Genomic DNA, 72,089 nt, shown 5'->3' with positions numbered 1-72,089 from the left:
AAAAAAGTTTGTGAAACTGGGGGTGCAAGTACCGGCCGTTGAAAAACAAGTTCGTGAAACAGTGGGTACAAGTACCGGCCGTTGAAAAAAAAGTTTGTGAAACTGGGGGTGCAAGTACCGGCCGTTGAAAAACAAGTTCGTGAAACTGGGGGTGCAAGTACCGGCTGTTGAAAAAAAAGTTTGTGAAACAGGGGGTGCAAGTACCGGCCGTAGAAAAACAAGTTCGTGAAACAGGGGGTACAAGTACCGGCCGTTGAAAAAAAAGTTTGTGAAACCTGGGGGTGCAAGTACCGGCCGTCGAAAAAAAGAAAAATGGTCGGTACTTGTCTCGTTTCCTACTACTGTCGTAGAGGATGGTGTGGGTGGCGGTGGTAGGGGATGGTGTGGGTGGGGGTAATAGGGGTTGGTATGGGTGACGGTGCTAGGGATGGCAGTGGTAGGGGGTGGTGGTGGTAGGGGATGTTGTGGGGTGGCAATGGTAAGGGGTGGTGTGGGTGGTGGTGGTAAGGGTTGGTGTGGGTGGAAATAATAGGGGTGGTGTGGGTGGCATGGATAGGGTATGGTGTAGGTGGCAGTGCTAGGGGGTGGTGTGGGTGGCGGTGGCAGAGGGTGGTGTGGGTGGCAATGGTAGGGAGGTGGTGCGGGTGGCAATGGTGGATGCATGTTCGAACGCTCATCCGCTCCTGACAACCCTGCTGCCCCTCCAACTTTATCAGCTGCTCCTTGAGCCCACAACATCCGAACGAGCATCCGAACTTAAACGAGCTGCCTCCCCATGTTCTGACTTTAAGCATCTTGCTGATAATCCATGGCTCAAATTATTGACTCAGATACATGATGTAACAACCCCAGAAGGCAGCTAAGTACCAAGTGACCGAAATATACGACAAAACCTAACTTACTAGCTCATCTCGACCTCATTAGTGTTGCTCCCTGGAGGAACCTAACCTGACGTTCGCTGCTGCCACATCAACGAGTCTACCCCATCTGCCTGCGTACATCTCTGCTGTTACCATGCAAAACAATTCTAAGCTCGGCAAGGCCGCAAAGAAAGATAGCACACCTATCAGGATGAACTCAACAAGCCAAGCTAGCAACAGGAATAACGCGGCTGAATCCCCCTTTGTAGCTGCCGGGGGGGGGGGGGGGTACCGACCCTCCCTGCGTCAACAATAACAAACCTTCCCAGCTAAGTGAAGCGTCGTCACTGACTCGAGCCATGCAACAGTTATGTAACCATATGGACCAACTTAAACGAGCTGCCTCCCCATGTTCTGACTTTAAGCATCTTGCTGATAATCCATGGCTCAAATTATTGACTCAGATACATGATGACCAAAAGTCTATAATCCGAGAGCAGTCGGACCTGATAATGAAGCTACAGAGTGATGCTTTGGCCATGCACAAGATTAACCAAGATCTGTCTACCAGAGTCGGCCAACTCGAACAGGAATTAAGCTCCCTTCAGATCTCGGGTACTAACTCTAAATCAGCAGAAACCTCTAAGAAGCAAGAAGAGATGTTACAAAAATTAGAGAACCATATTAACTCCCTACAACAGCAACACACTGCAACCCAAATCAGACCAACTTAAGCTCCTTGATTCTGTCATCATCTCATCACATGATTTTCCCCATGAAACTGACAGAGAAGACTGTACTGCCATCGTGATCCAGGAATTGCGTACTAAGTTGAATTATTCAATCGAAGCAAGAGACATTAAGTCAGCTTATAGAGTGGGTACGAAATCATCTGGTACAAATAACATAAAGATTCGTGTGAAATTAGATAGCAGCACCCGCAAGTCAGACCTTATCACTGCTGCAGTCGCTAGGTAATCCAACGTTTATGTGAACGAATGTCTAACCAGATTCAGACAAACTCTCTTATTTAAACTACGTGGAATCTGCAAAAGATCCCCTGCTATTAAAAATTGTTTTGTGCGCGATGGTAAAATAATAGGTAGGAAGACTGACTCTGGAAAAATTTATGTCATAACCACTGAAGCACACCTCACTTCTTTCCTGGATGACTGTGGGATATCAGCTGAATAACCAGAACATAATTTGTAGTCTCACATACAACCAAAGTGTACTTAAGCTCTGCCTTTCCTTTCCAAAGTTTTTTTTTTATTTTTATTTTTTTATTTTTTGCTTGTCATCTTTTCCTGTTTTTTACTCTTAATTAATCCCCTTGTCACTAAACCTAGGGCTTTTTATTACCCTGTTATATTTAAAGTAACTTGGTATTTGTTTCTTGTAACCATTTATTGGAATTAATTAATAGTATAATTGTTTATATAAGCATCTACCTCAGTATCATAGTAAAATCTTCCACATGAATATACTCTCACCCTGTTAATTTTTACACTTAGATTTATATTAGAGTAAAACTCAAGATTTAATTAGATTTACATGTCATCTTTTTTTTTTCTCGGAATTATCTATTTGAGCTCACTTTGTTTTCTTAGGTCCATACCAATTATAGGATTTTAATTAACCATTACTAAGCTAATTATCTTCAAGATCATTTTACTTTATGATTATTATTTTTCTTATTATTTTTTTATTTTACATTTATATTGTCAGTCACTACTGATTTTTTTGTTTTTTATTTTATGTAACTTCTGTGTCCTTCCTGGCTATCTATTGGATCTTTATTTTACTTCTAAATTGTTACTATTTTATTGTATTTGCTTTTATTCTTGTGTTTTGCTTTATCGTGTATCTTGTATCGTGATCCCTCTGCATCTCTATGCACACTGATATTGATCCTGATCAAAATCTTCTGTCTCATATCTACACCAACCAGCACATTGATCATCATTATTGCAAGTATTTCACAGCACACCAGGCTAAAGACAAATTCAAAAATAGCACCTGTTTATCAGTTTACAACCAAAATGTTAGATCACTTGGTAAACATTTTGACGATTTAAATACATTACTCACAGCACTAGGTACTAACTTATTGTTCATTATTTTAACAGAAACTTGGCTAAATAAAGACCATACCCAACTCTACAACTTAGCTGGTTATAAAGCCATTCATAACCGTAGGACTAATAAAAAAGGTGATGGCACAGCTATATATTACCGTGATAAATTTATCTGCAACAGTATTAGTGACAGAGATGACTACTGTGAATATACTTTTGCTCAGTTTACAATTAAATCCCTTAAATCCTCTTTGACTATTGGAGCCATCTATAGGTTTCCCAATAACATAGCTTCTTTCTCAGACAACCTAAGGAATCTTATTATAAACAACAATCTCAATAAAAACCACATCATTCTGGGAGAAGACTTTAATATTGACCTGGGTCAAAAAAATTACTCTCAAGTTGACTATTTCCTTAACAGCATGAACTCCTGTATGCTAATCCCCACAATCACCAAACCTACCCGAGTCACTCAAATATCAGCCACTACCTTGGACCACATATGGACAAACATAACAGCTCCCCTTGTATCTGGTATAATCTACGACAGAACAACTGACCACTATCCTACCTTTCTCATAGAGAACATGGACATAACACCACCAAAAAGCAAGAAACTTTCATTTAGGCTGCACAGTGAATCAGCTTTAGGCAATCTTACAGATGCACTTCATAATATTAACTGGGATTCTGAATTCAATAATACCCAGGATATAAATTCATTTGCTAACCTCTTCCTTTCCAAAACTCTAAGCCTCTACAACCTTCATTGTCCCCTTCTTACCAAGCAAGTAACTGACAAAAGATTAAACAATCCATGGCTCACAAGTGGCATTCTCAACTCAATCAACAAGAAACATGAATATGAAAAAAAACTTAGGATTGGCCTAGTTTCAAAGGAAGTAGCTAAAAGGTACTCATCAATGCTTACCAGTATCATAAGAAAGACAAAACTTGCATATTATGTGAATAGATTCAATGAAGCAAAAGGCAACATGAAAAGCACTTGGAAAACAATCTCTAGTATCCTAGGAACTAAACAACACTCACATAACCAAATAAAACTCTACAAGGATGGGGATATACCGTCAACTGATTTAGAAATGGCAAATGAATTTAATAGTTTCTTTTCATCGGTTGGTGCTAATCTTGCCAGTAAAATCCCACAGACTCAGACACATATTAACACATATCTCTCAGGCAGCTATCCAAACTCTCTTCTCCTTTCACCAATCAGCCCGGCAGATGTTGTGTCCATCATACACTCTCTAAAAACCAAGGCAGGGAACACCAGTGAAATTTCGTCCATTGTATACAAGAGAGCCTCCCATGCCCTTGCCCCACCCATAGCCCTACTGTTCAACAAATCTATAGAGAGTCACACCTTCCCTGATATCCCCCAAAAAGCAAGAGTAACGCCAGTCCATAAAGGAGGCAATCCGGCGGACATAAACAATTATAGACCAATATCAAATCTACCCATTCTATCAAAAATATATGAAAAAATTATTTACAAACAGCTCTATTCCTACCTCGTAAAATTCGACATACTCAGCCCCTGCCAGTTTGGCTTCCGGTCCCAAAAGAGCACCAACGATGCAATCATTAGTCTCCTTGACGTAATCTACTCAGCCCTTGACAAAAATGGGTTACCGATTGGACTCTTCATTGACCTAAGAAAAGCCTTTGATACTGTTAATCACAACTACCTCTTACTTAAACTCCAGCATTATGGAATCCGAGGCCTTGCCCTTGACTACATCCGATCCTATCTTAGTGACAGACACCAATATGTACCCATCAATGATACAACTTCTTCCACTCTACCAATTATCGTTGGAGTGCCACAGGGCAGTATCTTAGGACATCTTCTATTTCTTATATATATAAACGATCTGCCTAATGTCTCTAATATTCTCAAACCTATATTGTTTGCTGACGATACTACCCTTATCTATTCAGACCTCAACCCACATTCACTAAATAATGTTGTGAATAATGAATTAAAAAAAGTCCACATATGGATGTCAACGAACAAACTAACATTAAACATCGAAAAGACTTACTACATCTTATTTGGAAGCAAATCATCAAATGCAATTCAGCTACATATAGACAACATTAATATCAGTAATAAGAATGATGGCAAGTTTCTTGGCCTATTCCTAGACAAGAGACTCAATTTCATCACCCACATTCAACACATAACCAAGAAAGTCTCTAGGACGGTATACTCTCCAAAATCAGATATTATGTTCCTAACTCTGCTCTCCTCTCACTATATTATGCACTAATCTATCCCTATCTTAATTATGGTATTTGTGCATGGGGTATTTGTGGGGTAATTATGGTATTTGTGCACTGCAAACCACCTTAAGCCCATCACACCAGAGATAAATATCTCTTTGATATCCCCAGGGTCAAACTTAATCTGTGTAAACACTCTATGCAAATTAAGGGACCAAGTCAATGGAACTCACTCCTTAATGAATTTAAAAACTGTAAAACTTTTGCCTAATTTAAAAGCAAAACAAAAAAGTACCTAATTTCATCTTCTTAGTTTCCTACACTGAGCTTTAAATTTGCTCTGTACCTAGTTTTACCCAATCTCCTAATTTTTATGTATTTAACCCAAACTACCTTATCATTGTGTTCATTGCTGTCTTCTTTTATGTGTTAGCTATATGCTGTATTGTGCCTACCAGTTTTTGTCAACTACCATTCAATCTGTCATTGCAATCAATCTTAGCTACCTATGTGCTTTAATATACTCTACCTACACTTTTATCTCATGTTTTTTTTTCTTGCCATGTAACTGTTATCATTTTTTGTTATAAATTTGGCAAGTATTTACCTACTTAAAATTTTCTTAGATTAAGGACCTGCCCGAAACGCTGCGCGTACTAGTGGCTTTACAAGACTGTAATTACCATTTTATGTATCCTCACATTCCCAATGTACCTTCTTGTATATGCATAAATAAAATAAATAAATAAATAAATGGTAGGGGGTAGTGTGGGTGGCAATAGTAAGAGGGGTGTGGGTCGCAGTGGTTGGGGGTGGTGTGGGAGGCGGTGTTAGGGATTGGTGTGGGTGGCGGTGATATAGGGGTTAGTGTGGATGACGATGGTAGGGGGAGGTGTGGGTGGCAGTGGTTCAGTGGTGATGTGGGTTGCGGTGGTATAGGGGTTAGTGTGGGAGGCGATGGTAGGGGGAGGTGTGGGTGGCGGTGGTATAGGGGGGTGGTGTTGGTGGCTGTGGTTGGGGTTGGTGTGGTAGCGGTGGTAGGGGTTAATGTGAGTGGCGGTGGAAGGGGTTGGTGGTGGTGATAGGGAGTGGTGTGGTTTGTAATAGAGGGTGGTGTGGGTGGCAGTAGTAGTGGGTGGTGGTGGTACGGGGTTAGGGTTGGTGGCGGTGGTAGGGGATGGTGTGGGTGGCGGTGGTATGGGGTGGTGTGGTTGGCAGCGGTATGGGGTGGTGTGGTTGGCAGCGGTAAGGGGTGGTGTGGGTGGCGGTGGTAGGGGTTAGGGTTGGTGGCAGTGGTAGAGGGTTGTGTAGGTGGCAATGGCAGGGGGTGGTGTGGGTGGCAGAGGTAGGGGGTGGTGTGGGTGGCGGTGGTAGGGGTGGTGTGGGTGGCAGTGGTAAGGGGTGGTGTGGGTGGCGGTGATATAGGGGTTGGTGTGGGTGGCAGTGATATAGGGGGTGGTGTGGGTTGCAGGTGTAGGGGTTTTGTGGGTGGTGGTGGTGGTAGGGGTGGTGTTTGTGGAAATGGTGGGGGGTAGTGTGGGTGGTGATGGTAGGGGGTGGTGTGGGTGGCAGTAGTTGGGGTGGTGTAGGTGGCTGTGGTAATGGTTGCTGTGGGTAGCGGTGGTAGGGGTTGGTGTGGGTGGCCGTGGTAGGGGGTGGTGTGTGTGGCAGTTGTACGGGGTGGTGTTGGTGGTAGTTGTAGGGGGTGGTAGTTGTAGGGGGTGGTGTTGGTGGCAGTGTTATAGGGGGTGGTGTGGGTGGCGGTGGTAGGGGGTGGTGTGGGTAGCAGTGGTAGGTGGGTGGTGTGGGTGGCAATGGTAGGGGGTGGTGTGGGTGGCGGTGGTAGGGGGTGGTGTGGGTGGCAATGGTAGTGGGTTGTGTGGGTGGCAGTGGTATGGGGTGGTGTGGATGGCAGTGGTAGTGGGAGGTGTGGGTGGCAATGGTAGGGGGTGGTGTAAGTGGCAGTGGTAGAGGTTGGTGTGGGTGGCAGTAGTATGGGGTGGTGTAGGTGGGGGTGATAGGGGTTATTGTGAGTGGCTGTGGTAGGGGGTGGTGTGGGTGGCAATGGTAGGGGTTGGTGTGGGTGGCGGTGGAAGGAGAGGGTGTGGGAGGCGGTGGTTGGGGGTGGTGTGGGTTGCAATGGTAAGGGGAGGTGTCGGTTGCGGTGGTAGGGGATGGTGTGGGTTGCGGTGGTAAGGGATAGTGTGGGTGGTGGTGGTAGGGGTTGTGTGGGTGGCAATGGTAGGGGGTGGTGCGGGTGGCAGTGGTGGGGGCAGGTGTGGGTGCTGATGATATAGGGCGGTGTGGGCAGCTGTGGTAGGGAGTGGTGTGGGTGGCAATGGTATGGGGTGGTGTGGGCGGCTGTGGTAGGGGGAGGTGTGGGTGGCGATGGTATGGGATGGTGTTGGTGGCTTTGGTAGTGGATAGTGTGGGTGGCAGTGGGAGGTAGTGAATGGTGTGGACGGCTGTTATACGGGGGTGGTGAGGGTGGCAGTGGTAGGATGGTGGTTTACGAGGTGGTGGTAGGGGGAGGGGTGGGTGGTGATGGTATGGGGTGGTGTGGGCGGCTATGTTAGGGTGTGGGTGTGATGGTGAAGGCAGTCACATACAAGTCCGTCGACACTGTTGAGGAAGCAGATGAAGCGGTTAATTATCCAACAGGATTTTATACTTCACCCGATCTGCCAGGGATACCATCACACGTACGGCAATTGAAAAAACTTGCCAATTATCATGTTGCGAAATAACAACCAGCCAAAACTTTGCAACGCCACGCGCCTTGCAGCAAAAAAATTAATCAGCGACATCGTAAAAGCAACAATCTGACAGGACCTTATAAAGGGGAAGATGTCCTCATTTCTTGCATTCATACGATTCCAACAGATATGGCATTTCAATATAAGAGATTGTAATTTCCAATTCGATTGGCGTTTGCAATCATCATCAACAAAGCTCGGGGCCAATCTTTAGAATTGTGCAGTTTATATCTAGACATGGCTTGCTTCTCACGTGGAGAGGACAAGACAAACAGGAAATAGAGTAAACACCAGCAGCATTAGAAGCAGGAGGAGCAGTGTGAACTAGATTGCTACGAAGTGTGTTTGTCGAAAGGCGAGCTTTATGTCAAGAGGACGAAAGGTATTGGTAAAAGTTTTGAGTTCAGATGTGAAGGGAAGGCATAGTACAGTGCTACTAGTGTTGGAAGCAGGTTTAGGATGAAAGAAATTGCGTTTTGCTTGAGAGTAGGCACAGTTGATGAAATGCAAAGAGTAACCAAGGCGAGAGAATGATTTGTAGATAAAGGCAATTTCAGAATCAAGAAACTGAGGGTAGATGAGGCGTAGAGCGCGGAGGAAGAGAGATACAAGGACACTTTTCTTAACAGAAGGAGGATGGTAGGAAAAGAAGTAAATGTACATGCCACTGTGCATGGGTTTGCCGTAGACAGAGAAAGAGAACCCGGACACAGAGCTGTGAACGTAAACGTCAAGAAAAGAAAGGTGGGAATTAGATTTCCACTCAACTTTGAAATGGATAGAAGGAGCCAGATTGTTAAGAGAAGAGAGAAAAGGCTGGAAAAGACTAAGGTCATGAGGCCATAAAGCAAAAATGTCATCAACATAGCGAATCCAGAGAGGGACGAGTATCAATAGAAGGAAGAAGAACAGTTTCTAAGTATTTCATGTAGAAATTAGCAAGAACAGGGGAGAGAGGGGAACCCATAGCGACACCAAAAGTTTGAGTGTAATATTTACCGTTGAAAGAGAAAGAGTTTGAGTCAGCACAGAGTCTAATGAGTACGAGGAAAACGTCAGTGGGAAGCGGGAGAAGAAGGAGACCCTCAGACGCCTTCTGTCTAAGGAAAGAAGGAAAGAGAGAACGTCATCGAGCGGAACATGAGTGAACAGAGAGTCGACATCAAGACTAAGCATCTTACAAGAGGGTTGCAGGCGCAGTCTTTCTATGAAGTCCTGAGAGTGACGAAGGTGGGCAGGGGAAAAAGTGCCAAGGTAAGGCGTCAGGGTTTTAGCGAGCCAGGAGGCAAGAGGATAGCTGACAGAGCCCCGTGAAGAAATGATAGGACGAAGAGGAACACCTGGTTTATGAGTCTTAGGAAGAACATAGAAATAAGGAAGAGAAGGGCAGATGAAACGGAAACGTTTAATGAGATCAAAGTCAGGAGGACAAAGACTAGAGAGCTGTCTTAGTTTGCGGTTAAAGGAAGTTTTGATGCGATCCAAAGGGTTAGAAGTCAGAGGGGCATAAGTGCGAGAGTCAGAGAGCAAGACATCTGCTTTTCGGAGGTCGTCCTCACGGTCAAGGACAACCACCGAATTGCCTTTATCGGAAGGAAGGATTAGAATAGAGTTGTTAGATTTCAGGGAGGCGAGGGCAAGCTGGAAGCGACGAGGAAGGTGGTGATTTTTAGAAAACAAGCTGTCAAGAACGGGGATAAGGGCCCCTCTAAAGGCAGACAGGTCCGAAAGACTACTAGAGTTAGAATTGACAAACCTGTCAAAGGAACTAATGAGATCAATGCCATAGCGTGGGCCAGGGGAAGTAGCATAAGAAAGACCAAGGCCAAGAAGTTCTTGCTGGTGCTTAGAAAGACGGTAAGATGAAATGTTGGTAACACAGTCAGAGAGAGAGTATTTGGCCTAAGGACTGTTGGAGATCATGCGTTGAAGTTTGTTGTGTAGTGTGGAAGAGTGGTGGGAAGAGGAGACGTGAACAGTGTCAAATGCAATAGGAAAAATGATATTTCATAGATCACTGGGAAGAGAAGAGGACAGAAAGCGTTGATGTTGCCGAACAGCAAGAAAAGCTTGCAAGAGGACCATCAACTTGCAAGGAGGTGGCATGAATAAGTTCTTGTAGAAGAAGGCGGGCATGTTCAGGAAAAGGAGATCCCGAAGTGTTGAAACGGAGAAAGTGAGATAAAGAAAGAGGGAGAACTTGCTCAGCAAGACAGTCTTTAAGAAACCTGAGCTGGTTCTTTCGACGCTTGGCGGCAAGAAGGGAAGATTCAAAGGCGCGAAAAGGCTGTTTAAAGGAAGGTAGAGCATCGAAGAAATTAAACAGAGTAAGACGCTTACGTGTGGTATCCATATGTAGGCGATGAGCCACAATAACGTGGCTAAGTTATTGTGACTCATCGCCTGACTCGCTCTTGCCTATTTATTGAATGCATGTACTTCCTCATCACAATCGACTTGAGAATGGTCCAGGACGGACCGAAACGTCGTCGTCCCTTCACCTCCTAGTGTGTGGTCTGGTCAACATAATTTACCCGCGTTATTGTGACTCATCGCCTGCATATGATTTCCCATCTTAGAAACAGAACGAGATACATCTCTAGATATAGGTTGATATTTCCTCAAGTCTTGTATAAGGTCTAGATATAGGTAGATACTTCCTCGAGTCCTGTATAAGGTCTAAATATAGGTTGATACTTCCTCAAGTCCTGTATAAGGTCTAAATATAGGTTGATACTTCCTCAATTATTACATAAGGTCAATATATATATATATATATATATATATATATATATATATATATAAAACTCACACCCCAGAAGTGACTCGAACCCATACTCCCAGATGCCACGCAACTGGTATGTACAAGACGCCTTAATCCACTTGACCATCACGACCGGACATAATGAGGTGATAGCCGAGGCTATTTGAACCACCCCACCGCCGGCACTCGGATAGTAATCTTGGGCATAGCATTTTACCAAATCACCTCATTCTTTGGGGCACACGTGAGGAACACAAATGCGAACAAGCCTGAATGGTCCCCAGGACAATATGCAACTGAAAACTCACACCCCAGAAGTGACTCGAACCCATACTCCCAGATGCCACGCAACTGGTATGTACAAGACGCCTTAATCCACTTGACCATCACGACCGGACATAATGAGGTGATAGCCGAGGCTATTTGAACCACCCCACCGCCGGCACTCGGATAGTAATCTTGGGCATAGCATTTTACCAAATCACCTCATTCTTTGGGGCACACGTGAGGAACACAAATGCGAACAAGCCTGAATGGTCCCCAGGACAATATGCAACTGAAAACTCACACCCCAGAAGTGACTCGAACCCATACTCCCAGATGCCACGCAACTGGTATGTTATTGTCCTGGGGACCATTCAGGCTTGTTCGCATTTGTGTTCCTCACGTGTGCCCCAAAGAATGAGGTGATTTGGTAAAATGCTATGCCCAAGATTACTATCCGAGTGCCGGCGGTGGGGTGGTTCAAATAGCCTCGGCTATCACCTCATTATGTCCGGTCGTGATGGTCAAGTGGATTAAGGCGTCTTGTACATACCAGTTGCGTGGCATCTGGGAGTATGGGTTCGAGTCACTTCTGGGGTGTGAGTTTTCAGTTGCATATTGTCCTGGGGACCATTCAGGCTTGTTCGCATTTGTGTTCCTCACGTGTGCCCCAAAGAATGAGGTGATTTGGTAAAATGCTATGCCCAAGATTACTATCCGAGTGCCGGCGGTGGGGTGGTTCAAATAGCCTCGGCTATCACCTCATTATGTCCGGTCGTGATGGTCAAGTGGATTAAGGCGTCTTGTACATACCAGTTGCGTGGCATCTGGGAGTATGGGTTCGAGTCACTTCTGGGGTGTGAGTTTTCAGTTGCATATTGTCCTGGGGACCATTCAGGCTTGTTTGCATATATATATATATATATTAGTACTTCCTCAAGTCCTGTATAAGGTCTAGATATAGGTTGATACTTCCTCAAATCTTGTATTAGGTCTAGATATAGGTTGATACTTCCTCAAGTCTTGTATAAGGTCGAGATATTGATTGCTACTTTCTCAATCCCTGAATAAGTTCTAGATATAGGTTGATACTTCCTCATGTCTTGTGTAAGGTCTAGAAACAGGTTGATACTTCCTGAAGTCCTGTTCAAGGTCTATATATAGGTATATACTTCCTCAAGTCTTGTATAAAGTCTTGATATAGATGGATTCTCCCTCAAGTCTTTGTATTAGGTTTAAATATTGATTGATACTTCTTCACATCTTGTATTAAGACTAGATATAGGTTGATTCTTACTCAAGTCTTATATTAGGTCTAGATCTATGTTGATATTTCCTCAAGTCCTCTATTAGGTCTAGATATTGGTTGATACTTCCTCATGTTTTGTATTAGATCTAGATATAGGTTGACACTTCCTCAAGTCTTGTATTAGGTCTGAATATAGGTAAATACTTCCTCAAGTTTTGTAAAAGGTCTAGATATAGATTGATACTTCGTCAAGTTTTGAAAAAGATCTAGATATTGATTGATACTTTCTGTATAAGTACTGTAAAAGGTCTAGATATAGGATGATACATCCTCAAGTCTTGTATAAAGTCTAGATACAGAATGATACTTCCTCAAGTCCTGTATAAGGTCTAGATATAGGTTGATACTTGCTCGAGTCTTGTATTAGGTCTAGATATAAGTTGATACTCCCTGAATTCTTGTTTTAGGTCTAGATATAAGTTGATACTTCTTGAATTCTTGTATTAGGTCTAGATATAGATTAATACTTCCTCAAGTCTTGTATTAGGTCTCGATATAGGTTGATACTTCCTCACGTCTTGTATTAGGTCTAGATATAGGTGATACTTCCACATGTCCTGTATAAGGCCAACCTGTATATTGGTTGATACTTCGTCAAGTCTTGAATATAGTACAGATGTTGGATTAGTCCCTAATGGTTTCTTCCATATAACTTTGGCTACAGGTGGTAATTTCCCACAATTTAATACAGTAACGTCAAATGTGAGTCACTTAACTCTACAGTAGTACTGTATAAATCATATACAGTAAATTATCTAAATACTTCCGTCATTAAAAAGAAAAATACCAAATTATTAATCCGAGTTTGAAGTGATGCATAATATCAGTGTGCTATTTTTCTGTTATCAAACGTATTCGCATACATGGGCTGGGGCTGTTGATCTGTATGCTTACTTACATGCAGAGGTGTATGCCGGATGTATCCATACCTACATAGAGGGGGTGTATGCCACCTGTATGCTTACCTGAGATCCACCTAAAGCTGGGGTTGGGGAACTTTCATGGGAAATTATCTCAGATCTGTTTTAGCTAAAATAATTGTAACCAGACTTAAGTCAATTAATACTAGATAATGCTGATTGCACTTAAGATAAAAAATTCTGTTCTCGCAAGTCAATAATTACTAAAAGACAATAAAGCCATGCAAGATGTCATAATAATAGCACACATTCAAAGTTAATAAAATGGGTTGAAGAACTGAATCATTTTATTCAAAACATTTCAGGTCTTGGATAAATTGTGGTGTTTCATTTTATATTAAACAACAACGATATCAAGACTCTTTTCATCTCAATGCAACTTGGATGCTATTTTCGGGGTCCATCCGATTTCTGTACTTTGTTCATGAGTGTAGAAATTCATTGGTTACAAAGGATGGATCTTGCAAAAGGCAGCAGCATTTTTCGCTGCTTCCACATGTGCAATTTTAAAACCCTTTGGAGTTTTTGACATCCTAAAAGATTAGTGATTTAACGGGATTTAATGATTTATTATTAATCAAATAATAAATAAATTATTAAATTATTTATGATTAAATTATGATGAATTTAATTATTAATTATTTTGATTTCGATAGCGAACTGTATGATTCGAACGTAGACTGCATGATATTAAATTTTCCCACAAGAAGCTATCTACACAAGTTGGGGGTTTAATTACAAAGTCTACCAATCGAAATTAATCGATTGGTAGAAGTAAACTACTTATTGTTAGTCTAGAATGGTTAGTAAATAAAATGCAGTTAAACTGTAATGTTTAATGTGGCCTTGTCAACCATACATGGACAGGAATGACCACCAAAAGTGTCTCCTCGTGGGTGAGGCTATACCATCATCACGTGTGACGTGGTGTACCAGGTAGTGCTGTGGGTGAGGCTATACCATCATCACGTGTGACGCGTTGTACCTGGTAGTGCTGTGGATCAGGCTATACCATCATCACGTGTCACGTGGTGTACCAGGTAGTGCTGTGGGTGAGGCTATAGCATCATCACGTGTTGTATCAGGTAGTGCTGTGGGTCAGGCTATACCATCATCACGTGTCACGTGGTGTACCAGGTGAGGCTATAGGTGAGGCTGTGGGTGAGGCTATAGCATCATCACGTGTCACGTGTTGTATCAGGTAGTGCTGTGGGTCAGGCTATACCATCATCACGTGTTGTACCAGGTAGTGCTGTGAGTAAGGCTATACTATCATCACGTGTTGTACCAGGTAGTGCTCTGAGTAAGGCTATACCATCATAACGTGTGACGTGTTGTACCAGGTAGTGCTGTGGGTGAGGCTATAGCATCATCACGTGTCACGTGGTGTACCAGGTAGTGCTGTGGGTCAGGCTATAGCATCATCACGTGTCACGTGGTGTACCAGGTAGGGCTGTGGGTCAGGCTATAGCATCATCACGTGTCACGTGGTGTACCAGGCAGTGCTGTGAGTCAGGCTATACCATCATTACGTGTCACGTAATGATGGTATAGTAATGGTAGTGACGAGGCTGTCTGGAGTGACAGCCGACCGCGCAGTAGAGTACCGTAAATTCTCGGGGGTAATTAGCGATCCGTGGGATCGCTAATCACTCACTCAAGTGATTAAGGAAAGTGTGTGTGTTCTCCTTAGTGTTCTCATTAACGTTTGGTAGCTTAAGGCTACAGTGGTCAGGAGTGATTTATATATATAATCGTAGTGTAACGAAGCCCAGTGTGATTAGTGTGTTATTTACTGTGGTTATTGCAATGTGTGGGCCTGTGTTCTATATGGTAATTAGAGCACTGTTGGTCATTGCAACAGGGCAGTAAAATATTGTGCTGTGCTCTAATATATTGGAAATTATAACACAGGCCGTGTGGGATTATTGCAAAGGGGATGTAATTGTTGGTGATTGTTGCTAGTGTGTTGATCAATCACCGTGCGTGTTATTGCAGTCAGTAAATCATTATAGGGGCCGTGTTCTAGTGGGTTAGAGCACTGAACGTTATTTACTGGTGTTCTGCAGTTTTGTAATTGCAACCGGATTGTAGAGCAAATCACTGTGATTTGCTATTGTGATTTATCATTGTCGAGGGTGAAACTCTGGCACTGAGTCGAGTACTTGGGTTATATTTTCCTGTTTATCTGGTAGGACATCGATGTCCAGTATTCAGTGAGGTGATTGCAAGGCAATTAATATGACGTAACCAAAGGAACACCTGTAAGAGAAATTGTTCTATAACAATTTGAGTAACGTAAGATAAGTTTGGGTTAATTAATTCCTAGGAACAGCTGTGTTAGTCTTTCAGGGAGCCTTCCAAAGCCGGACATGAATTGGAGAGTATTGTCTGTTGTAATTATCAGTCAGTGGGCAGGTAATTAACGGGTTCCAGGAAGTTAAAGTAGTTAACTTCGATCCGTGTTGATCGACTCACACGAAGGCTCCATTGATCCATTAACGTAACGTCGGTTGTTGATCTGTCAGCGGACAGGTAATTTGATTGACTCGCGGGTAGTCGTCATTGCAGCATAACGTAAACGTGGTGATTAATTATCGTTATTAGTCACCTGAATTGGCCTGAGTATGGAAGACGCAGATGGAATTCATACCTTTAATGTATATTGCTGAGCTAGTGTGAAAAGTTACGTAAGTGTATTATTTAATTATTGATCTTCGGGATAGTAATTAATTGCTCAAGGGTAATCACGAGTGATTGCCGTTCTCTTAGCACTTTGGAAATTGTAATTGGAGTTCACTATCGTTGGGTGATAGTAGCCAATAACGTCGTTAACGTAACTAGTTCAGAGATTAATCAGCTGTCTGGAAGTACAGGGATTAATGGGGATTACTCACTGAATGCTCGACTTGTAGAGTGTTTGTGTAATTTCCGAGTTACTAGTGATAGTTGTAAGTTTGATTTGTCTGTGAGAAGACATGATTAAATTAACGTAACTGTTACTTTGTTATTAACGTGATCAGTTTGTTATTGATTGTTGATTCGTCCGAGGGGACGGAGTGTTAACATACGGATTTAATTGAGAAGGTTTGTTGGAGTTGCCAGTAACCCCATCAGTCGTTGTTATGCCATTGATAAGCTACTAACTAGATTGCATTTCAACCGCAATTGCAGGTGTAGGCTGTAATAAGCGTAGGGAACAGATAGGAGGTTATCGGAGGCGTGTCTCCTAGCCTCCTGTGTCATTGTTGCAATAGTGATTATAGATTAAGATGTCCTGCTTGCTCGATTGATTCCCCTGTGTTCACACCGCATGTTCGAGTTAGTTCATTATGCAGTCTTTGGGGCTGGTGTCTAGCTGACAGTGAAAGTGTTACAGGAAGGATTTCCAGTAACGTCATTGATATTTCTTTCGGTTTTGTAGTAGTCAGTACTTTGTGAAATAAACTATATTGTTATATTGAACACTGTCTTTTCGTTTCACCCACATTTTTATTGTCTATTTATTGTTCTGCCACTCGATTATTAAATTGAGACCGATTCATGAGCTTAGTTCTGAAATCATAGCACCACACAACAAGAAATGTGCTGTTGTGAGCACTTAGTCATTCGCTCCTGCGAATGACGAAGGTCAACGGCCTAAGTGGATGGGATTTCAACTTTTTGAGATCTCGGCGTTTGCTTGCGCCGAGTCAATTGTTCTTATATGGTGCCAGTGTGTGGAATGAACTGCTCACTATACTTGGTGTGTTAGCTAAGCAAGTCCTTCCTCAGGTGACCCATCTAGATTTTCCTGTAAAGTCGACGGATGAATATTTGAATATCACGACAGGAATAAGGTTAAGGAGTTAATATTTTTTTTTTTTTAAATAATCCAAAATTGAAAACCATTTCAAATTTCATTAAAACAAAACTCTCACAGTCTCTGATCATGGGAAACTAAAAAAAAATATTGTATGCGACATACTTTAGCCATGAAGGAGCTGGGAATTTGAGCAAATTGTGGGCGCTGAGCAATGGAGTGCTCGGGGACACTGCCCCCCCTCCACCCCGTGGGGCGGCAGATGTCGCGACTATAATGTATCACAATTATTTTGATGTTTCTCTTTCGTTTCTTTTCTGTTTTTTTTCTTTTTTGCTGTAATATTATTCAAAAGTGTGAAATTTGTGGAATTTATATCGTTCAGTGTGTGGAACATCTATATGCTCAAAATTATGTGGCTCATATATGTGACATACATTATATTCTATGATCAATCAGTGTTTTTGCTGTTATTATACTATATATACACACATTTTATATACTTGACTACATATGTGTTCACCATAACGAACCACTAAGTTGGTATGGTGAGCCCAAAAAACAGGAGTGGGCTGCTACACCAGCCAACCCTCCCCTCACTCCTCCAACACCTAACTCGCCAACATTCCTCTTCCCAGAATACTGTTTGTGATTTTATTATACTATTTACAAATGTTATATATAAGTATCTACACGTTTTGTTCATCATAACTGTACAGCAAAGCCGGTATGGTGTCCAAACAACATCGTTACAACAAAAAAATGGTTGACAAGTCACACAACAGCCAGCAGACTAAGCCATCTCCTCCCTACTCACCAAAATTACTCCTCCCACCATACTAAGCACATCGCTAATGCTCACCATAATCCTGCTATTATCAGAATCCCAGTCACTATATCCTGAAAATGAATAATCTTCCACAAATTTATTTTGTAAAAGAACACGAGAGGTTGTTTGAAGATTCTTGGATGGACGAAATAATGGCAGCGTGCTGTGGCTAGCGCTGTGAACATCTTGAACAACATTGATTCACTTATATCTGAACATTGTACATGGTCTTTATCACAAACAGGCTCTTCTGTAATAATATCATGGTTACATAATACCAGTTACATATAAATTTTGCCATTTTTAGGCGATGCTGTGGTCACAAGCTGAACAGCAGTGCTGTTAGCTCATGCTGCGTGTGCCTGCTTATTCAGTACTGAGAATGAGTACACACCCGAGAATGTTTCCCACGATTTAAACAGCAAAGTAGTGATATAAAAATATAGTGCCGAAGCTCTACAAGAGAGGTTGTAAGTCTGGCAACTTGTCAATCTTTTCAATTTATCTGGACACTCACTCATTATTTGACCTCATTCATTGAAAGTCAAGCTTGACACAATCTTTTCATAAAAATTGATATCTGTATATATAATTGATAATATACTTATAGTTAACAATTGTTTACTTAGTTATCTTTAATTTGTAACAAACTAGGCTGTTGTAAGAATTATCCAGAGTGCTTTATCGACAAAAGAGAATGGGAAGCTGAGCCCGCATGGTGACCTGGGGACCTGACCCCAGGGAAATTCGCGGTGGAAATAACCGACGCTTTGTTCATAGCTGCGTATAATGAACCATCCTATAGTATTCAGTAATTTAGAGAAAATTAGCCTTTATTCATTTTGCATTAAAATTGTATTGTATAATAGTACTGGATACAATATCAAGAGTATTCTAATTATTGAGTTTAAGTCACCATCAGTGACGTCACGAATCAGATCTAACTTGTAAGGCGGAGTGACCGGCGGTCATAGGTCATCAGGGTTGACAGGTCTACTATTTCTCAAAGTTCAATTAACCATTTTTGGGGAATCGGGAACAGCTCTGCCGTTAGATGTTTGTGTAATTTGATTTCAGTAAAATAATTCAACCAGTCTGGATCAATTCAGTACGAACAGAGGTTAATTGTTATAACTTAAACCTTGCTAGTAACTTGGTGAAACTTTGACTAGGCGGAAGGTTACAATGTTCTAGTCTGGGCTAGATCAGACGAGGACAGATCAGTGTGGTCACGAGAGCAGCTGGGAGAGGTCAAACATCTTACCTCTCCCCGAGACCAGCCCAACATCTTTAGCTGGTAAAACATAGAGGTATAGTTGCTATGGTTATTTATAGAGGTAGTCTCATTGCCAGTCAGGTCAAGTAGGGAGTGTTAAAGTGACAGGGAGTGAACATATTTAGATTTTGTTTTAGTTTTTCTTTTAATAAATTAAATTTGTTAGTATTTTGCATTTTTATTATTTCCATGTGTTTTATGTGTATACTTATCCTGGTCACGTGGTCCACACGAAGTAGAGTTGGATTGCGCGTCGATTCTAACATCGAATCATTCCCGTGTAATTAATTTCACACTCTTAAGTTTCCACGGTCATCGGTTATAGTGGGGATCAAGCCCCAAGGTTGATTAATTAGCGTGATCGATCCAGACATCGATCATTGTTCGGTGTTGCTGGTCTGGTGGTGGCAGCGTAGAAGTGACTCTAGGGTTTTGCTCAAAGCCTAGGTCACGTCATATTGGGTGTAGAATCCTAAGTCGGTCAATCGTCTTAGGACCACGTGGCGTGGAGTTGGCTTTGGTAAAAGTTTTGGAGTCCCTTGGCAGAGAATAAAAAGTAAGAATACGGGTAGAGGGAGTAGAAGGTACAGATAAGTAGAGGAAACCCAAACCCGTGTTACAATGGTGGCAGCGGTGGGATGACACCACTCCTGCTAAGAGACACCGTTGGTACATCCAGTCCTGCTCTGCTGTGGTCATCTGCGACGTCAAGTTCAACATCAAGACTGCCGTGTGAACTGTGATTGATACGAAGGCGTGTGGACTGTCGAGAGCAAGATTAATGGCCGAAGTAACAGTATTCTACAGCTGTCACTTGGCACTCAGCTCTACTACATTCTGTCGTCATTCAGGAGTACCGGATGGGAGTACAAGGGGACCAGGTATTGATGTCTACACATGAGAAGAAGCAAGATCGACACCGTCATCGTCAGCGACTACATTCAGCATCCAGCAGCATCGATTTTTTTTTCTCGTTTACTCAATATGAACAATTGATACAAACAACAAAGTTGGCTCTGAACATCTGTGTAAAGAACATCTGGACACTTTTGTTTAAATGTTGAAAAACAGATTTAGAATCAATACTTTATAAATGTTGAAAAACAGATTTAAAATAATTCTGGTATAATATATGAATTTTACTCTATAAATTGGGCAGTAATCAAAATCGAAGCCCCTGTGTAATTGTCTCAGCCCAGAACAAACGGTTATGGAAAATTATGTTGTGCTATTTTTTGCAGAATGGTTGAACACAGGAGAGGCGGACCAATATAAACATTGACACTTCTAGTGAGTGAGAACACTTGGCTGTACAGTCAGCTGAAACCTGTGATATAGTATAGGAATTTTTTTTTTATTTTTAGATACATGTAATAAACATTAGGTGTGTTCCTTAACATGTCAAGGTTGACATTGATGGGGAGTGGGTAGTACACGGATGTGAACTTGATAGTTCCGTAGTACGCTCCCGGATGACTGAAAGTTCAGTCTGAAGTTATAACTTTAATGTTTGTTTGAGCACGGTGTGGCCGGCTCTAGAGGACACATGGACTTGGCTAGTGAAGAGCCAAGAGAGTTTAATAGCTAGTCTTTGATGGTAGAGTAGGGACATGTTATTTAGCTATGTCAGTAAGGATAGGATGTATGTTTCCTGATATTGGAGGATTGCTGTCAGTTGACAGCTGAGAAATTTATGAAATATGAACATGTTTATTATGATGTTGGACTAGTATTTGTCAAATTTTATTAGTTAGGTTAGCTTTTGTTTGTGGCATGAGTTGAATTGTGGGTTTGGATACTAAACCTCGTGATTTTTAACAAATTAACAAGGTTTACTAAGTGCTTGTGCGGGGGGGTTGTAACAAACTAGGCTGTTGTAAGAATTATCCAGAGTGGTTTATCGACAAAAGAGAATGGGAAGCTGAGCCCGCATGGTGACCTGGGGACCTGACCCCAGGGGAATTCGCGGTGGAAATAACCGACGCTTTGTTCATAGCTGCGTATAATGAACCATCCTATAGTATTCAGTAATTTAGAGAAAATTAGCCTTTATTCATTTTGCATTAAAATTGTATTGTATAATAGTACTGGATACAATATCAAGAGTATTCTAATTATTGAGTTTAAGTCACCATCAGTGACGTCACGAATCAGATCTAACTTGTAAGGCGGAGTGACCGGCGGTCATAGGTCATCAGGGTTGACAGGTCTACTATTTCTCAAAGTTCAATTAACCATTTTTGGGGGATCGGGAACAGCTCTGCCGTTAGATGTTTGTGTAATTTAATTTCAGTAAAATAATTCAACCAGTCTGGATCAATTCAGTACAAACAGAGGTTAATTGTTATAACTTAAACCTTGCTAGTAACTTGGTGAAACTTTGACTAGGCGGAAGGTTACAATGTTCTAGTCTGGGCTAGATCAGACGAGGACAGATCAGTGTGGTCACGAGAGCAGCTGGGAGAGGTCAAACATCTTACCTCTCCCCGAGACCAGCCCAACATCTTTAGCTGGTAAAACATAGAGGTATAGTTGCTATGGTTATTTATAGAGGTAGTCTCATTGCCAGTCAGGTCAAGTAGGGAGTGTTAAAGTGACAGGGAGTGAACATATTTAGATTTTGTTTTAGTTTTTCTTTTAATAAATTAAATTTGTTAGTATTTTGCATTTTTATTATTTCCATGTGTTTTATGTGTATACTTGTCCTGGTCACGTGGTCCACACGAAGTAGAGTTGGATTGGGCGTCGATTCTAACATCGAATCATTCCCGTGTAATTAATTTCACACTCTTAAGTTTCCACGGTCATCGGTTATAGTGGGGATCAAGCCCCAAGGTTGATTAATTAGCGTGATCGATCCAGACCTCGATCATTGCTCGGTGTTGCTGGTCTGGTGGTGGCAGCGTAGAGGCGACTCTAGGGTTTTGCTCAAAGCCTAGGTCACGTCATATTGGGTGTAGAATCCTAAGTCGGTCAATCGTCTTAGGACCACGTGGCGTGGAGTTGGCTTTGGTAAAAGTTTTAGAGTCCCTTGGCAGAGAATAAAAAGTAAGAATACGGGTAGAGGGAGTAGAAGGTACAGATAAGTAGAGGAAACCCAAACCCGTGTTACAAATTTATCATACAAGTTTATCATACTGAATACAATCCTCTGAACCAAGATGTTATATCGGTACACTTAGACCACATTATTGTCCTTTAATTGCATATTTACATATATCATTCCTCTATAATACAAATTATTGTGTTTATTAGTATGTTAATATTGGCTGTTGTAGTTATGGTGCTAGGCTGAACTGTGTACATGTTTAGATCCATGATTTAAACAGAACCAGTTTTCAGTTATAGAACCGACTAATTTAATTATATCCTTGTATTAACAATACAAGCTGATGTGTTGAATTGTCTGCAGGTGGATTGTGGATCTTCAATCAACTTCTCCATTCACCCTTAGGGACCCCACCTTCCCCTTACAGCCTGTCATTAGGACAAGAGGAGCTAGGCTTTACAACCCTAGCTAGGGACTTTTCCTGTATTAATTTTGCATACAGTAATTTTTAATTTAGTACAGTACAAGTGCTAAGTAATTCTCCTTATATATCAATCCCGGAAATTTTCGCACAGTATTCACCTAGTTGTGCTTGCAGGGTTAAGCTCTGCTCTTTCAGCCAGCCTCTCAACTTTCAATCAACACACACACACACACACACACACACACACACACACACACACACACACACACACACACACACACACACACACACACACACACACACACACACACACACACACACTCACACACACACACACACACACACACACACACACACACACACACACACACACACACACACACACAGAAAATGTGTGGAGAGGGGTTTGAATTGAGGAGACAAGAAAATGCCTAGCAGATATAGCATGGGAAACAGAGCTCAGGGAAAAGACGGCCCAAGATATGATGGAATACATCACGCAAAAATGCAAGGACGCAGCAAACAAGTTTGTCCCAGTCCAAAAGGAAAACAGTGAAATGAAGATGAGAAACCCATGGTTTAATCAGAGATGTAGGCTAGCTAAGCAGCAAAGTAAAAGGGCATGGAGAAACCATAGGAATAACAGGACACTGGAGAGCAGAGAAAGATACCAGAATGCCAGGAATGAATGTCAGGATGAGAAGAGAGGCAGAAAGACAATACGAAAATGACATCGCAAGCAAGGCAAAGACTCAGCCTAAATTGCTGCATAGCCACATCAGGAGAAAAACAACAGTAAAGGAACAGGTTATGAAATTAAGGATAGGGGCAAAAGGATTCACTACAAACGACAAAGAAGTGTGTGAGGAACTGAATAAGAAATTCCAAGAGGTCTTCACCTTAGAGCAAGGAGAAATCCCAGAGATAAGAGAGGGAAAAGCTAACCAGGAACCACTGGAAGAGTTTGAGATTACCTGCGGGGAAGTAAGGAAGTGTTTACTAGAATTGGATGTGACAAAGGCTACAGGCCCAGATGGAATTTCCCCTTGGATACTAAAGGAAGGAGCAGAAGAACTGTGCCTCCCGCTCTCCATGGTGTACAACAAATCACTGGCAACAGGTGTGGGACATTTGGGGCTTGACTCTATTTATTTAAATATTAATGTAATGAAATCAATTACGAAGGACCACCCGCTTTTATAGTAAAGAGGGAAACTAATAAAATGTGATCATTAGAAAATTCCTAGAGGAACCAGTAACTATGGATAAATACTAGAGAATATAATCACTTATATAATTAATGGGCTGTATATAATTTAACTGAATCAAAGCCTCAAACACCTACATTGGGGGGGTATTACTAGAACTTCATATATGTCTAGGAACTAGTGTGGTTCGTACACCAGTTCATTATGTAATAACCTAATCCTATGACCAATTATAGAATCAATAAAATTGTCTCCAATAAGAACATAGATTATGAATATCAGAAATTAAAGATTATAATAAACATATGTTAAATCCAGTGAACAGTGATCTATGGTAATAATTAATCACATAATTTAATTAATGGAATACGGAAAAGGGTCTTAGCTTGAAGACGTTTTCCAAGACATCAGTCATGAATCATCCTAGGAATCTCCTGAACTCATCATGGAACACTGGGAGATGATTAACACGGGAAAGTAACAGCTCGGGGAAGTCTTCACACACAACCTGTAAATCAAGATATATTACGTAGCAACATATTAGGCTGCTAAATATCTATATTCAAGAAATTGAAAATGGAGAGTGGAAACAGATACTAACATGTATTTTATTTTAGTCTCTCGGTGTGACGACAAGCTACCCTGCTATAACCTATCTCTAATGATGCATCAAAAGGGAATAAAGGTACTTAGCTAATAGGGCACTGTGTAAGTTGAGGCTTGCCGAAGCTCGCGTCATAGGTTCTAGCGTCGTAATAATGAACACGTGGCGTTGAGCCTAGCCTAGATGTCGACGCGCTTCTCTGGCCGGTCACGTTGGGCTACACGGAACAAATTAACAGGTTCCGGGCTGAATGTCAAGTTAATTCTCGTTGACGATTCACCACGATGTATCCTGTGACACTGACACCAGCTAAGTTGCTCAATTCTGCAATTAAACTTCACACCACACAGTGGCGACTTTCCTCCCTCATGGACGCCTACACACGCTCTCGGTGGCATCTCCTTGATTAATGGCGTCTCCTCTGCCCGCTCCGCGTCCCGCATTTGTTACGCAAATTATTTTCTACGAATAATATCATTTCTCGCAGTTGCGACTGAAATGCTTGGATAATGACGGGTTTATTATTCAGAGGAGTTAAATATTATTATTTGCTCGTTTTACGATGGTAAACGAGCAAAGGAGATGAATTTAATTCTCTCCCTGGCATTCACGCGTGACGTTAAATTTATTACCAGATAACAGTTGTAACTAGAAACGCTCTATTTGGCATTATTTGGGAGTCAGGTTATCGGTAAATAATTATCACATAGAACACTGTTGTTTTTAGAGAATCAAACTCAATTCTCTGACACACTGGATATAGATGTGTTTATTATGGTGGAATCTGAAGCAATACTGGCGTCTGGTGCCGTAAGAATTCTAGCATTATTGTACAGATACAATTATTAATACACGTGAACTCTGCGGTTGGTTAATTTTAGTTACTACAGTGATTAGTAGATTTAGTAATAATTAATAATAATACAACAGTGTTGTATTAGTGTTGGAAATTTCCAACATAACTCCGGGGGGAGATTTATCGGGTCGCAGTGTAATGTGGAGTACTGACGTACTCATCCCGAAGTTGGTATTAATATTAGTATGCTAGTATGTTAGTACACACATAACGAATGTCCCATATTTTTCAAGGACATACAAGAAACTTAAGTCTTGCAGATTTCATGTTAAATGGAACATGTTATTATGAATTACCTAAAGCTGATAACTAAGAAAGTTTACAATAAACTCTGTGATCGGTGTTGCTATGACCTGTAATGTGTATGTTACTAAGTCTCAAAGTCTGTAAACTCTCAGATACTCTAGATAAATAATGTTATTTATAGCCTATACAACAATTAAGAATTTAAGTCACACAATTCAAATAATTGAGAATCTACTGTGAGGAGAATGTCTTGGGTCATAGTGACTTGTAATGATTTGTTACTTGACATCACATCACAGCATCATCATGGTTACTTAAATTGGATGTAAAGGGATTTACTCTTGGTCAGAGCTGTAATAGGCTTGCAGTTTCTGCTTGCATTGTTGAGCAGCAGCTCTAGTGGGGCGGTTGCTTGGTGGATTAGAATTACTGTCCTCGGAAACTACTGGGGAAGCTGGTTCTGGCAGACACTCTCGTTCTGCTAATTTGAGAGGTACCAACTTCTCTAAAGTTTTTAGAGTAGTGTTGCCTCGGCATAAAACTTTCACTACTCTCAGGATACCTTGATGAACTGGATGAATGGCAACAATTTTGCCTATGGGCCACTCTGACCTTGGTCCATCACTGTCGACTAATACTAGGTCCCCTGGTTTAAGTTGTACTTTATTATAAGGACTCGAAGCTCCGTAGTGGTACTGTCGTAGAACTGTGAGGTACTCTCCAGTCCACACCTCATTCCACCTGTCAATGACTCTTGAGAGATGCTGGTAACTTTCTACCAAGTCACTTCTGGTTACATGTGAAGGGTCTACGGGGTCCTCTTCGGCTAAAGGTATGAGAGGGCTCAGTAGGCCTCCATGTATCAAGTGTGAGGGACTCAGAGGTTCTCTTTGGGAGAAATCATCGGACAGGTATGTTAATAGGCGGTTATTGACTCGCGCCTCGATTTCCACAACAATGGTTTGGAGTTCGGAGTAACTGAATTTTTGTCTGTGTAAGGTTTTTCTTAAACACTTCTTAACAGTGCCTTTCATTCGCTCATAGAACCCACCTTGCCAAGGGGCTCTTGGTGCTATAAATTTCCAGTGACATTGTCGTCTCTGCAGGACTGACTGTACTTCTGGATGATTCCAGACTTCTCGCAGACAGGCTTCTCCTGCCACAAAATTGGAACCATTGTCCGATATCATTAGTTTGGGACAAGATCTGCGAGCTGCAAATCTGCGGAAGGCTTGGATGAAGGCTTCAGCACTCATATCTGAAGTCACTTCTAAATGTACGCCTCTGGTTGTAGCACACGTAAAAAGGCAAATGTAAGCTTTCACTGGTATCTTATCTGGGTTGCCAGTGAGAAGCAAGGCTCCTGTGTAATCAACACCAGTGGTTTCAAAAGGACGAAGATGAACCACTCTTTCTTCAGGGAGTGGTGGAGGTCCTGGGTAAGGACATCGTATCTTTTAGCAGATTACACAGTATCTCTAGCATCGTATCTTTTACAGATTACACAGAATTTAATAATTGACTTGACTGTCTGACGACCTTGAGGAAGCCAGTATTTCTGTCTAAGGTCGGTGAGAGTATCTAACACTCCACCATGTAAAGTACCATATTGATAGTGATGTAAAACTAGAAGTTTGGTGATGATGTGGTGACGTGGTAGAAGAATTGGATTCTTTGTGTCCAGATCAATTTTTGCATGAAGCAAACGTCCTCCACACCTTAGTATATTATGAGTGTTGGCATCATACCAGATACCTAGAGACATAGTTAATTTATCTGGAAGATTTTCATATTCGCTTCCATATGTCTCTTGTTGTGCACGTTTGATCCAGTAGAGGATAGGATTGGGAAACTTATGTCGAATTCCTATCATAGCAAGAAAGTCAAACACATGTGCAGTCACTCTTAATAACTTACTTAAGTTAGAATAATTGGTCACTATGACTTGTGGCTTTTGTTTGGGCCACTGACCACCAACAAGCCATGAAGGTCCGTTGAACCACAGCGAAGACTTGATGAGTTGTTTTAGTGTTAATCCTCGAGATAAATAATCTGCAGGATTGTCCTTAGTAGGAACATGTCTGAATTTATATCCAACAGATAACTCATGAATTTCCCTAACACGATTACTGACGTAGGGAGTCTTATTGTTGTTGTTTCTTACCCATTGTAAGACTGCCTCATTGTCTGACCACACGACAATCTCACCAAAGTGGATATTATTGAGTGTCTTTGTCAGGCAATGAGCCAATCTTACTCCCACCAGCAATGCAGTCAACTCCATTTGAGGTAAAGATCTCTTCTTAATGGGAGCAACTCTTGCTTTAGATGTGAGCAAAACTGATTGTGCACTATTAACTAAGTAGGCTACAGCGCCATATGCTTTGCCAGAGGCGTCGCAGAAAATGTGCAAATGTGTGAGCAAGTTTGGTCCTGAAGCATTACGAGGAAATTTCAAAACACCTAACTGATTAAAATCCGTTGAGAGTATCTGCCATTTAGCTTGTAACTCACTTGGTAACGGATCATCCCATCCCATATGTTTCTGCCAGCACTCCTGCATTAGGAGTTTGCCCCTTATTAATATAGGACTAAGTAAGCCTAAAGGGTCAAATGGTTGACTGACAAACGAGAGCAATGTTCTCATGGTAAGGGTTGAGTTATCGGTTTGTACTGACTTGACATTCATCTCGTCAGTACTTGTGTTCCATTCCACGCCTAGAACCTTTAATTGATTGGGTACCTGATAACCTGGAAATTCTTTCTCGATTACCTGGTTTAATGATTCATTATTTGAGGCCCATGACTGTAGTGGCATATTGGCTCCTAACAGCTCACGGTTAGCCTCATGGTAGATTTCTACCAAATTGGTTTGATCATTAGTAGTTCCCTGGAAATTGTCGACATACAAGTTGTCACTAATGTCTGCCTTATAAGGGCTATTTGACTTCCTCAAATGTGTGTCTAATGTTGCTTGCAATAGAAATGGGGAAGACGTCGCTCCGAATAATACTGAGGCAAAACGATATGTGATGATATCACTGTTAGCATCCAGTGGGTCCTTAATCCAGAGAAACTTAGTGTAGTTACGATCCTCCTCCTGCAAACCTACTCGGAGGAAAGCTCTACTGATATCAGCAGTATAAGCGAAAATACCAGTGCGGAATCGTAACAGTACATCATGTAGCCTTTGTGTTAGGCTAGGTCCCGTTTGGAGACATTCATTTAAAGACACACTGCTTGGCTTTACTTTAGCACTACTGTTGAAGACAATACGGATAGGTGTTGTCAATGAATCTTTCACCACAGCGTGATGAGGTAAATAATGACCTAATTTCCGGTCATCGTTATCAACAACTTCGATAAATTTACTGTTGAGTTGTTGTTGGATGAGTTGATGATACATGTTCAGTTTGTCTGGCTGCTTCTGTAGTCGTGCTAATTGAGACTGCAATTGTGAGGCTGCCATAAAATAATTAACTGGAAGTTGTGGATGATTCAACTTCCATGGGAGTCTTACCCAGTATTGTTTATCTTTATAGACAACTGTATCCAGATATTGCTGGTAAGTCCACATATCATCAGGGCTTGGTTGCTCAGGGATAATACCTAAAGTGTCTAAATCCCACAGACGATGTACAGGTGGATCAGACTCAATATCTTCAGATATTTCTCTGAAACGTAGGGGTGACTGTTCCAAGCCTAGTCACGCCACTATTATATTGTTAGACTGTTGGTTTGTTGACGCTGGATTTTGTCGGAAAAGCACCGGTCCAGAAAGCAATTTGCCTCCAGCAGATGACAACAAATTCATTCCGTGCTGTCTGGTGCATCCAGTTATAAATTTGTAATAATGATCCGCGCCTATAAGTATTCCAACATCAGTGAGGCAGTCAGAATTTATTTTGTAATCTGCTAGCCTCATGCGGTTTCGTCTAAGATGTTTCGCAGTGCGAGCTAATCCTGTGACCTGCAGGTCTGTAGGAAGTTTATCTACTACTACCGCTTGTATTGGACTAGTGGAAGATCCAAGTCTCACTAATACCTTAACTACTTGGTATTCACGAGGTCCACTATTAGTCAAGAAACCAGAAATATTTAACCTCACACTTTTGGCAGGTTTTAATTTTAACTGCTCAACTAACTGTTGTGTAATGAAGGTTTTCTGAGATCCTTGATCAAAAAGACCTCTAGTGTTAACTCTAGATTTCCTGTTTATTAGTCTAAGTTGAGCTGTAGGCAGAGTGGTATTATTGCCTGACTCGGTAGCAAGTACATTTATTTCTTGATGCACTTTGCAATATTGCACTGTGGTAGAATTCGTGGAATTCTCCCCAGTGGTCATGGATTGAGTAGAAGTTTTTCTACATAAGGCGTAGTGATGGACACCTTGGTTGCATCTATTGCAGGAACGTAGCTGCACTACACATTTTTTGGGATCATGAGAGCCCATGCACTTGGTGCACGTGTATATTTCTTGCAACCTTTTAATCCTAGCATTATAAGTAGGATAAACAGAGCATTGGTAGGTGGCATGTCCTTGATTACAAAACAGACATCTTCTTTCCTTGGTTGACTTGGTCTCTTTAGTAGACAAGTCATTGGTTATCTCAGAAGGAGACACCGAATAAGTACCTACATTACCACTCCTTTTTCCAGTGGATGGAGCAGTCTTAGTTTTATATTTATTAGATTTATTCAAAGTCTGTTTGGGTTTGACTGAAGTGTCAGTATTAGTTGGTTTAGACTCAGGTTTAATTTTATCATGGGTCTTCAACCTGTTAACCGTTATCCTCAGTCCCTCGAATATTTGGTCAAGAGTGAGAAACTCGGTTTTATAGTGTGAGCAGAGCTCTGTTAAGACATTTCGAGGTAATTTCCTCTGCAAAAGTAACTTGATTGACCATTCTGAAGCTGGTATATCAACTTTAGTCCCTAAGGCCTTTACTAGAGACTCTACTTCTAGTCTGAAGCTTTGAAGTGACTCTGGTCTACTATTTGGTGCATTCAGATCTAGCAATTGGTAATAAAGGTTAGCTATACTCAACTCTTTGTTGCAATAGTTCAACTTCAACAGTTTTATAGCTTCCTCATAATTACTCTCATCGAGAGTTAGGTTATGTATGACCTTTTTAGCCTCTCCTTTGAGAAGACTAAACAGGTATGAGAATTTAGAAACCTTGTCAAGAGATGATTTCTTATGTATATGAACTTCAAATGAAGTCCAAAAGTTGTCCCAATTTTCTGTATCTAATCCTGTAAATGTAGGCAAGTCTAAAGTAGGTAAACGAACCTCTGGTAGTTGGTTACTGAATTGAGACATAGTATTATTTGTATTGGATTTAGATTGTTTTGCTAGTTTAGATAGCATGTAAAGTTTACCTTGAGTCTCATCTTCATACTGGGAGATATCGTCTACAATTTGACCTACTTCATCAGGATCAGTTTCTATGGTATTCAGTAGAGTAATATAAGACTGACTTGTAGACCTAACTTGATCAAATTTCAGATCAGCTACTCTTACTGATGTCTCTAAGTGATAAGAGTCAATGGGAGTTTCTTTAGATAAGCCCTCAGCCTTGTTAATTAGTCTGGTTAAATGACCTTTAAGGCCAATATAGGTTCTCCTTAATTGCTCATGAGTAGCCATGTTGGGCTTGGGTCCAAACTTCATGGGATTAGCATATGTATTACTAATGAAGCTTGGGTACTTGCTCATTAGTGGACAAGTAACATTAAATGTAGCCTAATTTAATATGGCTAATTTATACTCTACCTCACTTGAGGTTAAATGTACCTACCTACCTAACAACAAGTAGCTAGATATTTTGTGCATTGTCTGAACTTCACCATTAGCTTTCGTCCGGTTAGCTCTTCTATATCACCATTAGATGTAATGGTGATCATCCAGCAATACACAAAATAGATACACACAAAATAATGAGAACAAGATGAAATATTATAGAGACACTCCAATCAGAGTTATCTCAAAGTTTAAATCCCACCCTGGATAGGGTCAGCACAAATGGTATAATACATACACTACTGACTAGCTTAAGTCTAGTCGTGATAATTCCTACCTATGAACTATAAATTTATTTAGTCTGGGCTTGTACCAAATTCAGAACAATCTCAGCCTAAATGCTACCTAATAAGATTGGTAAAGATTATTGTGGTGCAGTAAGGTGAATATAATTGTGCTGTATTTTTGGGTTTTTTGTTTTTATTGTTTATAAGTGTGCACTTGCACACACAAGTGAAAACAATTATGTACAGTTAAGTTTGGCTTGTTAGCCACAGCCGTTTGTGATAATTGATTGTGTTGATCAATTTGTCAACCACATGCAACCTAGACTCACCTGACAGGTGTACACCATCTCTGGCCAGGTTTTGTCTATATGGTCTGGCTGTAAATTGGATATAAGTGGCATCCAATCTCCCTCGTTGTTTCAGCCTGAAATTTATGTACTTAGCAGCTCTCTGGTAGTATTCTGGTGTTACTCCCAACGATTATCTTGACTTAGTTGGCGAGGTTACACTAACGTGAATACTACCGAATTACTGATGAGCTTGAAAGAAGAAAGTATGGCTTTAAGATGCTTGATCACCTCAGCTGGATGACGAGTAGGATGGATGTCATTACCACCTAAGTATATAATGGTTAGATGGTGAGGCCACTCTAATGCAGGTGTTAGTGTGGAATTGTTATAAAAGTTATGAGCTGTTGCTCCTGGTGGCCTAAAGATTCTTACTTCAGTATGAGGTATAGGTCTAAGTGTTGTGGGTAATTGACTGTGTCCCACGAGTGCTACCTTATACATGAGGTGAAAGTAGCAATGAATTGGTGTGACTTAGACTAACTTATGTGTTACGCTGTTGGCAGACACAATTAATTAAATGGTTAGTCTAGACTACATCACACAGGGATTAGTTATTACTAATTAGTGTTTATAATTATAATTTATGTTTATCCGGTTCAAAGGTCCATAATGTGGGACATTTGGGGCTTGACTCTATTTATTTAAATATTAATGTAACGAAATCAATTACGAAGGACCACCCGCTTTTATAGTAAAGAGGGAAACTAATAAAATGTGATCATTAGAAAATTCATAGAGGAACCAGTAACTATGGATTAATACTAGAGAATATAATCACTTATATAATTAATGGGCTGTATATAATTTAACTGAATCAAAGCCTCAAACACCTACATTGGAGGGGTATTACTAGAACTTCATATATGTCTAGGAACTAGTGTGGTTCGTACACCAGTTCTTTATGTAATAACCTAATCCTATGACCAATTATAGAATCAATAAAATTGTCACCAATAAGAACATAGATTATGAATATCAGAAATTAAAGATTATAATAAACATGTGTTAAATCCAGTGAACAGTGATCTATGGTAATAATTAATCACAGATAATTTAATTAATGGAATACGGAAAAGGGTCTTAGCTTGAAGACGTTTTCCAAGACATCAGTCATGAATCATCCTAGGAATCTCCTGAACTCATCATGGAACACTGGGAGATGATTAACACGGGAATGTAACAGCTCGGGGAAGTCTTCACACACAACCTGTAAATCAAGATATATTACGTAGCAACATATTAGGCTGCTAAATATCTATATTCAAGAAATTGAAAATGGAGAGTGGAAACAGATACTAACATGTATTTTATTTTAGTCGCTCGGTGCGACGACAAGCTACCCTGCTATAACCTATCTCTAATGATGCATCAAAAGGGAATAAAGGTACTTAGCTAATAGGGTACTGTGTAAGTTGAGGCTTGCCGAAGCTCGCGTCCTAGGTTCTAGCGTCGTAATAACGAACACGTGGCGTTGAGCCTAGCCTAGATGTCGACGCGCTTCTCTGGCCGGTCACGTTGCGCTACACGGAACAAATTAACAGGTTCCGGGCTGAATGTCAAGTTAATTCTCGTTGACGATTCACCACAATGTATCCTGTGACACTGACACCAGCTAAGTTGCTCAATTCTGCAACTATTCTTCACACCGCACAGTGGCGACTTTCCTCCCTCGTGGACGCCTACACACGCTCTCGGTGGCGTCTGCTTGATTAATGGCGTCTCCTCTGCCCGCTTCGCGTCCCACATTTGTTACGCAAATTATTTACTACGAATAATATCATTTCTTGCAGTTGCGACTGAAATGCTTGGATAATGACGGGTTTATTATTCAGAGGAGTTAAATATTATTATTTACTCGTTTTACGATGGTAAACGAGCAACGGAGATGAATTTAATTCTCTCCCTGGCATTCACGCGTGACTTTAAATTTATTACCAGATAACAGTTGTAACTAGAAACGCTCTATTTGGTATTATTTGGGAGTCAGGTTATCGGTAAATAATTATCACACAGAACACTGTTGTTTTTAGAGAATCAAACTCAATTCTCTGACACACTGGATATAGATGTGTTTATTATGGTGGAATCTGACTCAATACTGGCGTCTGGTGACGTAAGATTTCTAGCATTATTGTACAGATACAATTATTAATACACATGAACTCTACGGTTGGTTAATTTTAGTTACTACAGTGATTAGTAGATTTAGTAATAATTAATAATAATACAACAGTGTTGTATTAGTGTTGGAAATTTCCAACAACAGGGGAACTGCCAGAAATTTGGAAAGCAGCTAACGTAGTCCCAATATACAAGAAAGGGGATAGACAGGAGGCACTGAATTACAGACCAGTGTCCCTACCTAACCTGCATACCATGCAAGATGATGGAGAAGATTGTGCGAAGAAAGCTAGTGGAGCACCTGGAGCGAAAGAACTTTGTAACACAGCATCAACATGGATTCAGGGATGGCAGGTCCTGCCTCACAGGGTTACTTGAATTCTACGACCATGCAACAAAAATAAGGCAAGAAAGAGAAGGGTGGGCAGACTGCATATTTTTGGACTGTCAGAAAGCCTTTGATACAGTGCCACACAAGAGGCTAGTGAAAAAACTGGAGATGCAGGCTGGAGTGAAAGGGAAGGTACTCCGTTGGATACAGGAGTACCTAAATAACAGGGGACAACGAGTCAGTGTGAGGGGTGAGGTCTCAGATTGGCGAGACGTTACGGGTGGAGTACCGCAGGGGTCAGTCCTTGGACCTATACTGTTTCTGATATATGTAAATGATCTTCCAGAGGGTATAGAATCGTTTCTCTCAAAGTTTGCCGATGATGCAAAAATTATGAGGAGGATTGAAACTGAGGACGATAGTAGGAGGCTACAAGATGACCTAGACAGACTGAGTGAATGGTCCAACAAATGGCTGTTGAAGTTCAACCCGAGTAAATACAAAGTAATGAAACTAGGTGGTGGAAATAGGAGGCCAAACACAGGATACAGAATAAGAGATGAAGTACTTAATGAAACGAACAGAGAGAAAGATCTAGGAGTTGATATCACACCAAACCTGTCTCCTGAAGCCCACATAAAAAGAATAACGTCTGCGGCATATGCGAGGCTGGCTAACATCAGAACAGCGTTCAGGAACCTGTGTAAGGAATCATTCAGAATCTTGTACACCACATATGTAAGACCAATCCTGGAGTATGCGGCCCCAGCATGGAGCCCGTACCTTGTCAAGCACAAGACGATGCTGAAAAAAGTCCAAAGGTATGCCACTAGACTAGTCCCAGAACTAAGAGGCATGAGTTACGAGGAAAGGCTGCGGGAAATGCACCATACGACACTGGAAGACAGAAGAGTAAGGGGAGACATCATCACAACCTACAAAATCCTCAGAGGAATCGACCGGGTAAACAAGGATAAACTATTCAACACTGGTGGGACGCGAACAAGGGGACACAGGTGGAATTTGAGTACCCACATGAGCCACATAGACATTAGAAGTAATTTTTTCAGTGTCAGAGTAGTTAACGGATGGAATGCATTAGGCAGTGATGAGGTGGAGGCTGACTCCATACACAGTTTTAAATGTAGATATGATAGAGCCCAGTAGGCTCAGGAATCTGTACACCAGTTGATTGACAGTTGAGAGGCGGGACCAAAGAGCCAAAGCTCAACCCCCGCAAGCACAAATAGGTGAGTGCAAATAGGTGAGTACACACACACACACACACACACACACACACACACACACACACACACACACACACACACACACACACACACACACACACACACACACACACACACACACACAAGGATGAGAAGAAATGACGAACCAGCGAGACTCGACCTGGTCTTCACCCTGAACGACTCTGACATAAGAGAAATCAGTTTTGAGGACCCAGTAGGAATGAGCGACCACAGTGTATTTGTGTTTGAGTACCTGATTGAAGAAGGGTTATTGAACTCGAGGAGGGATACTGAAACCAAAAGGTTAGCATACCGAAAGGGAAACTATGAGGAGATAAGAAAATTCCTAACAGATATAGCATGGGAAACAAAGCTCAGGGAAAAGACGGCCCAAGATATGATGGAATACATCACGCAAAAATGCAAGGACGCAGCAAACAAGTTTGTCCCAGTCCAAAAGGAAAACAGTGAAATGAAGATGAGAAACCCATGGTTTAATCAGAGATGTAGGCTAGCTAAGCAGCAAAGTAAATGGCATGGAGAAACTATAGGAATAACAGGACACTGGAGAGCAGAGAAAGATACCTGAATGCCAGGAATGAATATGTCAGGATGAGAAGAGAGGCAGAAAGACAATACGAAAATGACATCGCAAGCAAGGCAAAGACTCAGCCTAAATTGCTGCATAGCCACATCAGGAGAAAAACAACAGTAAAGGAACAGGTTATGAAATTAAGGATAGGGGCAGAAGGATTCACTACAAACGACAAGGAAGTGTGTGAGGAACTGAATAAGAAATTCCAAGAGGTCTTCACCTTAGAGCAAGGAGAAATCCCAGAGATAAGAGAGGGAATAGCTAACCAGGAACCACTGGAAGAGTTTGAGATCACCAGCGGGAAAGTAAGGAAGTATTTACTTGAATTGAATGTGACAAAGGCTATAGGCCCAGATGGAATAATCCCCTTGGATACTAAAGGAAGGAGCAGAAGAACTGTGCCTCCCGCTCTCTATGGTGTATAACAAATCACTGGCAACAGGGGAACTGCTAGAAATTTGGAAAGCAGCTAACGTAGTCCCGATATACAAGAAAGGGGATAGACAGGAGGCAGTGAATTACAGGCCAGTGTCCCTAACCTGCATACCATGCAAGATGATGGAGAAGATTGTGCGAAGAAAGCTAGTGGAGCACCTGGAGCGAAAGAACTTTGTAACATAGCATCAAAATGGATTCAGGGATGGCAGGTCCTGCCTCACAGGGTTACTTGAATTCTACGACCATGCAACAAAAAAAAAGGCAAGAAAGAAAAGGGTGGGCCGACTGCATATTTTGGATTGTCAGAAAGCCTTTGATACAGTGCCACACAAGAGGCTAGTGAAAAAACTGGAGATGCAGGCTGGAGTGAAAGGGAAGGTACTCCGTTGGATACAGGAGTACCTAAGTAACAGGAGACAACGAGTCAGTGTGAGGGGTGGGGTCTCAGATTGGCGAGACGTTACGAGTGGAGGACCGCAGGGGTCAGTCCTTGGACCTATACTGTTTCTGATATATGTAAATGATCTTCCAGATGGTATAGAATCGTTTCTCTCAATGTTTGCCGATGATGCAGAAATTATGAGGAGGATTGAAACTGAGGACGACAGTAGGAGGCTACAAGATGACCTAGACAGACTGAGTGAATGGTCCAACAAATGGCTGTTGAAGTTCAACCCGAGTAAATACAAAGTAATGAAACTAGGTGGTGGAAATAGGAGGCCAAACACAGGATACAGAATAAGAGATGAAGTACTTAATGAAACGAACAGAGAGAAAGATCTAGGAGTTGATATCACACCAAACCTGTCTCCTGAAGCCCACATAAAAAGAATAACGTCTGCGGCATATGCGAGGCTGGCTAACATCAGAACAGCGTTCAGGAACCTGTGTAAGGAATCATTCAGAATCTTGTACACCACATATGTAAGACCAATCCTGGAGTATGCGGCCCCAGCATGGAGCCCGTACCTTGTCAAGCACAAGACGATGCTGAAAAAAGTCCAAAGGTATGCCACTAGACTAGTCCCAGAACTAAGAGGCATGAGTTACGAGGAAAGGCTGCGGGAAATGCACCATACGACACTGGAAGACAGAAGAGTAAGGGGAGACATCATCACAACCTACAAAATCCTCAGAGGAATCGACCGGGTAAACAAGGATAAACTATTCAACACTGGTGGGACGCGAACAAGGGGACACAGGTGGAATTTGAGTACCCACATGAGCCACATAGACATTAGAAGTAATTTTTTCAGTGTCAGAGTAGTTAACGGATGGAATGCATTAGGCAGTGATGAGGTGGAGGCTGACTCCATACACAGTTTTAAATGTAGATATGATAGAGCCCAGTAGGCTCAGGAATCTGTACACCAGTTGATTGACAGTTGAGAGGCGGGACCAAAGAGCCAAAGCTCAACCCCCGCAAGCACAAATAGGTGAGTGCAAATAGGTGAGTACACACACACACACACACACACACACACACACACACACACACACACACACACACACACACACACACACACACACACACACACACACACACAAGGATGAGAAGAAATGACGAACCAGCGAGACTCGACCTGGTCTTCACCCTGAACGACTCTGACATAAGAGAAATCAGTTTTGAGGACCCAGTAGGAATGAGCGACCACAGTGTATTTGTGTTTGAGTACCTGATTGAAGAAGGGTTATTGAACTCGAGGAGGGATACTGAAACCAAAAGGTTAGCATACCGAAAGGGAAACTATGAGGAGATTAGAAAATTCCTAACAGATATAGCATGGGAAACAGAGCTCAGGGAAAAGACGGCCCAAGATATGATGGAATACATCACGCAAAAATGCAAGGACGCAGCAAACAAGTTTGTCCCAGTCCAAAAGGAAAACAGTGAAATGAAGATGAGAAACCCATGGTTTAATCAGAGATGTAGGCTAGCTAAGCAGCAAAGTAAATGGCATGGAGAAACTATAGGAATAACAGGACACTGGAGAGCAGAGAAAGATACCTGAATGCCAGGAATGAATATGTCAGGATGAGAAGAGAGGCAGAAAGACAATACGAAAATGACATCGCAAGCAAGGCAAAGACTCAGCCTAAATTGCTGCATAGCCACATCAGGAGAAAAACAACAGTAAAGGAACAGGTTATGAAATTAAGGATAGGGGCAGAAGGATTCACTACAAACGACAAGGAAGTGTGTGAGGAACTGAATAAGAAATTCCAAGAGGTCTTCACCTTAGAGCAAGGAGAAATCCCAGAGATAAGAGAGGGAATAGCTAACCAGGAACCACTGGAAGAGTTTGAGATCACCAGCGGGTAAGTAAGGAAGTATTTACTAGAATTGAATGTGACAAAGGCTATAGGCCCAGATGGAATAATCCCCTTGGATACTAAAGGAAGGAGCAGAAGAACTGTGCCTCCCGCTCTCTATGGTGTATAACAAATCACTGGCAACAGGGGAACTGCTAGAAATTTGGAAAGCAGCTAACGTAGTCCCGATATACAAGAAAGGGGATAGACAGGAGGCAGTGAATTACAGGCCAGTGTCCCTAACCTGCATACCATGCAAGATGATGGAGAAGATTGTGCGAAGAAAGCTAGTGGAGCACCTGGAGCGAAAGAACTTTGTAACATAGCATCAACATGGATTCAGGGATGGCAGGTCCTGCCTCACAGGGTTACTTGAATTCTACGACCAGGCAACAAAAAAAAAGGCAAGAAAGAAAAGGGTGGGCCGACTGCATATTTTGGATTGTCAGAAAGCCTTTGATACAGTGCCACACAAGAGGCTAGTGAAAAAACTGGAGATGCAGGCTGGAGTGAAAGGGAAGGTACTCCGTTGGATACAGGAGTACCTAAGTAACAGGAGACAACGAGTCAGTGTGAGGGGTGGGGTCTCAGATTGGCGAGACGTTACGAGTGGAGGACCGCAGGGGTCAGTCCTTGGACCTATACTATTTCTGATATATGTAAATGATCTTCCAGATGGTATAGAATCGTTTCTCTCAATGTTTGCCGATGATGCAGAAATTATGAGGAGGATTGAAACTGAGGACGATAGTAGGAGGCTACAAGATGACCTAGACAGACTGAGTGAATGGTCCAACAAATGGCTGTTGAAGTTCAACCCGAGTAAATGCAAAGTAATGAAATTATGTGGTGGAAATAGGAGGTCAAACACAGGATACAGAATAAGAGATGAAGTACTTAATGAAACGAACAGAGAGAAAGATCTAGGAGTTGATATCACACCAAACCTGTCTCCTGAAGCCCACATAAAAAGAATAACGTCTGCGGCATATGCGAGGCTGGCTAACATCAGAACAGCGTTCAGGAACCTGTGTAAGGAATCATTCAGAAACTTGTACACCACTTATGTAAGACCAATCCTGGAGTATGCGGCCCCAGCATGGAGCCCGTACCTTGTCAAGCACAAGACGAAGCTGAAAAAAGTCCAAAGGTATGCCACTAGACTAGTCCCAGAACTAAGAGGCATGAGTTACCAGGAAAGGCTGCGGGAAATGCACCTTACGGCACTGGAAAACAGAAGAGTAAGGGGAGACATGATCACAACCTACAAAATCCTCAGAGGAATCGACCGGGTAAACAAGGATAAACTGTTCAACACTGGTGGGATGCGAACAAGGGGACACAGGTGGAAACTGAGTACCCACATGAGCCACAGAAACGTTAGAAGGAACTTTTTCAGTGTCAGAGTAGTTAACGGATGGAATGCATTAGGCAGTGATGAGGTGGAGGCTGACTCCATACACAGTTTTAAATGTAAATATGATAGAGCCCAGTAGGCTCAGGAATCTGTACACCAGTTGATTGACAGTTGAGAGGCGGGACCAAAGAGCCAAAGCTCAACCCCCGAAAGCACAAATAGGTGAGTACAAATAGGTGAGTACAAATAGGTGAGTACACACACACACGCGCGCGCGCAGTAGGCCCGGTGGCCGAGCGGACAGCACGCTCTACACATGGTCCCTGGTTCGATCCCGGGCGCCGGCGAGAAACGATGGGCAGATTTTTTTTCACCCTATGCCCCTGTTACCTAACAGAAAATAGGTACCTGGGAGTTAGTCAGCTGTCATGGGCTGCTTCCTGGTGTGTGTGTGTGTGTGTGTGTGTGGTGTGGGGAAAAATATATTAGTAGTATAAACAGTTGATTGACAGTTCAGCGGCGGGGTGAAAGAGCAGAGCTCTAGCCGCGCAAGCACCACTAGGGTAATTCTAGGTGAATACACACACATACACATACACACACCACACACGCACAAACACACACACACACACACTGTTTGAGGCTTCAAGAAGACCTAGACAAGCTGAAGGAATGGTCGAACAAATGGTTGTTAGAGTTTAACCCAACCAAATGTAATGTGATGAAGATACGTGTAGGGAGCAGGAGGCCAGATACAAGGTATCATCTGGGAGAGGAAATTCTTCAGGAGTCAGAGAAGGAAAAAGACTTGGGGGTTGATATCACGCCAGACCTGTCTCCTGCAGCACATATCAAGCGGATAACATCAGCGGCATATGCCAGGCTGGCCAACATACGAACGGCATTCAGAAACTTGTGTAAAGAATCATTCAGAACTTTGTATACCACATATGTCAGGCCAATCCTGGAGTATGCAGCCCCAGCATGGAGTCAATATCTAGTCAAGGATAAGACTAAACTGGGAAAGGTTCAAAGGTTTGCCACCAGAATAGTACCCGAGCTGAGAGGTATGAGCTACGAGGAGAGACAACGGGAATTAAACCTCACTACTTTGGAAGACAGAAGAGTTAGAGGGGACATGATCACCACATTCAAGATTCTGAAGGGAATTGATAGAGTAGATAAAGACAGTCTATTTAACACAAGGGGAACAAGCACAAGGGGACACAGGTGGAAACTGAGTGCCCAAATGAGCCACAGAGATATTAGAAAGAACTTTTTTAGTGTCAGAGTGGTTGACAAATGGAATGCATTAGGAAGTGATGTGGTGGAGGCTGACTCCATACACAGTTTCAAGTGTAGATATGATAGAGCCCGATAGGCTCAGGAATCTGTACACCTGTTGATTGCCGGTTGAGAGGCGGGACCAAAGAGCCAGAGCTCAACCCCTGCAAACACAACTAGGTGAGTACAACTAGGTGAGTACACACACACACGTGCGCTCACGCGCCCAGGAAGCTGCCTGTAACAGCTGTCTAACTCCCAGGTACCTATTTACTGCTAGGTAACAGAGCATCAGGGTGAAAGAAACTCTGCCCATCTGTTTCCTCTGACGCCGGAAATCGAACCCGGACCCTAGGATTACGAGTCCAGAGCACTCTCCAATCAGCCACAGGCACCCCCTCCCCTGCGTGTGTGTACTCATCTATTTGTACTTGCCTATTTGTGCCTATAGGATTGAGCATTGTCTCTTGGATCCCACCTTTCTAGCCATTGGTTGCTTACAGCAATGACTCCAATCCTATTTCCCTTTCATATCTAGTTTAAAATTATGAATAGAATTTGCTTCCACAAACTGCTCCTTAACCACTGCACTGCGCAAAGAGCCTGAGGCTCTAGATCAGTGGTGCACAAGGCACCTCAGGGCACTCGTAGGTATAGCATAGCATTCAAAACTCCCACATGTTGTTGTTGTTGTTAAAGATTCGCTACCTGGAACAAAAAGTTTCAAGTAGCACAGGCAATGGTAAGCCCGTAGAAACTCCCACAGCTACACGGAGTTCACATAAGCTTTTTTAGGGCTCTCATGAACAGACGCCATTTTTTCTTTTTAATAGTCTGGTAGTTTTGCAAGTTGATTATGTCCTTAGTTGCGTCTGGCCTAGGATAATATTAGGTTTGGTGGAGTCGACGTCTGTTTTGAGCCACTCTTCACTCGTATTTAGATGAAGTACTATAAATTTTTCCTTATAGATATTGTCCAGGTATTCCCCTAGTTCTAGAGGGTAATCACTGGTGATAATGATAAATTAGTGTGGTGTACTTCACTGAAAATATTCGCAAAGCACCGTCACGTCACGTGTTCACTGTAAACTGTGGAATGTGCACTTGGTTGTAAAAACGATTCTTTGCGGTGGGGGTCGTATTCCAGGGACCTGCCCGAAACGCTACGCATACTAGTTGCTGTACAAGAATGTAACAACTCTTGTATATATCTCAAAAAAAAAAGAGAAAAAAAGAAGTTTTCTGCCTCGGGGCACCCCTTAGGCTGCTTTAACTCCCAAGTTGGCTCCGCCCATCTCTCTAGAGAGGACAGCCTTCAGGGTATATTTATTGATTGTTTTTACTGTCTAGACATATCAATGAGATAAGATGTGATTACAATATAATTAGATATAGGATTTATAGATTATTGGTAGTACTTGATAGTAACATTGATTCGTATTAAGGATTTGATTTAATCCTCACCGGAAATCGATTGATTGTTCCAATAGTTTTTTAATTAGGATATTTTTTCGAAGCTTCTAGATCCTTGAAAATCATGCACAAAGTCATGTAGGTTCTATGGGTCTTATGGTGTACGTGATCATAGTGTCATTGTCATGTAGGATACAGATGTAGGATACAGTGAATCTGTATTGATTCTGATATGACTTTTGATATGATACAGAAATAATACATTTCTTAGATAATAATGTTGAAATATTGGGTAAAATTTTCCACAAATACAACTAGGTGAATCCAGACATGCACAACTAGGTGACCACATACACGCACAACTATGTGACCACATACACGCACAACTATGTGACCACATACACGCACAACTAGGTGACCACATACACACAACTATGTGACCACATACACGCACAACTATGTGACAACATACACGCACAACTATGTGACCACATACACGCACAACTATGTGACCACATACACGCACAACTAGGTGACCACATACACCCACAACTAGGTGACCACATACATGCACAACTATGTGACCACATACACACACAACTATGTGACCACATACACGCACAACTAGGTGACCACATACACGCACAACTATGTGAATGTATACATGCACAACTAGGTGACCACATACACGCACAACTATGTGACCACATACACACACAACTATGTGACCACATACACGCACAACTAGGTGACCACATACACGCACAACTAGGTGAATGTATACATGCACAACTAGGTGACCACATACACGCACAACTATGTGAATCTATACATACACAACTATGTGAATATAACTATGTGAATACATACACACACACACACACACACACACACATCACCACACTTGAGCAAGTTTCCGTTCCGTTTCCGTTCGCACTCAATCAAGCTTCAGCTTTATCACTACAATCAGTATTAGAATCATTGCTGCATAAACTCACTTGAACAAGCTTCCGTTTCGTTCTCACTCAAGCAACCTTCAGCTTCTCCATCACTACGACATTGGTAATTGATTATCCAATGTATCTCATTAAGATCAAAGTTCCTTTTGTTTCGTTCCCACTCAAGCAAACTTCCGTGTCCTCCCCACTCGAACCAGATTCAGCTTCCCCATCACCAATTGATTATCCAATATATCTCATCGAAAGTCAACGTTTCATCAGTTTCATACCCATACAAGCAAGTTTCCGTTTCGTCCCCACTCGAACAAGCTTCAGTTTCATCCCCACTCGAACAAGCTTCCGTTTCGTCCCCACTCTAACAAACTTCAATTTCGTCCCACACGAACAAGCTTCAATTTCGTCCCCGCTCGAACAAGCCTCGGTTTCGTCCCCACTCGAACAAGCTTTGGTTTCGTCCCCACTCAAACAAGCTTGAGTTTCGTCCCCACTTAAACAAGCTTTAGTTTCGTCCCCACTCGAACAAGATTCAGTTTCGGCCCCACTCGAATAAGCTTCCGTTTCGTCCCCACTCAATCAAACCACAGCTTCTCCATCACTACAATCAGTATCGTAACCACTACGGCATAAGTAATTGATTATCCAATGTAACTCGTCGAAAGTCAATGTTTCATCAGTTTCGTCTCTACTCGAATAAGCTTCCGTTTCGTCCCCTCTCAAGGAAGCTTCCGTTTCGTCCCCACTCGAACAAACTTCAGTTTCGTCCCCACTCGAAAAACCTTCAGTTTCGTCCCCACTCGAACAAACATCCGTTTCGTCCCCACTCGAACAAACATCCGTTTCGTCCCCACTCGAACAAGCCACGGTTTCAACAACTCTTGATGAAATCCGTACTGCAACCCTAGAGGACCCAACTCTGCAAGCAACAGTGGATGCATTGACTAAGAAAAAGTTTCCACGCATCCCACCCTCAGGAGTTGACCAAGATGCATTCAAAGCGCTTTAACGCATCCAGACAGAATTAAGTGTTACGCAACAACGCGACACTGTGCAGCGAGGTACTCGTATCGTCATTCCAGCTGTTCTCCAGCAACGTGCTCTGAAGCTTGTACATCAAGGACACCAAGGTCTTGTAAAGACCAAACAGCTGCTACGAGAAAAGGTATGGTTTCCTGGCATTCATCGTCAAGCAACGGATATGCATGATGCCTGTGTCCCTTGCCAAGCTGCAGTGAATACTTCAAGAACAACACCTCTACAACCTTCACCACTACCTGCTGCACCATGGACGGAAGTATCGATGGACTTCTGCGGACCGCTACCAACTGGAGAGTACTTGATGGTAGTCACTGATGATCACTCACGTTATCCAGAAGTAGAAATCATCACTTCCACATCTGCAAAGGCTGTCATCCCGAAACTCGACAAGATCTTTTCAAATTTTGGCATTCCTGAGGTTGTCAAGACGGACAATGGACCGCCATTCAATGGACAAGACTTCGTCAACTTTGCTGAGCATGTTGGATTCAAACACCGCCGTGTGATGCCATTACATCCTCAAGCAAATGGAGAAGTCGAGAGATTCATGCAACCTCTCATGAAAGCTGTACGCTGTGCTAATGCCAAAGGACGATCCTGGAAACAAGCTATGTATTCTTTTCTCAGGAACTACCGTGCATCACCACATGGAACAATGGGCAAGTCGCATGGTTGAACTTTTATTTGGACGTCCTATGAGAATCGCACTACCTGTAATGCCAGCCAAGATAACGTTTAAACGTCTCGCTGAGAAGGATGCACTAGCCAAGGGCAAAATGAAAATTGCTCATGATCAACGTACAAAGAAACAATTCATAAAGGTTGGAGACACTGTTCTAGTTAAAAAGAAAAAAGAGGGAAAGCTAGATATGCCGTATGTAATAGAGATCATAGTATAACACGTAATATGGCTTATTTTAAAGTGATTCCAACTAGTGTAGAAAATGATGAAGTGCAAAGTCGTACAAAAGAAAAAGAAAAAATGACTTATAACCCGACAAACAATTCATCAAGGGATGTTCTTGTATTTGGGGACTCTCATCCTGAACGTCATGCAAAACGCCCTACACGGTTTGATGATTAATTGTGTTCCTATGTAATGCAAAGTATTTACTTGTTATGCTGAACTAAATTTAATATTGTTTAAATAATGCAGATTTCTCATTCAATATTTTGTAACCTTGTATTACAGTTTCTTTCATGTTTGTTTAACATTGCATATGTATTTTTAACATTGAAATCCTTTGTGGATTAAGTTGTCTCAATTCTTTGTGTGCTTAATTTATGTTAAAGGTATGCAATATCTCTTGATATGTTAATAACTTACTTTGTGTCAATAACTTTGCTTTGTGCTACAAGCATGGAAGACATCCTGTATTCATTCTTTTTTAAAGAAAAAGAAGGATGTCATGTTCACAGAAAATGGTACCATCCGTTTTCTATGTGCGGCGGCTCAGAAGCCGAGAAGGAAGGTAAACAAAGAGGGCACAGGACGCCCGCCAAGCTTGGAAGCTGCTAGTCATGTATCATCTTAAGTATTAAAGTCAGTAACCAAGCAATGGCTTTATGTCAACCCTACAACCAAGACTTCCTCAGCAACACACAAACACCACAGTTAACAGTGATTATGCCAGTGTTGTGATATACTGTGAATACGAGGGAATAATAGGCGCCTCATGCCAATAGTGTGAGTATAGTGAGGAAGTGAATAGTGTGAGGAACAGTGAGGAGTGTGAGGGGGCGTGGCATCTCGCGAGTTGCCAAACGTTCGATAACACTGCATGTGGAGCGTGGGAACGCATGTCAACTGGGAGTGTTGCCATTCCCGGAGTGTTCCAGAATTGTGAAGGGGCGGAGAGAAGGCTGCTCATTTATTCCTTTGCCATGTTGTTGATGCAGAGTTATGATTCTTTAGCCTGACTCGTTCGTCAGGCTGCGAGCAGCCGCGTCCAATAGTCTGGTTGATCACTCCGGCAACCAGGAGGCCTGGTCGACGACCGGGCCGCGGGGACGCTAAGCCCCGGAAGCACCTCAAGGTAACCTCAAGGTAAGGTAACCCTCCATTACCTTGCTGCTATTGAGACTATCTAAGAGTGAGTAATTTAAACGTATACTTACCTGTTACCAAATTGATTAGTATTCCCTGGGGCCACTACTATATTACTATTATTCCACTGAAGTGTTACTGGACATGGTAAACACCAGTTGGCGACCAATAGTGAGCGGTAGAGCCCTCTGTCGGGGCGAGCACATGATCAAGTGAAATGATCATGTTCACACTCGTCTTTAGGCTACGAGGCCAGCCGGAGACAGACTGAGAGACTCTCCTGGTGAACAGTGGCACTGTGAGGATCAAGTGCAGATCTGTGGGAGATATAGTAAGTAACGTTTATCACTACTAATACTTGGTAGTGACTGGCTAGAGAGAGAGACACCCCGACAATATATATATATATATACACACAAGTTAACGACAATTACAACTATTCAAGTTAATGACAAATATGACAACTCTATATATGACAACTCTATATAGATAACTATATAAGTCTGACAACTTGGTGAAGGAAATCCTACCTGAGCACCTAGGTCAACGGGCAGGGATACATGATCCCAGCTTTAAAGACTGCACCACCAAATGGGTCTCTCTCGCAGGACCAGCACCCCAACCACTGCTTTCTGAAGCCCATAAGCAATCCAGCTGGGATCGCCCCATTGCCGACCAAGAAGCTGCGACATTACTAGAAGCTGCGACAACACCACATGATACTGGCCGACTAAAAGCTGTAGCAGCTCCCAATGCAGGGAACTTCCTATTAGCAACCCCAATGTCAGCAACTGGCACTCATTTCACACCGCAGGCCCTCCGAATTGCTGTGGTTCTCTGTCTTGCTGCCCCAATTTACACTGAATACAGGTGTATTTGTGGCGAGGCATTGGCCGACAGGTACGGACGGCATGGCCTTCTCTACCAAAGGCCTTCTCTAGAGTGGGAGAGGTTATATTATTGATGGCTACACATTGGTGTCTATCACTATGATATAATTGGATATAGTCCAGTGTATGGCCTCGGATTCCGTAATGATGGAGTTTACGTAAGAGGTAATTGTGATTAACAGTATCAAAGGCCTTTCTCTGGTCACTGAAGAGTCCAATCGGAAACTCATTTTTGTCAAGAGCTGAGTAAATTATATCAAGGAGACTAATAATCTATATAAAAAATTATAGATTAATCTATATAAAAAATAATAAGACAAATAATAATCGTAAAGTAAAGTAATCTTAAGGATAATTAATTTTATATAGCTTAGTTTATATCAGCTTAGGGAGCTGGTCGGCTGAGCGGACAGCACACTGGACTTGTGATCCTGTGGTCTTGGGTTCGATTTCGAAACAATGGGCAGAGATTCTTTCACCCTATGCCCCTGTTACCTAGCAGTAAAATAGGTACCTGGGTGTTAGCCAGCTGTCACGGGCTGCTTCCTGGGGGTGGAGGCCTGGTCGAGGACCGGGCCGCGGGGACACTAAAATAAAAGCCCCGAAATCATCTCAAGATAACCTCAAGAGAGTTATGAATCTATAATTAGTATGAACTTAAGAAAACAAAATGAGCTCAATAATTAATTTCAATAAATGACATGTAAATCAAATTACAAATTAAATATAAAATAAAAAAAAATAAGAGGGTAGGATTATATTTATGAGTAAAATGTTTCTATGACACTGAGGTAGATGTTTACATAAATACTAAATCTGCTGTAAATAGAAAATTATTATAGCAGAACACAACAATAAATGCAAGTACACAAAAAATAGAAATAATTAAAAGTAGAATAAAGATCACCTCTCTCAATATAGACCTCAAACCAATCTTATTTGCTGATGACACAACTTTCCTTTTCTCCAGTCCTGACCCTCTTGCTCTAAATGTCACTGTTTATTCTGAACTAAATAAAGTCCATCTTTGGCTAACTGATAACAAACTCACTCTTAACACTGACAAAACTTTCTATATTTTGTTTGGTAATAAATCCTCAAATGAAATTAATCTAAGAATAAACAATATACAAATCAGTAGTAAAGTTGATGGTAAAATTCTTGGTGTCCTCGTCGATAACAAGCTGAATTTCCAGGGACACATTCTAAATATAGTAAAAAAAAGTTTCTAAAACTGTTGGCATTCTTTCCAAGATCAGATATTATATACCTCGCCCTGCCCTGGTGACGCTCTATTACTCTCTCATCTATCCTTAACTCAACAATGGTATTTGTGCTTGGGGTTCTACTATCCAAAATCATTTACGTTCTTTAATTACCCAACACAAAGCTTCTATTAGAACAATATCTAACTCTGGCCCCAGACATCACTCGGTACCCTTACTCTTATCTCTGAATATGTTGGATATTAAGTCACTGCATATCCTCTCATATGTAATCTATATATTTAAAACTCTGAATTGTAATGTCAATCATGACCGTAGATGCTTCTTAGACGGTTGTAACATAACCCATGGGAACCACACCAGAAACAAATACCTATTTGATATTCCAAGAATACGACTTAATCAAACTAGAAATGCTCTACAAATCAAGGGACCCAGAATGTGGAATGGCCTTCCCAATCATGTCAGAGGCTGTACCTCTCTCAACCAGTTTAAGATGAAAACTAAGTACTACCTAATTAACTCCATGTAACCTACCTTACCCCTAAATGTCAACCCACGTCTTACTATTTTTAAACAATGCTGTTTGTTGACCAACTTGTATATTGGCTATTTTATACAATGTTCCCCCCCCCCTTTTCTTATCTTTTATTTTTTCTTTCAACGCAATTAATACTTTAAGCTCGATTACTATTAAGTTTTAGTCTAAGGGATTTTTTTCGCCACGTACCTCACCTTACCTGAAGCGCTATGCGTACTAGTGGCTTTAGGTATTCTAAGTACTAGCTCTATCTATAAATCCAACATTATGTTTGTAACTAATCTTCTAGGTATGTATTTTTACCTGAATAAACATTTGATTTGATTTGATAAGGAGTAAAGTGTGCGGACAAAGACAAAGACACACACTCGAACACCAAATCTTGGACTGTAGTAAAATTGAGCCATTTAGAGATAAATATAAGCTCACGTTGTATGATATGACGACCAATCTTATTACCTAGGATAAAATACTTGAAATCCTTGCATCGTATTCATATTTCGCTCCCAGTAGATAAACGACATATGAGATTAAGAAACTAAGTATTGTGAAGACTAATAAATAAATAGCAGCTTCCCTATGACAGTAATATCTCCATTGCTCAAACAGTTATGTATTAGCAATAAGACGTACCATTAATGTATAGTGACTTACTTGAAATATATAGCTTTTGAAATAGAACACTCACTGTTTACATGTAATTATTAACTAATTATGTAATATAAAATAATAGTAATTATGAACAGCTTACATGTAATAATAAGGTGTGAAGGATAGATGAAATTGTTTATGTAATTATCTAAGATGATGTCTGATAAAGACCTTTTGTGTCCTCTGTTATGCTTTTGCGCTACCTTGTAAACTCAAATATTCACAATAAATTAGTATATCGCATATGTACTTATGCATAAGCAAAATATTGACTTTAAGCAAGTGCGAGAATGGGTTGGATTGGCAGCACCTCCTGCCTGTGCAGCACTGAAGTTAACATAGGTGTTGGTTACGGTTGAAACCCAAGTGTATTCCCAAACCAACTGTCTACCACTCTTCCAGGGGTTCACCGTGATCCCGTCTGGGCGACTGACAGGTTAATCAGAGTTGCAGGGCATTAGGTAACTGGGCTCTCTCTCTGCTGGACAACCGGCCGTGGTAAGGCTTCTCTTGATAATGTCGTTAACCCCGTCGTGTCTTGCATGCCATCCTCCTGTCCTTTGGTAGAGAAGGCCATGCCGTCCGTACCTGTCGGCCAATGCCTCGCCACAAATACACCTGTATTCAGTGTAAATTGGGGCAGCGAGACAGAGAACCACAGCAATTCGGAGGGCCTGCGGTGTGAAATGAGTGCCAGTTGCTGACATTGGGGTTGCTAATAGGAAGTTCCCTGCATTGGGAGCTGCTACAGCTTTAAGTCGGCCAGTATCCTGTGGTGTTGTCGCAGCTTCTAGTATTGTCGCAGCTTCTTGGTCGGCAATGGGGCGATCCCAGCTGGATTGCTTATGGGCTTCAGAAAGCAGTGGTTGGGGTGCTGGTCCTGCGAGAGAGACCCATTTGGTGGTGCAGTCTTTAAAGCTGGGATCATGTATCCCTGCCCGTTGACCTAGGTGCTCAGGTAGGATTTCCTTCACCAAGTTGTCAGACTTTTATAGTTATCTATATAGAGTTGTCATATATAGAGTTGTCATATTTGTCATTAACTTGAATAGTTGTAATTGTCGTTAACTTGTGTGTATATATATATATATATTGTCGGGGTGTCTCTCTCTCTAGCCAGTCACTACCAAGTATTAGTAGTGATAAACGTTACATACTATAGCTCCCACAGATCTGCACTCGATCCTCACGGTGCCACTGTTCACCAGGAGAGTCTCTCAGTTTGTCTCCGGCTGGCCTCGTAGCCTAAAGACGAGTGTGAACATGATCACTTCACTTGATCATGTGCCCGCCCCGACAGAGGGCTCTACCGCTCACTATAGGTCGCCAACTGGTGTTTACCATGTCCAGAAACACTTCAGGGGAATAATAGTAATATAGTAGTGGCCCCAGGGAATACTAATCAATTTGGTAACAGGTAAGTATATGTTTAAATTACTCACTCTTAGATAGTCTCAATAGCAGCAAGGTAATGGAGGGTTACCTTACCTTGAGGTTACCTTGAGGTGCTTCCGGGGCTTAGCGTCCCCGCGGCCCGGTCGTCGACCAGGCCTCCTGGTTGCCGGACTGATCAACCAGGCTGTTGGACGCGGCTGCTCGCAGCCTGACGTACGAGTCAGGCTAAAGAATCATAACTCTGCATCAACAACATGGCAGAGGAATAAATGAGCAGCCTTCTCTCCGCCCCTTCACAATTCTGGAACACTCCGGGAATGGCAACACTCCCAGTTGACATGCGTTCCCACGCTCATCATGCAGTGTTATCGAACGTATGGCAACTCGCGAGATGTCACGCCCCCTCACACTCCTCACTGTTCCTCACACTATTCACTTCCTCACTATACTCACACTATTGGCATGAGGCGCCTATTATTCCCTCGTATTCACAGTATATCACAACACTGGCATAATCACTGTTAACTGTGGTGTTTGTTTGTTGCTGAGGAAGTCTTGGTTGTAGGGTTGACATAAAGCCATTGCTTGGTTACTGACTTTAATACTTAAGATGATACATGACTAGCAGCTTCCAAGCTTGGCGGGCGTCCTGTGCCCTCTTTGTTTACCTTCCTTCTCGGCTTCTGAGCCGCCGCCCATAGAAAACGGATGGTACCATTTTCTGTGAACATGACATCCTTCTTTTTCTTTAAAAAAGAATGAATACAGGATGTCTTCCATGCTTGTAGCACAAAGCAAAGTTATTGACACAAAGTAAGTTATTAACATATCAAGAGATATTGCATACCTTTAACATTAATTAAGCACACAAAGAATTTTGACAACTTAATCTTTACCACAAAGGATTTCAATGTTAAAAATACATATGCAATGTTAAACAAACATGAAAGAAACTGTAATACAAGGTTACAAAATATTGAATGAGAAATCTGCATTATTCAAACAATATTAAATTTAATTCAGCATAACAAGTAAATACTTTGCATTACATAGGAACACAATTAATCATCAAACCGTGTAGGGCGTTTTGCATGACGTTTAGGATGAGAGTCCCCAAATACAAGAACATCCCTTGATGAATTGTTTGTCGGGTTATAAGTCATTTTTTTCTTTTTCCTTTGTACGACTTTGCACTTCATCATTTTCTACACTAGTTGGAATCACTTTAAAATATGCCATATTACGTGTTATACTATGATCTCTATTGCATACGGCATATCTAGCTTTCCCTCTTTTTTCTTTTTAACTAGAACAGTGTCTCCAACCTTTATGAATTGTTTCTTTGCACGTTGATCATGAGCAATTTTCATTTTGCCCTTGGCTAGTGCATCCTTCTCAGCGAGACGTTTAAACGTTATCTTGGCTGGCATTACAGGTAGTGCGATTCTCATAGGACATCCAAATAAAAGTTCAACCATGCGACTTGCCCAGTGTTCCATGTGGTGATGCACGGTAGTTCCTGAGAAAAGCATACATAGCTTGTTTCCAGGATCGTCCTTTGGCATTAGCACAGCGTACAGCTTTCATGAGAGGTTGCATGAATCTCTCGACTTCTCCATTTGCTTGAGGATGTAATGGCATCACACGGTGGTGTTTGAATCCAACATGCTCAGCAAAGTTGACGAAGTCTTGTCCATTGAATGGCGGTCCATTGTCCGTCTTGACAACCTCAGGAATGCCAAAATTTGAAAAGATCTTGTCGAGTTTCGGGATGACAGCCTTTGCAGATGTGGAAGTGATGATTTCTACTTCTGGATAATGTGAGTGATCATCAATGACTACCATCAAGTACTCTCCAGTTGGTAGCGGTCCGCAGAAGTCCATCGATACTTCCGTCCATGGTGCAGCAGGTAGTGGTGAAGGTTGTAGAGGTGTTGGTCTTGAAGTATTCACTGCAGCTTGGCAAGGGACACAGGCATCATGCATATCCTTTGCTTGACGATGAATGCCAGGAAACCATACCTTTTCTCGTAGCAGCTGTTTGGTCTTTACAAGACCTTGGTGTCCTTGATGTGCAAGCTTCAGAGCACGTTGCTGGAGAACAGCTGGAATGACGATACGAGTACCTCGCTGCACAGTGTCGCGTTGTTGCGTAACACTTAATTCTGTCTGGATGCGTTAAAGCGCTTTGAATGCATCTTGGTCAACTCCTGAGGGTGGGATGCGTGGAAACTTTTTCTTAGTGAATGCATCCACTGTTGCTTGCAGAGTTGGGTCCTCTAGGGTTGCAGTACGGATTTCATCAAGAGTTGTTGAAACCGTGGCTTGTTCGAGTGGGGACGAAACGGATGTTTGTTCGAGTGGGGACGAAACGGATGTTTGATCGAGTGAAGACGAAACGGATGTTTGTTCGAGTGGGGACGAAACTGAAGGTTTTTCGAGTGGGGACGAAACTGAAGTTTGTTCGAGTGGGGACGAAACGGAAGCTTCCTTGAGAGGGGACGAAACGGAAGCTTATTCGAGTGGAGACAAAACTGATGAAACATTGACTTTCGACGAGTTACATTGGATAATCAATTACTTATGCCGTAGTGGTTACGATACCGATTGTAGTGATGGAGAAGCTGTGGTTTGCTTGAGTGGGGACGAATTGGAAGCTTATTCGAGTGGGGCCGAAACTGAAGCTTGTTTAAGTGGGGACGAAACTCAAGCTTGTTTGAGTGGGGACGAAACCAAAGCTTGTTCGAGTGGGGACGAAACCGAGGCTTGTTCGAGTGGGGACGAAATTGAAGCTTGTTCGTGTGGGGACGAAATTGAAGCTTGTTAGAGTGGGGACGAAACGGAAGCTTGTTTGAGTGGGGATGAAACTGAAGCGTGTTCGAGTGGGAACGAAACGGAAGCTTGCTTGTATGGGTACGAAACTAATGAAACGTTGACTTTCGATGAGATATATTGGATAATCAATTGGTGATGGGGAAGCTGAATCTGGTTAGAGTGGGGAGGACACGGAAGTTTGCTTGAGTGGGAACGAAACAAAAGGAACTTTGATCTTAATGAGATACATTGGATAATCAATTACCAATGTCGTAGTGATGGAGAAGCTGAAGGTTGCTTGAGTGAGAACGAAACGGAAGCTTGTTCAAGTGAGTTTATGCAGCAATGATTCTAATTGTGATTGTAGTGATAAAGCTGAAGCTTGATTGAGTGCGAACGGAAACGGAACGGAAATATGTTCAAGTGTGGTGATGTACTCACCTAGTTGTACTCACCTAGTTGTGCTTGCGGGGGTTGAGCTCTGGCTCTTTGGTACCGCCTCTCAACTGTCAATCAACAGGTGTACAGGTTCCTGAGCCTATTGGGCTCTATAATATATTTACACTTGAAACTGTGTATGGAGTCAGCCTCCACCACATCACTTCCTAACGCATTCCATTTGTCAACCACTCTGACACTAAAAAAGTTCTTTCTAATATCTCTGTGGCTCATTTGAGCACTCAGTTTCCACCAGTGTCCCCTAGTGCGTGTGCCCCTTGTGTTAAACAGCCTGTCTTTATCAACCCTGTCAATTCCCTTGAGGATCTTGAATGTGGTGATCATGTCCCCCCTAACTCTTCTGTCTTCCAACGAAGTGAGGTTTAATTCCCGTAGTCTCTCCTCGTAGCTCATACCTCTCAGCTCGGGTACTAGTCTGGTGGCAAACCTTTGAACCTTTTCCATTTTAGTCTTATGCTTGACTAGATGTGGACTCCATGCTGGTGCCGCATACTCCAGGAATGGTCTGACATATGTGGTATATAATGTTCTGAAAGATTCCTTACACAAGTTTCTAAAGGCCGTTCTTATGTTAGCCAACCTGGCATATGCTGCTGCTGTTATCCTCTTGATATGAGCATCAGGGGACAGGTCTGGCGTGATATCAACCCCCAGGTCTTTCTCTCTCTCGGACTCTTGAAGTATTTCATCTCCCAAGTGATACCTTGTATCTGGTCTCCTGCTTCCTACCCCTATCTTCATTACATTACATTTGCTTGGATTAAACTCTAACAACCATTTGTTCGACCATTCCTGCAGCTTGTCCAGGTCTTCTTGAAGCCTCAAGCTGTCCTCCTCTGTCTTAATCCTTCTCATAATTTTGGCGTCGTCAGCAAACATTGAGAGGAATGAGTCTATACCCTCAGGGAGATCATTTATGTATATCAAAAACAGGATAGGTCCAAGTACAGAGCCCTGTGGGACTCCACTGGTGACTTCACGCCAGTCTGAGGTCTCACCCCTCACTGTAACTCTCTGCTTCCTATTGTTTAGGTAATCCCTTATCCACTGGAGCGCCCTACCAGTTACTCCTGCCTGTTTCTCTAACTTATGCATCAACCTTTTATGGGGTACTGTGTCAAAGGCTTTCCGACAGTCCAAAAAAATGCAGTCCGGCTACCCTTCTCTATCTTGTTTAATCTTTGTCACCTGATCGTAGAATTCTATCAATCCTGTAAGGCAAGATTTACCCTCCCTGAACCCATGTTGATGGGATGTCACGAAGTCTCTTCTCTCCAGATGTGTTACTAGGTTTTTTCTCACGATCTTTTCCATCACCTTGCATGGTATACAAGTTAAGGACACTGGCCTGTAGTTCAGTGCCTCTTGTCTGTCACTCTTTTTGTATATTGGTACTACATTAGCAGTCTTCCATATTTCTGGTAGGTCCCCCGTTTCCAGTGACCTACTATACACTATGGAGAGTGGTAGGCAAAGTGCTCCTGCACACTCTTTCAATACCCATGGCGAGATTCCATCCGGCCCAACAGCTTTTCTCACATCCAGCTCCAATAGGTGCTTCTTGACCTCATCTCTTGTAATTTCGAACCTATCCAAGGTCACCTGATGTGTGTGTGTGTGCGTGTATGTATTCACATAGTTATATTCACATAGTTGTGCATGTATAGATTCACCTACTTGTGCATGTATGTGGTCACATAGTTGTGCATGTATGTGGTCACCTAGTTGTGCATGTATGTGGTCACATAGTTGTGCATGTATGTGGTCACATAGTTGTGCGTGTATGTGGTCACATAGTTGTGCGTGTATGTGGTCACATAGTTGTGCATGTATGTGGTCACCTAGTTGTGCGTGTATGTGGTCACATAGTTGTGCGTGTATGTGGTCACATAGTTGTGCATGTATGTGGTCACATAGTTGTGCGTGTATGTGGTCACATAGTTGTGCATGTATGTGGTCACATAGTTGTGCGTGTATGTGGTCACATAGTTGTGCATGTATGTGGTCACATAGTTGTGCGTGTATGTGGTCACATAGTTGTGCGTGTATGTGGTCACATAGTTGTGCGTGTATGTGGTCACATAGTTGTGCGTGTATGTGGTCACATAGTTGTGCGTGTATGTGGTCACATAGTTGTGCGTGTATGTGGTCACATAGTTGTGCGTGTATGTGGTCACATAGTTGTGCGTGTATGTGGTCACATAGTTGTGCGTGTATGTGGTCACATAGATGTGCATGTGTGTGGTCACATAGTTGTGCGTGTATGTGGTCACATAGTTGTGCGTGTATGTGGTCACATAGTTGTGCATGTATGGATTCACCTAGTTGTGCGTGTATGTGGTCACATAGTTGTGCATGTATGTGGTCACATAGTTGTGCGTGTATGTGGTCACATAGTTGTGCGTGTATGTGGTCACATAGTTGTGCGTGTATGTGGTCACATAGTTGTGCATGTATGTGGTCACATAGTTGTGCATGTATGTGGTCACATAGTTGTGCGTGTATGTGGTCACATAGTTGTGCGTGTATGTGGTCACATAGTTGTGCATGTATGTGGTCACATAGTTGTGCATGTATGTGGTCACATAGTTGTGCGTGTATGTGGTCACATAGTTGTGCGTGTATGTGGTCACATAGTTGTGCATGTATTGATTCACCTAGTTGTATTTGTGGGAAATTTTACCCAATATTTCAACATTATTATCTAAGAAATGTATTATTTCTGTATCATATCAAAAGTCATATCAGACTCACTACAGATTCACTGTATCCTACATCTGGATCCTACATGACAATGACACTATGATCACGTACACCATAAGACCCATAGAACCTACATGACTTTGTGCATGGTTTTCAAGGATCTAGAAGCTTCGAGAAAAATATCTTAATTAAAAAACTATTGGAACAATCAATCGATTTCCGGTGAGGATTAAATCAAATCCTTAATACGAATCAATGTTACTATCAAGTACTACCAATAATCTATAAATCCTATATCTAATTATATTGTAATCACATCTTATCTCATTGATATGTCTAGACAGTAAAAACAATCAATAAATATACCCTGAAGGCTGTCCTCTCTAGAGAGATGGGCGGAGCCAACTTGGGAGATAAAGCGGCCTAAGGGGTGCCCCGAGGTAGAAAACTTTTTTTTTTCTTTTTTTTTTTGAGATATATACAAGAGTTGTTACATTCTTGTACAGCAACTAGTATGCGTAGCGTTTCGGGCAGGTCCCTGGAATACGACCCCCACCGCAAAGAATCGTTTTTACAACCAAGTGCACATTCCACAGTTTACAGTGAACACATGATGTGACGGTGCTTTGCGAACATTTTCAGTAAAGTACACCACACTAATTTATCATTATCACCAGTGATTACCCTCTAGAACTAGGGGAATACCTGGACAATATCTATAAGGAAAAATTTATAGTACTTCATCTAAATACGAGTGAAGAGTGGCTCAAAACAGACGTCGACTCCACCAAACCTAATATTATCCTAGGCCAGACGCAACTAAGGACATAATCAACTTGCAAAACTACCAGACTATTAAAAAGAAAAAATGGCGTCTGTTCATGAGAGCCCTAAAAAAGCTTATGTGAACTCCGTGTAGCTGTGGGAGTTTCTACGGGCTTACCATTGCCTGTGCTACTTGAAACTTTTTGTTCCAGGTAGCGAATCTTTAACAACAACAACAACATGTGGGAGTTTTGAATGCTATGCTATACCTACGAGTGCCCTGAGGTGCCTTGGGCACCACTGATCTAGCGCCTCAGGCTCTTTGCGCAGTGCAGTGAATAAGGAGCAGTTTGTGGAAGCAAATTCTATTCATAATTTTAAACTAGATATGAAAGGGAAATAGGATTGGAGTCATTGCTGTAAGCAACCAATGGCTAGAAAGGTGGGATCCAAGAGACAATGCTCAATCCTATAGGCACAAATAGGCAAGTACAAATAGATGAGTACACACACGCAGGTGAGGGGGGGAAGGGGGGCCTGTGGCTGATTGGAGAGTGCTCTGGACTCGTAATCCTAGGGTCCGGGTTCAATTTCCGGCGTCAGAGGAAACAGATGGACAGAGTTTCTTTCACCCTGATGCCCTATTACCTAGCAGTAAATAGGTACCTGGGAGTTAGACAGCTGTTACAGGCAGCTTCCTGGGCGCGTGCGCGCACGTGTGTGTGTGTACTCACCTAGTTGTACTCACCTAGTTGTGTTTGCAGGGGTTGAGCTTTGGCTATTTGGTCCCGCCTCTCAACCGTCAATCAACAGGTGTACAGATTCCTGAGCCTATCGGGCTCTATCATATCTACACTTGAAACTGTGTCTGGAGTCAGCCTCCACCACATCACTTCCTAATGCATTCCATTTGTCAACCACTCTGACACTAAAAAAGTTCTTTCTAATATCTCTGTGGCTCATTTGGGCACTCAGTTTCCACCTGTGTCCCCTTGTGCATGTTCCCCTTGTGTCAAATAGACTGTCTTTATCTACCCTATCAATTCCCTTCAGAATCTTGAATGTGGTGATCATGTCCCCTCTAACTCTTCTGTCTTCCAAAGATGTGAGGGTTATTACCCGTAGTCTCTCCTCGTAACTCATACCTCTCAGCTCGGGTACTAGTCTGGTGGCAAACCTTTGAACCTTTTCTAGTTTAGTCTTATCCTTGACTAGATATGGACTCCATGCTGGGGCTGCATACTCCAGGATTGGCCTGACATATGTGGTATACAAAGTTCTGAATGATTCTTTGCACAAGTTTCTGAATGCCGTTCGTATGTTGGCCAGCCTGGCATATGCCGCTGATGTTATCCGCTTGATATGTGCTGCAGAAGACAGGTCTGGCGTGATATCAACCCCGAAGTCTTTTTCCTTCTCTGACTCCTGAAGAATTTCCTCTCCCAGATGATACCTTGTATCTGGCCTTCTGCTCCCTACACCTATCTTCATTACATTACATTTGGTTGGGTGAATATTATAGACTGTGGGTTGGTTGGTGTTGTCGTCGTTGATCCTTCTCTATGGACAACCCAACCCACAACTCGGTAGAGTGCTTATACTAGGAGATCACCCTTGGCGCTTCTGGCTCTTGGAGAGGGGCTCAACGTCACACGTTTAGGGGATGCGGCTCCAACACTTAGCCTCGTTGTCACGTGCACACACCCACTCGAGCCGCTGTGACTCCCCACTCTCTCCTTAGGTGATATGATCTCCTCAATCCCCTATGACTTACTAGTATTACCTCCTACCCTGTCCACAGCAGTGGTTCCTGGTTCTTTCTCTCTCTCTCTCCTTCTTTACTACCTCCTGGGAAGCCTCACTAGGACAAGGGCAAACACCAGCAAATTAGGATACATTTACTGGACGAAGCACATACACAATACATTCACACATATGATAATAATGAATCCTATACTCTATAATATTACAATCAGGTTGCTCTCCAACACAACCAGAACTCTACCATCAGCTTATCAAGTGGTATCCTATCTCCTGGTTCACCACCTGATACTATCAACCTCCTCAAGTTGATCAAGTCTACATACACTGTTGCACCATCAGCAAGAGAATATATATATAGAAAATCAGCATTTGAATGCAATAACATATATCAGTATAAATGTTCATTGATACACAACAATGATCAATCGATCACTGTCAGTCCTGGAACGCATACATCTGTAGGTAATCCAGCCTACGATTGTAACTCTAAACTTCAGTATAAAACACTCCTTGACATAAGAATGCCAACAGTCACTCACCTCTCACTGCGTCTTGCACGCTAATGACAACCAAACACTATCAACTCCCTATAAGTAATCCACCAGAACTTCCCCTTCCACCTCTGGAAGTTCACTACCCTAATATCCTTAGGTTCTTCCGGGCTTCACTACCAGGATCCTCTGCAGCTCCTCCAGGCTGCTATCATGAAGTTTCCTTGTGCAACTACGGTGCTTCACCCTTCTGCTAGGGTCCTCCACAGCTCTCTTGGCGGCTACACCATGAAGTTTCCCCGAGCAACTATGGTGCTTCTCCACCTCTACAGAAGCACGTGACACTCCTCTTCACTGCTGCTTCTCCTCACAGCTCGAGGTCCTCTGCTCCACTACCTTGGAGTCTCATCAGCTACTTCATCTGCTGGCTTCGAAGTTCTCAGCAACTTCTTCCCCAAAGACAAACCTGCAACCCATCGACACTCCAATAAAATGTTTCCCCTTTAACACATAAACAAAAAATATTCACACAATATGTTTGCCTCAAACCTCTATCTGTTCTCTACATACAGTGAGAGTGGACTCCCCCGTTTTGGGCGGGTCCATACTCCACCTCGCCTGGCGGCGGTCCTCACTCGCTGGGAGGGTCTTCCTCCGTCAGGAGCCGGGCTCCCTCAGTCGTCGGTCAGAGCTCAGAGGGGACGGACGTCGCTCCGTGCTCCTCCCTCTTCACTCTCCTATTTCAGGCTTTCTGCCTTATTAAAACATGTCTAACTTATAAATAAACATTGCTACTGTCGCTGGGCACACGACCAACTACAAGCAATCACTATGAACTGGCGTATATCGTGCTTACCACAGATTATAAGGTCGAGGGCGCTTTCCCTCTGACGGCGTCTGGTCAGGGCGCTCCACACAGCCCACGAAAATGCCTCTGAGTAGCTTATTAAACTCTGCTCGTCGACCACGACTTGAGACCACAACGTTCTCAGCTCAATTCCACAGCTGGCACGTCTGCAGACTTCTCTTCTCTTAGAGATATATCACTAGGGGTTCCCTTCTGGCGGGAGCTCAAATGTAGCGCGGCTTTCCCCTGCGATGTCTGGCACTCAAGTGAGGTCAAGGTCCTCCGGAAGCGAGCCTCACGCCTCCAGCAAAATGTCCACATCTTCTACCCAGTCATTTATCTGTTTTCTTCTTCATTGCCCATAATCTCAAACTGTTATACATATCCAAGCAACTATTTTACATATGCGTTATCACCTCAATATTTGCTAGACCTTCTAATCAGGTCAGGCTTGATGAATAACTCTCAAGAAGGGAGACTGGTTTCTCCTGCAGGCTGAGATCATAACAGTTAAACTCTAACAACCATTTGTTCGACCATTCCTTCAGCTTGTCTAGGTCTTCTTGAAGCCTCAAACAGTGTGTGTGTGTGTGTGTTTGTGCGTGTGTGGTGTGTGTATGTGTATGTGTGTGTATTCACCTAGAATTCCCCTAGTGGTGCTTGCGCGGCTAGAGCTCTGCTCTTTCACCCCGCCGCTGAAATGTCAATAAACTGTTTATACTACTAATATATTTTTCCCCACACCACACACTCACACACACACACACACACACACACACCAGGAAGCAGCCCATGACAGCTGACTAACTCCCAGGTACCTATTTTCTGTTAGGTAACAGGTGCATAGGGTGAAAGAAAATCTGCCCATCGTTTCTCGCTGGCGCCCGGGATCGAACCAGGGACCATGTGTAGAGCGTGCTGTCCGCTCTGCCACCGGGCCCACTGCGCGCACGCGTGTGTGTGTGTGTGTACTCACCTATTTGTACTCACCTATTTGTGCTTGCGGGGGTTGAGCTTTGGCTCTTTGGTCCCACCTCTCAACTGTCAGTCAACTGGTGTACAGATTCCTGAGCCTACTGGGCTCTATCAAATCTACATTTAAAACTGTGTATGGAGTCAGCCTCCACCACATCACTGCCTAATGCATTCCATCCGTTAGCTACTCTGACACTGAAAAAGTTCCTTCTAACGTTTCTGTGGCTCATGTGGGTACTCAGTTTCCACCTGTGTTCCCTTGTTCGCGTCCCACCAGTGTTGAACAGTTTATCTTTGTTTACCCGGTCGATTCCTCTGAGGATTTTGTAGGTTGTGATCATGTCTCCCCTTACTCTTCTGTCTTCCAGTGCCGTAAGGTGCATTTCACGCAGCCTTTCCTGGTAACTCATGCCTCTTAGTTCTGGGACTAGTCTAGTGGCATACCTTTGGACTTTTTCCAGCTTCGTCTTGTGCTTGACAAGGTACGGGCTCCATGCTGGGGCCGCATACTCCAGGATTGGTCTTACATTTGTGGTGTACAAGTTTCTGAATGATTCCTTACACAGGTTCCTGAACGCTGTTCTGATGTTAGCCAGCCTCGTATATGCCGCAGACGTTATTCTTTTTATGTGGGCTTCAGGAGACAGGTTTGGTGTGATATCAACTCTTAGATCTTTCTCTCTGTTCGTGTCATTAAGTACTTCATCTCCTATTCTGTACCCTGTGTTTGACCTCCTATTTCCACCACCTAGTTTCATTACTTTGCATTTACTCGGGTTGAACTTCAACAGTCATTTGTTGGACCATTCACTCAGTCTGTCTAGGTCATCTTGTAGCCTCCTACTATCGTCCTCAGTTTCAATCCTCCTCATAATTTTTGCATCATCGGCAAACATTGAGAGAAACGATTCTATACCCTCTGGAAGATCATTTACATATATCAGAAACAGTATAGGTCCAAGGACTGACCCCTGCGGTACTCCACTCGTAACGTCTCGCCAATCTGAGACCTCACCCCTCACACTGACTCATTGTCTCCTGTTACTTAGGTACTCCTGTATCCAGCGGAGTACCTTCCCTTTCACTCCAGCCTGCATCTCCAGTTTTTTTCACTGGCCTCTTGTGTGGCACTGTATCAAAGACTTTCTGACAATCCAAAAATATGCAGTCTGCCCACCCTTCTCTTTCTTGCCTTATTTTTGTTGCCTGGTCGTAGAATTCAAGTAACCCTGTGAGGCAGGACCTGCCATCCCTGAATCCATGTTGATGCTATGTTACAAAGTTCTTTCGCTCCAGGTGCTCCACTAGCTTTCTTCGCACAATCTTCTCCATCATCTTGCATGGTATGCAGGTTAGGGACACTGACCTGTAATTCAGTGCCTCCTGTCTATCCCCTTTCTTGTATATCGGGACTACGTTAGCTGCTTTCCAAATTTCTGGCAGTTCCCCTGTTGCCAGTGATTTGTTATACACCATGGAGAGCGGGAGGCACAGTTCTTCTGCTCCTTCCTTTAGTATCCAAGGGGAGATTCCATCTGGGCCTATAGCCTTTGTCACATCCAATTCTAGTAAACACTTCCTTACTTACCAGCTGGTGATCTCAAACTCTTCCAGTGGTTCCTGGTTAGCTATTCCCTCTCTTATCTCTGGGATTTCTCCCTGCTCTAAGGTGAAGACCTCTTGGAATTTCTTATTCAGTTCCTCACACACTTCCTTGTCGTTTGTAGTGAATCCTTCTGCCCCTATCGTTAATTTCATAACCTGTTCCTTTACTGTTGTTTTTCTCCTGATGTGGCTATGCAGCAATTTAGGCTGAGTCTTTGCCTTGCTTGCGATGTCATTTTCGTATTGTCTTTCTGCCTCTCTTCTCATCCTGACATATTCATTCCTGGCATTCTGGTATCTTTCTCTGCTCTCCAGTGTCCTGTTATTCCTATAGTTTCTCCATGCCCTTTTACTTTGCTGATTAGCTAGCCTACATCTCTGATTAAACCATGGGTTTCTCATCTTCATTTCACTGTTTTCCTTTTGGACTGGGACAAACTTGTTTGCTGCGTCCTTGCATTTTTGCGTGATGTATTCCATCATAACTTGGGCCGTCTTTTCCCTGAGCTCTGTTTCCCATGCTATGTCTGTTAGGAATTTTCTTATCTCCTCATAGTTTCCCTTTCGGTATGCTAACCTTTTGGTTTCGGTATCCCTCCTCGAGTTCAATAACCCTTCTTCAATCAGGTACTCAAACACCAATACACTATGGTCGCTCATTCCTACTGGGGCCTCAAAACTGATTTCTCTTATGTCAGAGTCATTCAGGGTGACGACCAGGTCGAGTCTCACTGGTTCGTCATTTCCTCTCATCCTTGTGTGTGTGTGTGTGTGTGTGTGTGTGTGTGTGTGTGTGTGTGTGTGTGTGTGTGTGTGTGTGTGTGTGTGTGTGTGTGTGTGTGTGTGTGTGTGTGTGTGTGTGTGTATGTGTGTGTGTGTGTGTGTGTGTGTGTGTGTGTGTGTGTACTCACCAATTTGTACTCACCTATTTGTGCTTGCGGGGGTTGAGCTTTGGCTCTTTGGTCCCGCCTCTCAACTGTCAATCAACTGGTGTACAGATTCCTGAGCCTTCTGGGCTCTATCATATCTACATTTAAAACTGTGTATGGAGTCAGCCTCCACCACATCACTGCCTAGTGCATTCCATCCGTTAACTACTCTGACACTGAAAAAGTTCCTTCTAACGTCTCTGTGGCTCATGTGGGTACTCAGTTTCCACCTGTGTCCCCTTGTTCGCGTCCCACCAGTGTTGAATACTTTATCCTTGCTTATCCGGTCGATTCCTCTGAGGATTTTGTAGGTTGTGATCATGTCTCCCCTTACTCTTCTGTCTTCCAGTGTCGTAAGGTGCATTTCCCGCAGCCTTTCCTCGTAACTCATGCCTCTTAGTTCTGGGACTAGTCTAGTGGCATACCTTTGGACTTTTTCCAGCTTCGTCTTGTGCTTGACAAGGTACGGGCTCCATGCTGGGGCCGCATACTCCAGGATTGGTCTTACATATGTGGTGTACAAGATTCTGAATGATTCCTTACACAGGTTCCTGAACTATGTTCTGATGTTAGCCAGCCTCGCATATGCCGCAGACGTTATTCTTTTTATGTGGGCTTCAGGAGACAGGTTTGGTGTGATATCAACTCCTAGATCTTTCTCTCTGTTCGTTTCATTAAGTACTTCATCTCCTATTCTGTATCCTGTGTTTGGCCTCTAATTTCCACTGCCTAGTTTCATTACTTTGCATTTACTCGGGTTGAACTTCAACAGCCATTTGTTGGACCATTCACTCAGTCTGTCTAGGTCATCTTGTAGCCTCCTACTATCGTCCTCAGTATCAATCCTCCTCATAATTTTTGCATCATCGGCAAACATTGAAAGAAACGATTCTATACCCTCTGGAAGTTCATTTACATATATCAGAAACAGTATAGGTCCAAGGACTGACCCCTGCGGTACTCCACTCGTAACGTCTCGCCAATCTGAGACCTCACCCCTCACACTGACTCGTTGTCTCCTGTTACTTAGGTACTCCTGTATCCAACGGAGTACCTTCCCTTTCACTCCAGCCTGCATCTCCAGTTTTTCACTAGCCTCTTGTGTGGCACTGTATCAAAGGCTTTCTGACAATCCAAAAATATGCAGTCTGCCCACCCTTCTCTTTCTTGCCTTATTTTTGTTGCCTGGTCGTAGAATTCAAGTAACCCTGTGAGGCAGGACGTGCTATCCCTGAACCCATGTTGATGCTGTGTTACAAAGTTCTTTCGCTCCAGGTGCTCCACTAGTTTTCTTCGCACAATCTTCTCCGTCATCTTGCATGGTATGCAGGTTAGGGACACTGGTCTGTAATTCAGTGCCTCATGTCTATTCCCTTTCTTGTATATCGGGACTACGTTAGCTGCTTTCCAAATTTCTGGCAGTTCCCCTGTTGCCAGTGATTTGTTATACACCATGGAGAGCGGGAGGCACAGTTCTTCTGCTCCTTCCTTTAGTATCCAAGGGGAGATTCCATCAGGGCCTGTAGCCTTTGTCACATCCAATTCTAGTAAACACTTCCTTACTTCCCCGCTGGTAATCTCAAACTCTTCCAGTGGTTCCTGGTTAGCTATTCCCTCTCTTATCTCTGGGATTTCTCCTAGCTCCAAGGTGAAGACCTCTTGGAATTTCTTATTCAGTTCCTCACACACTTCCTTGTCGTTTGTAGTAAATCCTTCTGCCCCTATCCTTAATTTCATAGCCTATTCCTTTACTGTTGTTTTTCTCCTGATGTGGCTATGCAGCAATTTAGGCTGAGTCTTTGCCTTGCTTGCGATGTCATTTTCGTATTGTCTTTCTGCCTCTCTTCTCATCCTGACATATTCATTCCTGGCATTCTGGTATCTTTCTCTGCTCTCCAGTGTCCTGTTATTCCTATAGTTTCTCCATGCCCTTTTACTTTGATGATTAGCTAGCCTACATCTCTGATTAAACCATGGGTTTCTCATCTTCATTTCACTGTGTTCCTTTTGGACTGGGACAAACTTGTTTGCTGCGTCCTTGCATTTTTGCGTGATGTATTCCATCATAACTTGGGCCGTCTTTTCCCTGAGCTCTGTTTCCCATGCTATGTCTGTTAGGAATTTTCTTATCTCTTCATAGTTTCCCTTTCGGTATGCTAACCTTTTGGTTTCGGTATCCCTCCTCGAGTTCAATAACCCTTCTTCAATCAGGTACTCAAACACCAATACACTATGGTCGCTCATTCCTACTGGGGCCTCAAAACTGATTTCTCTTATGTCAGAGTCATTCAGGGTGACGACCAGGTCGAGTCTCACTGGTTCGTCATTTCCTCTCATCCTTGTGTGTGTGTGTGTGTGTGTGTGTGTGTGTGTGTGTGTGTGTGTGTGTGTGTGTGTGTGTGTGTGTGTGTGTGTGTGTGTGTGTGTGTGTGTGTGTATGTGTGTGTGTGTGTGTGTGTGTGTGTGTGTGTGTGTGTGTGTGTGTGTGTGTGTGTGTGTGTGTGTGTGTGTGTGTGTGTGTGTATGTGTGTGTGTGTGTGTGTGTGTGTGTACTCACCTATTTGTACTCACCTATTTGTGCTTGCGGGGGTTGAGCATTGGCTCTTTGGTCCCGCCTCTCAACTGTTAATCAACTGGTGTACAGATTCCTGAGCCTTCTGGGCTCTATCATATCTACATTTAAAACTGTGTATGGAGTCAGCCTCCACCACATCACTGCCTAGTGCATTCCATCCGTTAACTACTCTGACACTGAAAAAGTTCCTTCTAACGTCTCTGTGGCTCATGTGGGTACTCAGTTTCCACCTGTGTCCCCTTGTTCGCGTCCCACCAGTGTTGAATACTTTATCCTTGCTTACCCGGTCGATTCCTCTGAGGATTTTGTAGGTTGTGATCATGTCTCCCCTTACTCTTCTGTCTTCCAGTGTCGTAAGGTGCATTTCCCGCAGCCTTTCCTCGTAACTCATGCCTCTTAGTTCTGGGACTAGTCTAGTGGCATACCTTTGGACTTTTTCCAGCTTCGTCTTGTGCTTGACAAGGTACGGGCTCCATGCTGGGGCCGCATACTCCAGGATTGGTCTTACATATGTGGTGTACAAGATTCTGAATGATTCCTTACACAGGTTCCTGAACTCTGTTCTGATGTTAGCCAGCCTCGCATATGCCGCAGACGTTATTCTTTTTATGTGGGCTTCAGGAGACAGGTTTGGTGTCATATCAACTCCTAGATCTTTCTCTCTGTTCGTTTCATTAAGTACTTCATCTCCTATTCTGTATCCTGTGTTTGGCCTCTAATTTCCACTGCCTAGTTTCATTACTTTGCATTTACTCGGGTTGAACTTCAACAGCCATTTGTTGGACCATTCACTCAGTCTGTCTAGGTCATCTTGTAGCCTCCTACTATCGTCCTCAGTATCAATCCTCCTCATAATTTTTGCATCATCGGCAAACATTGAAAGAAACGATTCTATACCCTCTGGAAGTTCATTTACATATATCAGAAACAGTATAGGTCCAAGGACTGACCCCTGCGGTACTCCACTCGTAACGTCTCGCCAATCTGAGACCTCACCCCTCACACTGACTCGTTGTCTCCTGTTACTTAGGTACTCCTGTATCCAACGGAGTACCTTCCCTTTCACTCCAGCCTGCATCTCCAGTTTTTCACTAGCCTCTTGTGTGGCACTGTATCAAAGGCTTTCTGACAATCCAAAAATATGCAGTCTGCCCACCCTTCTCTTTCTTGCCTTATTTTTGTTGCCTGGTCGTAGAATTCAAGTAACCCTGTGAGGCAGGACGTGCTATCCCTGAACCCATGTTGATGCTGTGTTACAAAGTTCTTTCGCTCCAGGTGCTCCACTAGTTTTCTTCGCACAATCTTCTCCGTCATCTTGCATGGTATGCAGGTTAGGGACACTGGTCTGTAATTCAGTGCCTCATGTCTATTCCCTTTCTTGTATATCGGGACTACGTTAGCTGCTTTCCAAATTTCTGGCAGTTCCCCTGTTGCCAGTGATTTGTTATACACCATGGAGAGCGGGAGGCACAGTTCTTCTGCTCCTTCCTTTAGTATCCAAGGGGAGATTCCATCAGGGCCTGTAGCCTTTGTCACATCCAATTCTAGTAAACACTTCCTTACTTCCCCGCTGGTAATCTCAAACTCTTCCAGTGGTTCCTGGTTAGCTATTCCCTCTCTTATCTCTGGGATTTCTCCTAGCTCCAAGGTGAAGACCTCTTGGAATTTCTTATTCAGTTCCTCACACACTTCCTTGTCGTTTGTAGTAAATCCTTCTGCCCCTATCCTTAATTTCATAGCCTATTCCTTTACTGTTGTTTTTCTCCTGATGTGGCTATGCAGCAATTTAGGCTGAGTCTTTGCCTTGCTTGCGATGTCATTTTCGTATTGTCTTTCTGCCTCTCTTCTCATCCTGACATATTCATTCCTGGCATTCTGGTATCTTTCTCTGCTCTCCAGTGTCCTGTTATTCCTATAGTTTCTCCATGCCCTTTTACTTTGCTGATTAGCTAGCGTACATCTCTGATTAAACCATGGGTTTCTCATCTTCATTTCACTGTTTTCCTTTTGGACTGGGACAAACTTGTTTGCTGCGTCCTTGCATTTTTGCGTGATGTATTCCATCATAACTTGGGCCGTCTTTTCCCTGAGCTCTGTTTCCCATGCTATGTCTGTTAGGAATTTTCTTATCTCCTCATAGTTTCCCTTTCGGTATGCTAACCTTTTGGTTTCGGTATCCCTCCTCGAGTTCAATAACCCTTCTTCAATCAGGTACTCAAACACCAATACACTATGGTCGCTCATTCCTACTGGGGCCTCAAAACTGATTTCTCTTATGTCAGAGTCATTCAGGGTGACGACCAGGTCGAGTCTCACTGGTTCGTCATTTCCTCTCATCCTTGTGTGTGTGTGTGTGTGTGTGTGTGTGTGTGTGTGTGTGTGTGTGTGTGTGTGTGTGTGTGTGTGTGTGTGTGTGTGTGTGTGTGTGTGTGTGTGTGTGTGTGTGTGTGTGTGTGTGTATGTGTGTGTGTGTGTGTGTGTACTCACCTATTTGTACTCACCTATTTGTGCTTGCGGGGGTTGAGCATTGGCTCTTTGGTCCCGCCTCTCAACTGTTAATCAACTGGTGTACAGATTCCTGAGCCTTCTGGGCTCTATCATATCTACATTTAAAACTGTGTATGGAGTCAGCCTCCACCACATCACTGCCTAGTGCATTCCATCCGTTAACTACTCTGACACTGAAAAAGTTCCTTCTAACGTCTCTGTGGCTCATGTGGGTACTCAGTTTCCACCTGTGTCCCCTTGTTCGCGTCCCACCAGTGTTGAATACTTTATCCTTGCTTACCCGGTCGATTCCTCTGAGGATTTTGTAGGTTGTGATCATGTCTCCCCTTACTCTTCTGTCTTCCAGTGTCGTAAGGTGCATTTCCCGCAGCCTTTCCTCGTAACTCATGCCTCTTAGTTCTGGGACTAGTCTAGTGGCATACCTTTGGACTTTTTCCAGCTTCGTCTTGTGCTTGACAAGGTACGGGCTCCATGCTGGGGCCGCATACTCCAGGATTGGTCTTACATATGTGGTGTACAAGATTCTGAATGATTCCTTACACAGGTTCCTGAACTCTGTTCTGATGTTAGCCAGCCTCGCATATGCCGCAGACGTTATTCTTTTTATGTGGGCTTCAGGAGACAGGTTTGGTGTGATATCAACTCCTAGATCTTTCTCTCTGTTCGTTTCATTAAGTACTTCATCTCCTATTCTGTATCCTGTGTTTGGCCTCTAATTTCCACTGCCTAGTTTCATTACTTTGCATTTACTCGGGTTGAACTTCAACAGCCATTTGTTGGACCATTCACTCAGTCTGTCTAGGTCATCTTGTAGCCTCCTACTATCGTCCTCAGTATCAATCCTCCTCATAATTTTTGCATCATCGGCAAACATTGAAAGAAACGATTCTATACCCTCTGGAAGTTCATTTACATATATCAGAAACAGTATAGGTCCAAGGACTGACCCCTGCGGTACTCCACTCGTAACGTCTCGCCAATCTGAGACCTCACCCCTCACACTGACTCGTTGTCTCCTGTTACTTAGGTACTCCTGTATCCAACGGAGTACCTTCCCTTTCACTCCAGCCTGCATCTCCAGTTTTTCACTAGCCTCTTGTGTGGCACTGTATCAAAGGCTTTCTGACAATCCAAAAATATGCAGTCTGCCCACCCTTCTCTTTCTTGCCTTATTTTTGTTGCCTGGTCGTAGAATTCAAGTAACCCTGTGAGGCAGGACGTGCTATCCCTGAACCCATGTTGATGCTGTGTTACAAAGTTCTTTCGCTCCAGGTGCTCCACTAGCTTTCTTCGCACAATCTTCTCCGTCATCTTGCATGGTATGCAGGTTAGGGACACTGGTCTGTAATTCAGTGCCTCATGTCTATTCCCTTTCTTGTATATCGGGACTACGTTAGCTGCTTTCCAAATTTCTGGCAGTTCCCCTGTTGCCAGTGATTTGTTATACACCATGGAGAGCGGGAGGCACAATTCTTCTGCTCCTTCCTTTAGTATCCAAGGGGAGATTCTATCAGGGCCTGTAGCCTTTGTCACATCCAATTCTAGTAAACACTTCCTTACTTCCCCGCTGGTAATCTCAAACTCTTCCAGTGGTTCCTGGTTAGCTATTCCCTCTCTTATCTCTGGGATTTCTCCTAGCTCCAAGGTGAAGACCTCTTGGAATTTCTTATTCAGTTCCTCACACACTTCCTTGTCGTTTGTAGTAAATCCTTCAGCCCCTATCCTTAATTTCATAGCCTATTCCTTTACTGTTGTTTTTCTCCTGATGTGGCTATGCAGCAATTTAGGCTGAGTCTTTGCCTTGCTTGCGATGTCATTTTCGTATTGTCTTTCTGCCTCTCTTCTCATCCTGACATATTCATTCCTGGCATTCTGGTATCTTTCTCTGCTCTCCAGTGTCCTGTTAATTTTATAGTTTCTCCATGCCCTTTTACTT

Source organism: Procambarus clarkii, chromosome 54 (genome assembly GCF_040958095.1).
Source record: "Procambarus clarkii isolate CNS0578487 chromosome 54, FALCON_Pclarkii_2.0, whole genome shotgun sequence".
NCBI classification, from domain to species: Eukaryota; Metazoa; Arthropoda; class Malacostraca; order Decapoda; family Cambaridae; genus Procambarus; species Procambarus clarkii.
The sequence above is the reverse complement of the archived record's forward strand: the minus strand, read 5'-3'. Positions refer to the sequence as shown.